The sequence below is a fragment of the Lissotriton helveticus genome, chromosome 5_1, assembly GCF_964261635.1.
Source record: "Lissotriton helveticus chromosome 5_1, aLisHel1.1, whole genome shotgun sequence".
NCBI lineage: Eukaryota > Metazoa > Chordata > Amphibia > Caudata > Salamandridae > Lissotriton > Lissotriton helveticus.
The window spans coordinates 1726704395-1726776483 of record NC_136065.1 but is presented as its reverse complement, the minus strand read 5'-3'; positions in this window follow the sequence as shown (position 1 = coordinate 1726776483).

Here is a 72089-nt window from a genome sequence, read left to right as displayed (position 1 = left end):
TTCAGGACAGTCCTCTCTAGTGCATACGTGAGCTGAGAACTGGGTGCATAGGGTGCCACTTTTATTCCTACGACTTGCCTTCGGGGTATGTGATGACTACTAACCAATGGGCAACCAGGGCCTCTCCTGCCTGATGATGACATCCTATAAAGTGATGCATCTAGCTATCCCAGAGTGCAACATTCTGCCCACTCCCAAGATGGAAGGACCACTCTCTCAGTGGTGGTGCTTGGTTGCCACCCTATAAGTGAGGTGACCTGAGGGCTACACGCCCATAGGAAAACCAGTTTGGCATCCTGTCTACCAGAACAATAAAGCAGCGCCTCTCGTGTGTGTCCACCATTTGCCATTCAAAGGTGGCTTCCTTTTAGATGTTCGCCTTTTGTGCCTACACCCTGTGTGGCTTCCTGCCAGGGAGAGGTAACATCTCTTCCAATGACAGGCCTCTATTGTGTCATTTCCTGGGAGTCATTCACATGTCGCCCAGGAAGGTAAAAAGGCTGTCTTGTTGCCATAAGCTGTGAATAGCCACTGAAGAACTCGGACGACAGTCTGGCAACTTTCTAAAGTTGCCGTTTTCTCAAAAGTCTCATTTAATTTGACTTGAGTATTGAGTCGGATTTAATGCAATAATTCTTTTGATACTGAATAGCCACTGAAGAACTCGGACGACAGTCTGGCAACTTTCTAAAGTTGCCTTTTACTCAAAGGTCTCATTTAATTTGACTTGGGTATTGAGTCGGGTTTAATGCAATAATTATTTTGATACTTTGAAGTACCAACATTAGTAGTCCCATTTAGAAGTTATCACAGCTGAGTTGTCATTGCCCTTGCCAATGGCGCTACTTGCCTTTCTATGGTAAAAACTTCAATGTGGGTTTTTTACTGTTAGGACACAAAACACGTCCTAGCTTTTAATATACAGCACCCTGCCTTGGGGCTCAATAGATCTACCTTAGGGGGAACTTAGGTATTTTTAAAAGGAATGTTTTGGCTTTGCCATGGCTATAAATGGTAAAGTTGAGTTATCAGTTGAAAAAGGCCAGAGACATACTTTTACTTTGTCATACTCATGGTAACACAACAAGTACTGCAGTCCATGAGGGACACTTTAATTTACAGGCTCCTGGTATCCCTAGTACTAGGGACTTACTTAGGTAAATTATGCCAGTTGGGTATCCTCTATTGTGTAGGAGTGTGTGGATTCTGGAAGACGTAAGACTCAGCCAATGTAATTCTGAATGATGGGGACATTACGTTCCATAATAGTTTCATTCATTAGTCCAATATAAAACACAAAAGGCCACATGTAGAAAAATTAGAAATTGCAATTTCCAAATTGCGATTCATACTGGATCGCAATTAGAAAATCACAATTCCTGATATACTGAAGAATATATTTTAAAACGTTGATTCCTAGTGAAGGTGCAAATCGACCAACGTCATGAATATCCATAAGGTAGGTTGCAATTTGTGACTCACCTGGAATCGCTGCCATCACAGGGATAGTGGTCTGCTGGGGTCAGCATACCATCATATTTGTGCTTGTTTTCAAATAGAGCAATTTTTAGGTCTCAGCTAGATAGCACTTGCGCCCTCTCTTCGAGATCTGTTGTATATATTTTGTGGGCTGCAGCCCACCCATAGGCTTCCCATTTGCTGGCACCATCATCATTCTCATATTCTTTCTCCCCATTTGTCCATGGCATGCATTTGTCATGCTTCTTCCTGGGTTTAGCCGTCCTCGAGAGCAGGGACCAAGTACTAGTATCCATCCACTCCTCCCATCTAATGACCACTTCAGGAACTTCTTTTTTCTTTCTGTAAGAACCGTCTTCAGAAGCACTTGTTTTTTCACTGACTCCTAGACTCTGTGCGCGTTTCAACGAACTGCTGTAAATCATGTTCTTATCTCGTCACATTTGCTGAGCATTCAAAGATGGAGATCAGCTGTTTTAAAAGAGTAACTTTTTTATTCAAAGTTGCTTTCTTTTCATTAACACTGCGTAATACATTTTCATGCAGCAAAGGGATAAAGATGCACATTGACGTATGCTACATGCACAGATGAAAGGCTCTGCTATGTCATCTATACCACATACATGCGGCAGGCTGGTATGTACACTGCATCCTTGTTAGACGCATGCTGTGAGCTCACATAAAGCCCTTCTTCAACATGACTTTTCCATTAAGCGCTATACATTTGCATGAAGCACAAGTGAGCTGTAAACACTCCTGAACTATACTGAATTTGCATTGTATTCTGTTATTGAGCCAATTCATTTGGTGAGCAAAGGCCCCAGTTAGAGATCTGTTGGTTAAACTGATTAATATGTCTGTGAAGCCTCAGTGCATGGGATGGCCAATGTTTAAAAGAAATGTTTTTTCACTCGCTCTGTCTTGTGAAGCCTTTTTCCCCCTCCCTCCCACCGGCCCCATCCCAATTCAGCCAGATGCCCCTCATATCAGAATGCTCTGAGCTCAATTGTTCTACTTCTGTAAACATGAAACCAATAGCACTGCATTATGTTACTGCTAATACTGTTTATAAACATTTTCACATTACTGGTATTTTGGTGGCGTTAGTTAAAATCTGGTAATTTCTTATTATACATTTGTTTCAAAACATGACTGCTGCACTAAAAATATTGATGTAGGAAGCCAGGTGAAAATTTTGTGACAAGTAAAAGTTTTAGAAGATTTCTAGAGGGACTTTAAATTAATTCAGGCTGTTGCTTACCTTGTTGCATGGTATTCTGGTAAGCTGTCAGTAATCAGGTTAGAAAACAGGCACAGCTGGTCTCAAAGTGCTGAAGAACAGGCTTATGAAAGCTTGGAGAAGTGGGAGCATTAGACCGCTAACTGTGAGAAATGCATGCTCAATCACTTCCCTGGCTAAGGTCAGGAAGGGTAATGCCCTATTTAGATTTCTTGAGACCTTAACTCAGCGCCTTGGCAATGAGTTGTGCAGTTGTTATATTATGTTATGTATATTTGTGTGGTGTAACTTATCACCTGCGAGGGTATTCAGGAACGTAAGCCGGGTGGAGCTCCTAGTTGAACAGCCAAGTCTTCAGTTTCTTGCAGAAGCTGAGAAATGAAAGAGCTGTCCTGATGTGCTGAGGAAGTTCTTTCCACTTCTTGACGGTGATGAAGGACATGGCGTGCTCTTCTTACTTGCATCTATAGATGCGAGGGACCCCTGTGAGGGTGAAAGAGGTAGATTGTAGCTGTCTGGATGATTGGTAGAAGTGAAGTTGGTCATTGAGGTATGCAGGTCTGGTGTTGTGGAGGGCTTTGTAGGTGTGGATGTGCAACTTGAATTGAATTGGGTGAATGTTTCTGCAGGGTAGACAGGGTAGTTCAGTGAGGTACGAAGGGATGTGATTGCCCCTTGGGACGTCTGGGATGAGTCTGGCTGCTTTGTTTTGGATGGTCTGAGGTCTTTGTGTGAGCTGGTTGGAGATGCTGATGTAGAACATTTGCTGTAGGGAAGTCTGCCTGCTATGAGGGCCTGGGTAACCATGCGTCTTGTGTGCATGGGAAGCCATTTGAAATATCTTGTGAATCAGTCTGAGGATGAGGCAGCAGGATGCGGTCACCACATTAACCTGTCTATTTATTGTGAGTTTGTCATCTAGGATGATGCAAAGGTTTCTAGCATGGTCTGTGGGAGTGCACGAGGGACCTAGTTTGGATGTCCACCAGAAGTAACCTCATGGAGAGCTGTTGTTTCCCAATAGGAAGATCAATGTTTTGTCCAAGTTGAGTTTAAGGCAGATCTCGCTCATCCAGTTTGCCACGTTGGTCTTGCAGGAGGCGAACTTAGTACAGGTGGTGTAGTTCTCGTCGGTGAGGGAGAGGATGAGCTGCATGCCTTTGTAGGAAAGTGCTCCTTTTTGCCTGATTGCCCCCTCTTTTTGCCTAATGTTGATGCTCTTTGACTGAGTGTGACCTGGGTTCCTGCCAACCAGGTACCCAGGGACTATGTTATTTCCCTAAACTGTACTGTTGCAAAACCTGATTGGCAAATCTCCGGCCACATGTAAGTCCCTTGTAAAAGGTACCATAGGAGCCAAGGGAACTGTGACCAGGGAAGGTCTCTACTGGCTGCAGCACTTAATGTGCCACCCTTAGAGGTCCTGTACATTTAAACACACAAACTGCCATTGCAGGCTGTCTGTTTTGGTGCACAACAAAGTGAAGCGTCGACATGGCACACATACCTGTGTGCCATGCCTACAATCCACTGCCCTGGAATAGGTGAGCCAGCCCTCTAGCTGGGTGCACTATATCAATGGTGAGGGTATAAGTGCATGAACCCTATACCCTTACAGTGTCTAAGTCAATTCTTAGACATTGTAGGTTCATTAATGCCATAAAGAGTATATGGTATGGGAGTTTGTCATTCGAACTCCACAGCACCATAGTGGCTTTACTGTAAACTGGGAAGTTTGGTATCAACCTTCTCTGCACATTAAACCCACACTGATGCCAGTGTGGGATTTATGAAAAATGCACTCAGATGGCATCTTAGAGATGGCCCCTGAAAAACGATCTAACTCTAGTGTGCTGGCTGAGAGGCTGCTCGCCAGCTGCCAGCACGCCCCCAAGAGAACATTTCCACCTGAGAGACACTTAGAGCGCCACAGAGGGCAGTTCAAGAGCTCCATAATGTAGATCAACTTCAGTGCACAAACGATGGCCTAAAGATCATGTCCAAAAATGCTGGGAAAAGGCAGACTACGCTGGACTCAGGGAGGGGTGTTAAACTTTACTCAGCACAGAAGTTTGAAATCACTGTTTTTAGATTTTATATACTGATTGTTGTTACTGTAATGATTTTAATTAATTATACAGTTAATAAAGTTTACAAAGAGAGTCAAGGAGGTCGTGCTGTTTAAGATGGGCAGAGAGTTGTCTGTTGATTCCTTTTCCCAGGACTTTGCACGGGAATGGAAGGAGCATTATGGGTCTCTTTTTGCTGACTTCTATTGTGTTTGTCAATGATGGTTTCTTCAGGAGAGCTGTGACTTGTGTGTGTTTCTAGTAATCAAAGAAGGTTCCGCTAAGGATAGAGGAGTTGATGATGGTGGTGTGGGTGGCACTGATCAGTTTTCTTCCTAGGTTGTAAATATGGTGTGCGTAGGAGTCTTTGGGGGACTCTGAATGGGTGGTCTGCATAATTCTGGTGGTGTTTTCTATGGTGAGCGGACTCTAGTTCATTAGATGATGGGCGTTCATGGTAGTGGTGGGTAGTTGCTTGATGATGTCTTCTGTATTGGGGGAGGGATGTGTAGTTAGTATAGTTAGTATAGATCTTGAGTATTTTGTTGTGGAAGAAGCCAGAGAGGTTGTCCTAGAGGTCCTGTGAGAGGGTAATGAGGTTGGTGGCTACCGTTGGTGAATTCTCTGATGATGTCGAAAAGTTCTTTGCTGAAATTCGAGCACGATTCTCGTCTTAGTATGGGGGAAGCTTTCCTGGCTTCTTTGATCTGGCCGTGGTACCGTCTGAGGGCGGATATGTAAGCATCTCTAGAGGTGTTATCTTGGCTGTTTCTCCATGTTCTTTATATTTGTTTGCAGTAGAACTTTGAGGCCTTCCATATATCGGCATGCTTGAGTGCGAGTTCTACTATGTCTGATTTTCTTCAGGGAAACCAATGTTGGTGCTTCTCAGATCCAGTTGGTGAACATGGTTAGGTCATTCTGCAGGATGGGCTGGTTGAATCTGAGGGTGTGGGCCCAGTTCACCTCAGCTATGTTGTTCCAGTTGTGGATGTTACTGGCTAACTTCGGTTTGCTGGAGTATGGCGTGCTGATGTAGAAGTGTTCGATGGAGTGGTCTGTCCATGTGAGCAAGGTGGGGTGGCTGAAGGTGATATTGTTTCTGGATGGGAAGACAGCAATATGAGTTGGACCTTTGACGAGATGTGCGAGTCCAATGTTGTTGAGGCTCTCTAGAAGGATGGTGCCCTTGTAGTCTGAAGGGTCATGGAGATGGAAGTTGAGGTCACTGAGTCATAGGAAATCTGTGGATATGATGGAGATGGGAGTGATGACGTTGGGGAGGAGGTTTCTGAAAGTGGTGCTTAGAGCTGGAGGCCGATAGGCGAGGGTGCCCGAGATGGTCATGGTGTGGCTAATTTGTAGTCAGAGGTGCATGTATTCCATGAATATGAACACAGTGGGTTCATCCATTGAAGTTGTGCCAGTGATGTACTCTTTCTGGATGATCACAAGACCTCCTCCAGGTTTGTGCTAACTGTCTTGGTGGACAATCTTGTAGGTAGGAGAGATGGCTTTGGTGGAAGTGGAAGACAAGGTGGAGCCATGTTTTGGTGAGAAATAAGATGACCGGGGAGTGCGTGTCGATGAGGTCCTAGACCTCGGTGTCATGTTCACACAGAAATCTGGTATTGAGGAGCATGCATGTGATAAGGGGTGAGGTGTTTGCGGTGGGTGGGGTAGGAGTGACTCTGCAAGAGAAGCGAGAGTGAGCGCACCGTGTGATGAGGTGGGGCGCAGGGGCCACAGTCATGCCAGCATCCAGTGTTGAGTGCCAGCAAGTCGGAGGAAGTGTAAGCACTAAGGGTCATACAGACCAGGGTCGATGGCACTGGGCGCAGTCCCAACACAGACAGGCACAGATGGGCTTGCCTTTGGTGCACCAGCTGCATTTACATAGGTAGGGTAGGAGCACAGGGCTGTAAACCCACAGGTGGGAAAAGGCGTGAGAGACACAGGTAAGGGGAGGAGGGAGGCAGGAAAGCATGACGATTGGTGTGGGGGGAGTCCTTGGAGTGAGGGTAGTAGTGGAACAGAAAGTAGGAGATAAGCAGAAAAAGCAGTCACAAAAATGAATCAAAGCAACAAAACAGGCACAAATACAATGCAACAAAACAGGCACAAAGGAGGAGAAAGAGCACCAAACCAGGTACAAAAGATGGAACAGAGTATCAAAATGATCACAAAAAACAAAGCGCAGGTCAAAGGACAGAACATACCCAATGATGAACAAGCAAGAGCGGAAGAAGTGAAGTGAGAGTGTGAAAAGTGTGAGTTATAGCAGGGGACTGAGAGGAAGAGAGGAGAAGCACAGCCAGGTTGGGCCTTGATGCAGACGAACGGGTCCAAAACGGCCTCAGATTGGTCAGGACCCTTTTTGGCATCCCTCACTGTTGTTTTCTCCTTTCAGTCACCTTGGCTTCTTCTTTAGTGCCCTCTGTAGTATTAGTAGTAATAGTAATGTTTATTGTATATTTTGTTTTTAAAGTAATCACAGTATCCAATTAAATAACACATAAAATATAAATATGATTGATTATTCCTAATACATGATTTGACAATATTAAAAATCATTAGAAAGAGTGTTACGATAAATAAAAGATCAATAAAAGAATACTCTATCCCTCCTCAGGGAATCAAATATCATGCTTTGCCTTAGCATGCCCATTAATGACATTATTATTTAATTTGAGTCTTTTATAGGTTATATCTAGGTGTCGTATTAATCTCCCAATAAAGGCATTCATATGCATTATAGAATTCCAATAGAAGCCCAGGTTAGATGTCCTGCACATCTAACCTGGGCTTCTATTGGAATTCTATAATGTATATTGGCAAGCCCATTTCGCCGTTTTAGCTGCAGTTTCCTGCCGCTAAAACAGCTATAATTTTAATGAGGTTCTTGCTAATATGCTCCTAGATGTGGACTTCCAGGAACCTTCGAATTCTTTCAACTGAATATACAGCCGACGGAATCTCAGACATTTTTGTTTTATTGATGCCTCTAAATTAAAATCAATGGATTTCTGGGTGGACTGAAAATATGATTTTCAAAGGTCGCTCTGTATGTTTGCAACATAAAACTTTATATGAATCTCTTAAACAAAAGGACACCGGAAGATCCTCCCTGGTGACTTTTTATGGATTAATTGTTTAATCTTCAAGAGATCCTTAAGATGAGGTAGATTATGTTTCAAAAGACCTGGTCATATTGTTCTTTGTCAATTCTTGATAAACCATAACTCTGTAGTACTGTCCTCTTGGTTGTCGGTCTTTTAACCCAAATTTCTTGTAGAATCTTACTGGTGTATGTCCCACAAGGCTAAGGGACCTGCACCCGATTCCTGGTTCACTCAAGGCTCATCATAGCATCAACCAATCCTGGATCTCCCAAGGCTAATACCATCAGGGCATTGTTTTGGCATCCTTTGAAACAGATGACGTCTTGGAGAGTAAGTTTTAGTAATTGATTCTCTCCTGCCCCTTTTCCCTGTTTCTGCCCTGGTTGCTGAGTCTGGTTGTACTTAACACTCTGTTTAGCAGCACAAAGACCAACTACATTGGTGACTTTAACCGCCCTAACACTGTAAATAGATGCCCAGCAATGACTTCGAAGATCCAAACTCCGTACTTATAATCAAAGATACTGGTTTAAGAAATACCAAACAATGATGCTCTTATACTTTCGGCGAAGAGCCCAAGCAGATTGGCTAATCACGAATGAACATGTTGACCAAAGAGAGGGAATGTCATAGGAAGACAGGATTGTGCTTCTACTGCACAAAGGCTGGGCATTTGGTGAGAGCCTGCCCTCAGATACAGGGAAACGACCTAGCACATCCATGAACAATTGACCAATTATGGGCTCACAAATTACAAAGGTTTCCGTTATTGATCAATCTCATTAGCTCTTGAAAGTTATGCTTGCTGATTCTCGAGTACTCCAGAGCAACTGATTTCTTTATTGATAATCAATTTAAAGGAGCATGCCAGATTCACATCAGAGAAAAAATGGTTAAGAAAGAGATACAATGAATATGTTGGAAACTATCATCATTTGTGTGGTGTACAGCCAGATTTTTAGCTGAAATGTTTTTATTGGTCTTAGAACTCCTGCTAACCCATAGTAAAGTGCTTGCGATCCTCCTTTTAACATGTTTAAATTGGTATACAATAGATTGGCATATTTAACCTACCTATAAGTTCTGTCCCTAGAACATGGTACAGAGTGTACCTAGGGCCTGTAAGTTAAATGTCGCCAAAGGGCTGTAGCACACATTCTACGACTCGCTGCAGTGACCCAGAAAATCTGTCTCCAGGCCTACCATTGTAGTCTGGCTGTGGAGTTTTAAACTGCCATTTCAATTTGTTAAAGTAAACACTTTTTGTCAAATCAAAACCTTTCTTTTAAATATTAAGTCACCCCTAAGTAGACCTTATTGCCCATAAGGCAGGGCACATGGTATTTAAAATTAAGACAGTAAAATCTTTACTGTTCCACATGTCCTTACAATAAGATAGGCCCAAAAGCTATTTTCGTTGTACCCAGGCTGGCTGCTCCATAGAAAAACACTAGGTTTCATTATTGCATTCAATAATGCTAATTTTGGTTTCGAAGCAGCTAGAAAAATATGTCAGAGACTCTTTTTAATAGTCAATCAAAATCCAATATAATAGTAAAAACTGATTTTGTATAGCTAATAAAGAAAGGGTACTTTTAGAAAATTACCTTTTCTCTGTCTGAAGTCACTGGAAGCTAATCTGCATTTAGTTCTCCCTCTTCTGCCAGACAGAAATACGCATTTCAATTGATGTGGACGAGGTGTGAAATTGCTTCCAGGACAGAGACAAAAGGCCTTGGGTGTGGGGAGGTGTTGACAGGATAGCCTGTGGGCTGGGTCCAATACCTTAATTTAGTTCAAAGAGACCTACCCTGTCATGCTGTACTATTGTCTGGATCCCTAATGGTGATTCTTGGCAGCATACAGTGTAGGAATAAGTAGGAGTGAACAGGTCCCTTTTAACCTGTGTCACTGGATTGAGGCCTACAGGCTCCCACACCTTTTTTTTTAATTCAGCTGCTGTGTGCTTAACTCACCATTGGCCTTTATCAATTAGATGCAAAGTGCTGCGTGGTGCAGGAGTGGTGACTCTGCGCTGGTTGTATGTGTGCCAAGGGTACAGTATAGGATAGAGCAGTGCTGTGCAGCACATGTATGGTGAGTGTGTATAGTATGTATGTATACCTGTGAAGACTACATTGCATGATAGATTTTGTGCTATCCAGTGCAAGCATGTACTGGTTGGATGTGTACTCATGAAAGGTGAAATGTGTGGAAGCTTAAGTATTGTGCAGTGCATGCATGATGAATGTGTGCACTGACAATGTATTTGTTTGCAAGTAGCACACCATGGCACAACACAAGACTATGGTACTGAACAGTGTGCAAAGCAAATGTGTTTGCTGAATGTATGCGTTTTTGTTTTGCGAAGCCCAGGCCTGACTGGTGAAACCATGAGGAGTAGAGGAATACCCCCCGACAGATTTGTGTATTGCTGCATTCCTATGAGCTAGGCAGAGCACACTGGTGTAGGGAGAGAGAGACTTCCCTTGTACACTTTAAAAGATGGTCTTTGGTTCAGTGATCCTGGACGCATCTCAGGAAGGAGATGGGGTTAATAAGGTAATCATAAAGAATAGGGCTAGGAGCCTTGTATTAACCTTTTTATGCACATATCACTGTGGCTGACATCCAGTTATGAACTCTAGTCACTCCCATGGCCTGTGTTGTTGCTGTGGGACTGTCAACTTAGAAGTCTCTCCTGCTGTGACAGGCTGTCTTTCAAGAAGAAAAAGCAAAAAGAAGCAAAACTCCACAATAAAACGCCAAAGACCTAGACCCTTGATCACATTTGGTTTCTGCAAATGGACCATAAGAAGAGGAGGTTGAGAGCCCCAAAAAGTGTCATCTGCGAAGCAGCCCGACAGGCTGTGAGAGGAGGGAAAGCTCTCCAAGACTTCTGCCTTTGACCAGCCCTGGGGGCCAAGGCTTTCTAGGCTCCCTGATTGGTGAGGGAAAATCACACAAGGAAATCAAGACCACGTGCTGTGGAGCCTGGATCATCAGTGTCTGCCTGCTAGCCAAGACCAGTGTGCCCTGTGAAAAAAAGCATTGGAGGGAACAAGGTCCAGTGGGGAGCCCTGCTGAGAGGACTTCCGTTGCAAGGTGTGAGAAGATGGCTGTGCACTGAACGGGTCATTACATGTGTGTAGGATTGTATCGTGACCACAGTATGCCAGTAGAAGACCACTGTGAATTTAGCCATGAATGAAGTGCTGTGTGTAAAGCACGTGCCATCTTGTTTCTGTGACCCCGTATGCCAGGAGGGACCCCATGGAAGTAATTACATTTGACAAAGCGGCAAGACCTATGCGGTCCTTACTGGTGACCCTCTATGACAGGAGGGGCTGCCATGATATAAGTGGCTGGTCAGTGAAGACCGAAGCATTGCCAGCGGGTACCACTCCAACCTCCTATGCCAGGAGGTCCTGCAGGTACCAGTGACTGTGAAGTTTTGGCCTTCACCCAGAAAACTGAACCTGCAACCTATGTGTCAGAAATAAGCACTGAGATGTGCCCCAAACCTGTCTGAGCCTCTTGTTGACATCACAGTCTCAAATCCTGCCGGAGTGTCAAGACCTGCTTGACAGGTCTGCTGAGGTTTTACATATTACACTTGGGGCGCACTTCAAAGGACAAGACCCGGAGGCCAAAATAATTCTTGTGTATCTATTGTCTTGCTGCTGGTTAAATCTGCTTTGTTCTTCTAGAATGCTGGCTCTGGGCTTCTTGGGACTACGTGGTCTACCTCAAACTGAATTGTGCTGTTAGATGTGGAATGACACAAAGGTTATGTTAATAAACTCTCCACATACAACCCCAGCCTTCAGACCCCAAGTTAAGTGATTACCAAATACTAGCACCATCTTGAAAATGCCCAAAGTGGGTAGAATTAGCACTAGGAACTTTTACCCCATTGGTTAGAGGGTGCCCAGGAGCGTGTGCCAGGCATAAATGTGGCACCTCCAGGACCCACTTCCAAACACTCAGGGGTCCTGAGGAATATCGAAAGAGGACTAAGCCTGCTGTTTGCAACATAAAAATATCCCTGGAGAACTGGACTGCTCTCTCTTATACCCTGAATTCCACTTCAAGGGTCATATGTCTATCCTTTTCTTCAACCTAAAGGGATACCACACTCTATAAAAGGTCTTTCCTGCAGCCGGCCACATGATCAGTGGTAAATCAACCTGGACTGGATTCTGCCTGACATCCAGTGAGTCTCTAAATGCCACCCCTGGGAAGTATACTCATGTGGTAGACTGGTATGTAAAGGAATAAAGTCAGAAGGTAAAATCTTTGACCAGGGTGAACCTGGTTAGTGTATATGGCCCATGCACCATCGGTGTTCTGCATCAAATTATGCCTAGGCCGTTGGACAGCCGCAGAAAATGGAACTGCAGATCGATCTAATGCAAACTTTGGCTTCAGCACGGTCGGACCTGGGCTCTAGGATAAGCTCTCTTGAAGGCATGGTGGGGCAAATGGACAACTTGACTTCATACTCTTGTCCTCCAATAATAAATAAACTTTCGTCTCTCCCCGAAATCTTGGGCGCAATCATGAAAAGCGTGAAGTGTCACAATAACGGGTCATCTAAGTCCACGCAAGAGTTTCAAATTCCATCCTCCTTTGAAAAGCCTTTATGCTCCACCACACTAGCCGGTCCACCACCAGGGAGACAAAATACTCCCCCCTCTGCCAACCTAGCCACTAAAAATTCAGCTTGTTCATTACCGGCAACCAGCCCCGGCCACCCCACTGTGGGCTTGGAATCCATCGACACTAGCTGTTTAACAACAATACAGTTAGCAATTACGCGACCGGACTGTGCTGACATCGCTCATACTGATTCGACCCACAGTTCCTCTAATCTTCCAACGAAACCTTTACTGTCAAGAAGGGAGAGAAAGAAACTTAAAAAACAATCTAAAAAACAACGCTTACCGAAAAGGAGAGCGGGGCTTGAAGGGTCAGTGGTACCCAGCACGCTAACCACTAAATCAAGGGCCCCCCTTATTTTCCCATCTTCAACCTGTCCTCAAAATCCAAAAAGAAAACCACCCAGTGGGATCAAAGGATTCCAGTGACCAGGCCGGGCTATCAACACAGGGAGCATCTGGGGCAACAAGAACTATCGAACTATACTCTACAACGACTGCGAATGGATCACTGCCAAATAAAATCATAGGAACAATCATCCATGACCAAAGCCTTGGGAGTCAGAACAACACTGTACAGCTCGCACCAGCAATGCCAGAGACACGGAACAGCCCACTCAAATGCCAGGGGAATGGCAAAAATGTTGAATATGGACCTTCAAAATGCGATAGAGGGTAAAGCGAAAGGCCACTGTGCGTGCCATCCACAAGAGGATCCAACTAAAGTCGGCTGGGATCCCTCCATGCATACGCAGAGGCATTTTCTGCCCGAACTGACACAAGTCCCGGGAATGACAACCCAACCGGAGGGGAATAATTATCCACCTGAAGCTCGCCCTCAACACCTGAAGGCTCCAGCACTTCTAACTGAAATAGCTAGAAGTCAGAACCCAGATATTGGAGCGGAACTCGTCTTTTTTCCTCACTACGACCATAAGGGCCCATATGACATTCTTAACAGAAATAATCTTATCCGTTTATTCAACTGTGTCCCAGCACTGTCTGGGGTCACTTCCTCAGACCTTAAACTGGTCCAGTTCTCCTCAATACCAGGGAAAGGGGGCTCAGAAGCCACCATGACAACATGGTACCAGGAATCCTTCAGAAATGCAATTCTCAGGGAAGCCAGTCTATTTGAAAATTGGGGCATCGAAATGTGGTTCCCTACTCAACAAAAATACCCCCATGTTCTTCTCCCGCAGGCCCCAGTGAAGCAATTTACTGGCGTACTGAAGGGGTCCCGGGGTGCAACCCACGCCTGGCTTCCAAAAGCTTCGAAAGCGGACAATCTTATAAACATCGCATGCCACAACAATCAACGCCTGATAAGTTGCAAACCTAATTGCCCTGTCTTCCACGCCACTGACAGCCGCCACGGGCACCTTGCACCAGAGCCTCCAACTATCTCCGCCCAGCAGTGCCCTTCCTAATAAGGAAGTCAACCGGTCTGACTCTATATTAACAATCACGTCCTGGAATGTGGCCGGGCTTAAGTCAACTCTTGCCTCAAAATCAGCCGTGGGATTTCTGAACAAAAGTGACATCATTTGTTTCCAGGAGACCTGGTCTTTATCCCCATCACCTCTGCTCGGCTATTCCGAACTTTTTCAATCAGCCGTCCAGGCCAACTCACACGGAAGACCTTCTGGGGGCCTCTCTATTTTCATTAAGCATAGGTGTAAGATAACGGCCACACCTATTCTTCGGAACATGATGACAGTGCAGACTGTACTTATTACCGGCCTCTCATCTTTAGGCAGGGCCTTTTCTGTGCTCCTAATTAACTGTTACCATAATACAATGAAAACTACCAAATCAATTGTAACAGATCTACTAATAAAACACCTGGAAGATCTTTTACTGGAATTTGCGTCCACGGAGGTACTGTTATTAGGGGACTTTAACATCAAAGACCTTGCCACCAATGCCCCATCAGCAATGAAAACCAAAGAGCAAGAAGCAATAAACACCTTTCTAACAATCCACAACCTTCGCTCTGCTCAGCAAATTATCCTGGAACAGTACACAGGGGATGTATGGCATTACAACGCATGCTTTTACATCGCAATGCATTTACAACGCGGTATTTACAACTAATACCTTTACAACGCATAATGCTTTTGGGCGCTGGATAGTGAATAGTTTAATTTACTATTCCAACTCCAGTCCCTGTGGATAGTAGGGAAGGTGTTGGATAGTACATTAAACCTATTCCCTATCCTAGAGCGCCCCCCAGCGCAATGCGTTGTAATTGTTTGCGTTGTAAAAGTTGCGTCATAAAGGCACTGCGTGGTAAAAGTTGCGTTGTAAAGGTTGTTCACCGCACACGGGTGCTCATTTTTTTGCCAACGTTTAGGAATATCTCAACTATAGACTACATTTTTCTATCACCGCTTCTGGGATATAAACTGGCTAGGATGGAAATACCCTATCGCTCAGAGAGCGACCACAAACCTCTAACGGTAACAATGCACTTGCAAATGCCAGTCGCCGTTGAAACAACAGAAGTGGGGCACTCAACGCGGGTCAAACTCCACACCCTGGCTAGAAGAATCAAATGGGATTTATCGGGTTCTGTCAAGGTGGGAACTTGGCTTAAGGGCGAAATTCCTAATTTCAGGAACAATGCTCCCACAGATCTACATCATCGGTGGCACAACGCCATTGTTAAATTACAGAATCTCCTATCGGGCCCTGTGGCTCACCATAGATCACCCGGGCTACACTCGAAGCAAACCTATGATCCAGTATTTGCCTCCCAAAGAAAGACCCTTAGGAGGGCTGTGCGCCGGCATAAATTGATCGGAACTGTACACACTGCCAACAAAGTAGTCTCATTGCGAAAGGTCTTCAAGAAATGTTCATGGGAGGCCAAGAGACTAAAGGATCAGAATGAATGGCTACAAATATTTGCCTTGCTAAAGGGCAACAATCAGTCCCAGTTTTGGAGTTATATGAACAAGCTCCGTTCCACGAACAAGATGAGAGGAAACGCGGTTTGTGAAGAAGATTGGGCCCTGCACGTGACTCGGCTATATCTCAGTGACGCCTCGGACCCCATGGTGATTGAATTAAGAGACCGTGTTGATTCCATCCAAATAGAAACTCATGAGCTGACCACTGTAGCTGAGGTCTCCAAATATCTGCGAGCCATGAAGAACGACGGTGCCCCGGCGCCCAACGGCCTCCCTGCTGGGGTATTCAAATGTGCCCTGTAAGAGTGGGCGGAATGTTTGACTCCCCTATATAACAACGTGTTTAAGTCATGTCACCTACCGGACTCATGGTTAGGCTCGACTCTGTGTCCCATATTTAAGAAAGGAGACCCCACGCTACCGGCCAATTATCGACTTATTGCCCTACTAGATCTTGAGGCAAAGGCATATGCCTGGTGTCTTCTAAGGTCACTTGAAAAATGGGTTGCAGAAAAAAACATCATACCCTATTTCCAAACAGGGTTTCGGGCATCGGCCTCCACAATAGACAATATTACAACTCTAGCCATTCTGAGTCAACAAGCAGCACAAAAAAACATCTCCCACTTGATTGTGGGTTTTTTTGATTGTGGGTTTATATAGCGCTAGAATCAACTCCCGGAGGAGTATCTCTGCGCTTCGACCGCTGGGGAACCCGTCCTGGCTCACCCTGAGAGATGGTCCTTAATGGGTATCTCTAAGGTGCGACCAAGCATCCCCGGCGGTCTGGGGGGCCGTTGTGAAGATGAGGCAAGCTAATGCCCAGAGTTGCCGAGTGTGGTCCCTGACTGGAGTAGGCACCGAGGCGAGAATTATCGAGCCCGCTGACCCTGGTCCACGACCCTGCCGCGTCGGGAATCGAACCCTGGTCCCAGGCCGTCCTCTGCTTACGGGTCTGCCGCCTCTAACCAGTGAGCCACACCACTCCACTTTACTGCTGCTTTATAGACTACAGTGCGGCTTTTGATAAAGTGTCTCGTAACATCCTATGGAGGAAGCTGAACAAGTGGGGGATTCCGCAGAGCCTTCTAGAAGCACTCATCTCCCTGCATGAGAACACGTGGGTGCAAATTAAAACTGGCCCAAAGACAGTCTCTTCAAAAATCGCTATTGAAGACGGGCTAAAGCAAGGCTGCGTTCTTGCCCCTCTCTTGTTCAACCTCTATACAGCTGACCTTGGAACATTCCTGGAGAATAGTAATCTTCTTCCGCCAAAATTGGGCCCTGCAAAAAGGACTCTGCACATATTACAATACGCTGCTGACATTGTAATAATGGACCAAGCAAAATCGGGTCTTCAAAGAGCCTTAAGCATGCTGCACACATACAATACCGTTAACACCCTTAAAATCAACCAGGGAAAGACCAAGGTATTGATATTCGGCAGATGCAAGAATAAGAAACATTTTAAGTGGAACATTGGGCCTGCCAGGATTAACACAACCTCAAAATATAATTACCTGGGAGTCTGGTTCAACGAGACGTCTAGACCAGCTGCTCGTCTATCCGCCTTGAAAAAGAGAGCAGGAGCAATTATATACTCCCTGACACGATTGAACCTGTCCCTGAGCAGCCCCTCTGCAGAATCCATTCTGAAGGTGACCAAAGCCACTCTACTTCCTGCCCTAACTTACGGACATCAGGCTTTCCCCGGCGCATGCTCTGTTAGTCTTGACCTCGTTCAAATTTCCACCTTTAAAAAAATCTTCCATCTCCCAAGTTTCATCCAGCGGGCAAGACTACGCTTGGAGCTGGGCTTACAAAGACAATCAATCTATTGTGAGGCTGACATTCTGAAATATTTTATAAGGACATTAAAAGCTGGAGATAATACCTTAAAATCCCTGCTAAAAGAAACTCTTTCTAGTCCTGGTAACCCCTGGAACACTCAGATTACAAAGGCCATAAGAGTGCTAGAGATTGACAACTTATCTCTCTTTTCAGACACCATTCCATACTCAGTCTGGAAAAAACTTATCAATAAACAGGTCAAACTAATCTCCCATCGAATGGACCTTCAGGCTGTACCATTTTGCTTCCCTTGAACACCTCGTACCTTCCTGGGAAACCGCAATCTTATCTCCTGGAAAATTTAAATGCAGCGTCACGGAAGAACATAATGTTTATGCGACTTCTAGGCCTGCGTTCGACGGCCTTTAACAGATGGGCCCCAACAAGTGAGGGGGGGGGGCTTGAAGACTGTGCAATTACCACTCTGAATCGTGGCTGCATCTCTTGTGCTGCTGCCCCGCCCTGGCTGCCCCTAGAAGGTCTCTCTTAAAACCTTGTATTTAAAATGGGGCATCAGGACATGCTGGGAGGCATCGGCCCTGTGCTTCACGTCCACAGACATTCAAGTACTTGCAAGGTCTGGAAAATTTGTGAGACTTTTGGACAATCTTTTTTTACCTTCTGTGGATCCTGTGCTCCCACCCCCTCCCCCTCAAAAACTCATCACAGACTTTTTCTGCCCCCTGATTTAGTATCCTCTGTCATAATTTATCTTTTATTTTAGGTCTAGACAGTAATATGTTGATTTTGGCAACTATAAGACTGTTTCCTTTACATGTGTAATGGTCATTAAGCCTGGAGAGCTGTTTTTTAGCTTTGTCTCTTTTAATAGGATAAATGTGTTAATGTTGTCTTTTGTAGCAACGGTTTTAAGTAACTGTGCTAAAGTAATAAACTTCATTCATTCATTCATTCATCCGTTGGACAGCCATCATGGCAGTTGTCTGTTAGGTGAGCTTGGCCCTTCGAGCCCCTAAATCCTCCAAAATCCATCACCACCCTTGTTGGGCGGACTATCAGCCAGCGGATCTGGCGGTGCTGCCTTGGCACTGTGTCCTTATGTTGGGGAGGCAGCTCTCTGGACCACCAGTGCGACCGACCCGATCTCGCAGAGAGCGGCCTACATTGCTTTGCCAATGCGGGTGGGTGTGGGTGCTGAGGGAGCCACTCGCACCCTGTTGTGACTGACTTGAGCAGGGGCCAAGAGGTGTGCTGATCTGAGCCCTCCTGGTGAGTCAGGGGGTGGAACGGTGCAGCGCTAAGGAGCCTGGAGGGGGGGTGTGGCCCTTCCGCCGGACTGAAGGGAGAGATTCTGGGCCCAGCCATGACCTGCAAGGGTGGTGAGTATATCTGATGAGCTCCACGGCATGGAACGGGCCCTGCCTGAGACATACGTGGCTTCGTTTGAGGCCTCCGCACTCTCCCAGAGCCCGGGGCACAGGCTATCCTTCTTTTACTTGGACTGTCAGCTGGTCGTGGCGAGGCAGGCCTGTGACATCGGCCTGTCTGCCGCAGCTGTGCCCGGAAGGCCAGGGCCACAACTTCTGGACCCACGGATCACTGCTGGTGACCACAGAGGATACCCCTCCCAGATCTGTACGTGGCACATAGCGCCCGCATTGCCAGACTGTGGCCCCCCGCCTCCGAGAGCACGGGTGTGGGGCCTGCTGCCTTCATCAAAGTTCTTACTCATATGCTGTAAGGTAGGCCCACAGTGCGGGGGCAAAAACGATGTGACCCAGTGTGCTGTGTGACCCACTCCCCCATGAGAAGCCGGGGGGACCTGGAGGCTGTATTGGGATTTGGCAGATAAGGCTGCATTGTCCGGGATCCCGATGGACCGAAGGTACAGGGGACCCGCGACCTTCTTCCCCCGAGCGTGCACTGAGGAACATTCTGCGTCCTACAGCAGCGGAAGTGTACTTGGGTGAGAGCTGGGGATCAAGCAAGTGTAGTGCAGTGGTGATCGGGCTAGGCCCGGTGTGGCTTGCAGCCTGGGGCAGGCTGATTCTGAGAGGCCCGGCTCACGGTGGTATACTATGGAGCTCCCAGGGTGGGACATGATCCGTTCTGTGACCCCTTAACTATGTGGCACGAGGTGGGGATACCAAGCCTTGTCCCTACCATGGTGAAAGATAAGCTCAGCAGCCCGGCTGGGAAGCAAACTACCATAGACCACTTCACCTCCACCCCGGGCGGCGCGGGGGTGTGGACAGTGGGAGCCCCATCCCCGACAACACTGCCCTACTGGCCGTGATCACCCAGGCTGGAGTCACACTGGATGCAAAGGGTGGTGGGCTAGGAGGTCTCATTCTTAAGACAGGACATTAGGAAGGACGTTGATCGCATCACTAAAGCAGAAACCAGAGTAACATCCACAGAAGACTCTGTTGCATCTCTACAACAAAAGGTTTACAAACTTACAGAGGTGGCGCAAGAGCTGGCATCCCGATTGGAGGTTGCGGAGGGTTGCTCACAACGAAACAACATCCACCTGATTGGCTTTCCAGAAGACTGGGAGGGTGCTCCCATGGAACACTTCGTTACACGATGGCTGAAGTCCATTATACCTGAAGTCTCCCTATCCCCCTGTTTTGTGGTGGAACGGGCTCACCGGGCACTGACTCGGAACCCCCCCGCCCCTTCAGAACACCCCCACCCAGTCATAGCCAAACTATTGAACTATACGGACCGGGACACCATCTTTCAATTTGGTAGTGGGCACGAAGAGAAGCATATCTGCAACTCTAACAACGTTATGCTTTACCCTGATTATACCCGGCTGGTTCAGCCGCAATGCAAGTCCTTTGCTGTAACCAAACGCAAACTTTACAAGCTTAACTTCCAGTGTATGCTACTGTACCCAGATCGCATGCAGGTTATTTACAAGTCCAAATTCCTTTTCTTTGATACACTGGAAGCCATTTTTGCTTGGACAGATGAGGTAGTTCAAGCTAGGGGTAGGGTTTTTAGTGAAACCAGGAAGATTGGCCCTTGGACTAGTTCGCGTAGTGTACACTATGATCAGATGGTGCTGCCAGGGAGAATTACCCAATAACCCCCGGAAGTGTATGAGTCAAAAGCCCAACACTGGAAATGTGAGCACAGTCCCAGGAAAACGTGGTGGGGGTATAACAATGGTATGCACCCCTGCGCCCGCATCCTTCATCCATACATGGCGCCACAATTGTGTCTACTACCCACTAGGGTGCCTTCAGTAATCCTACTTCATCATTCGCCATCCAGTCCACTCCGAACCCCTGGCTGGGTTGGAATTATCACCGGCTCTGTGAAACCTTCTTTCTCTTTCCTAACAAATACGACACAGCCCTGAAGAGTCACAGGACAATTCCTAGTGACTAAAAACACGTGTTGACTGGTTGTTTGTTTCCATTCAGTCATTGCTTCATTAAAATAACTCTTCAACATTACACTGATGTCGACCTGTAGTGTAGTTCCTATATTCCCAATAGGCTATGCGCATTGGAATAATATGATCAGCAGTGTAGACGTAGGACTGAGGTCATCTAGGTCTTTACTGACTATATTAGACTTAATTAGTTTTGCCAGCTAGCTCAGAGGTCACTAGAAACTTTCTCGAATGTTCAGGAAAGAGTGAACTCTCCTGATTTAGACAAGAAGGGATTAGTTTCTGACAACCGCATAAACATGACAACTTTGCTCCCTCAGAATAAAGTGTATATCTCTAGAGTCGTGTGAAAACAATAGATGGTTATTTCACCTAGGCAATCCTGCATACTTAGTTTCACCAGAGTGCAGAGAAATAGAGAGACGGGCGTTTTCAATAAAAGGTGTTATTTATTGAGCAGTCTTCTTTCCCATGCAAGAGAAGTGAGTTGCCACAATAGCAATACTTATCATGAAGTAAAGTGCGTACAGTAAAATGAGTATTATAAAATAATACTGTAAAAGCATTGATATGGTTTCTTAACCATATGATACTTTAAAATGGATAAAATATATACATACATAAAAAGATTGACTAACGTACTCAACTGGTGCTTCTAAGATATGCCTACCCCGGTGTACCTGACCTAAGCCTAATACTTGGGAAGGAGTAAGTAAGTTGCAGTTTAAGTTAAGTTGGTTTTTTGCCAAGTTATCTGAATCAAGAATTCTCTTTAAGGATTTAGTCAGCTCCGTACCGTGGTAATAGAATGTAGGAGGTCTTGTATCTCTCTCTCAGGACTCGATCTCCCAGCAACCCACAAGGGTGACTGGAAACACCGGAGCTGGATTTTCTCGGCTGGAGAAAAAGACAGCGTCTTTCTCAGTGCGTCAAAAGGGAGGGGCGGCTTCCTTCGGGTCTCGCATCAGCTGGGCTTCGGGTAAGTAGATAGCCGCTCTGCTCCAAACCACCGTGTGTTTGCTTAAGGCAACGTTGGTATATTTATACCTGAAAGGTGTCGGGTTTGACGTAAGGTTGGATATAAGACGTCACTAAGAACTAACAGTTCTTTCTGGACTCCAGGAGTTTTTGTTCAAATCAAAACAAAAGCAGGGGGATTTCCGGGGCTGCTGGAGGCTTGGTTTGTTTAAAGAACGCGTTGTACTTTCTAGGAGTCTATGGGAGTAGCCTTGCCGTAGTTGGACGGCATGGGCTATTACTAAATATGGATATAATTCTTATGCCTGTATAAGGGTATTATTTGTTATAACCATATAAGGGCATAAATCGGGAATATCAAATTAGGGTCCTAGATAGAATCACAACAACCACTCCACGTATTAATGTCCATCATTACTAAAAACGAAGCAATATTAAATATATAACGATGCTTGTGTGTTTTCCAACCCACCCCAAAATACATAAATCACATTTGAAATGGTGTATGGTAAATACACGAAAAATGAGTATTGGTACTGTAGGTATTTCAAGCAGTGGTATCATTCAGTTAAATGCATATATATATATATCAGCTGAATGAATTGTGAAAATTACACATGAAATGGCTCTGTATACAGAAAAGAAGGTCGAGACCATTTCATCACCTATTTATACAATAATGTACATGTGCTAGAGGCTGAGGTAAAATATTGTCTCTAGTTATCCTAAAAATAGAAGCTCTGTTCTTTAAGAATAGTACTACTTTAAGCAGAGTACCATGTGCCTGAAAAAATGTAAATATTTTGGAAATGGAAAAAATAATTACGCTTTCAGGGGAAAAAATAGTTCCAATTGTTTTCAGTAGCTGTGTTTATCAAAAACTGAAGGCCGAATTCAGAGTTCAGGGAACGCTGTGTGCTCGTTGTTTTTAAAAGTTATTCTCGTTGACTGGAGAGAACATCATATCAGACAGGCTTGCAAAAAATTGGTCTACAACATCAGGTGAAAGTTCGACCAAGTTCGAAAATGCTGAAACAGTGCATATGTGAGAATGATTGCTATGAATGCTCACAGAAGGTTGTACCTGTTTGGTGCTGCTTTCCTCTTGTACTTCACCGCCACCTACTCGTAGTGGTCAAGTCTCAACGAATGCCGTCATCAGAATAGGTAACCGCTGGGGACAACACGATGCATGAGTCTTTACCGGACCTAGCAAGGTATCTATATCCATTGGTACTGCTGATGGTAGTGTAAGACACGCATTCTTCTCCGCATAGCAGACATCGAAGCACAGGTAAGATGCAATTTTGCCAGATTGGTCTGAATGAAAGAAACCAGGTTGCACTCAGATCTCTTAGCCGGGCTAATCCGAGGACTTTAGTGACTTGGTCTCGGTAGCATGTTGCTAAGATTGTTTCTTCCATCGTAGCTGGAGTTTTGTCTGTGGCTTGGCTTGCCATATCGGAGCAGAAGGATCAAAAATAAAATTCCTGCTACGAACCTCAAAAGAAGAGGCAGGCCGCCGAAAAATGAATGAACAAAATTCGGGAAAATGCCCAGAACTGTTTCAAAGGGTGCTAACAGCCCCGAAAAAATCGTCATAAATACATGTGCGATGCCACTGGTATCTGACATGTTTAAGATTTGGCTTAACATTTCTATGAAATGCACGGGGCAATTTGTTGATAATAGGGAATGTATCTCTGCAGCTGTCCTTGCAACTTGCAGATCATACGTCTCTTTGGACGAGGTTAAAGGCACAGTTGTCTGTAAAAGAATTGACTTTATTCTGCTTAAAGTATCATCTCGAATAGAAGAGATATTCAAAGGACGACATATTGCCGCCTCCATGTCTGGATTGCTGTTTGGATACAATACTTGCATACAGCAAGTGACCATGGAAGTAACGCTCACGAGATAGGCTTTTCCAGGCACCATGCCACAACAGCTGTGGTCACTTATTAGAACATAACTGCCGTTGGAAAGTTGTCTGAAAAATGGCTCTATCTGTGTTGCAGGAGTGCCATGCAGGTGACATGAAAGGTTATTTGATGACCCTTCGCAGGCTCCATGCAAGTTAATACCTTGACACAGAAGTGTACCGCTTAGTGATTTTTTACAATTGTTACCACTAAGAAATACCTCCCTTTTCCCTTCACCATAACATTTGTGTGTATAAGGTAAATTCCATGTTGACGTGATGTATCCTTTAGCCAACCTTTCATACAGGCCTGCTGGTATATATTTTTGGCAATACTTAAACTGGAAAGTTGTTATCGGAATTGTAATTGTTCCGTGTATTATCAATTCATGACAGGTCTCTCTGACATTGTCAATGGTAATCTCTCAAGTTTTTCAATGCTCAGAATCGTATAGTCTGCTCCTTTCTGTGCCAAACTGATTTGTTTATCAGTAAGGTTAAAGATAGAGAATAATGACGTTATGTTGATTAGACGCCATGGCACGTATCCTGAACGCAGATTTTGCAACGTCCAGCCAAGTTGTACAATAGAACGCAATTGGGACTGACCATGTTGTAACATTAGCAAGTCCTGCTCGATTATATCAATAGCAGATGATACAATGCTGTCCAATGAATATATTCTGGAGGACAGAGTCGTTTACCCATTGCCCACTACAGAAAGTGATTTTTCCAAATTAATACGATCAATTTCTCGTATTTTTTCAGCTCTTTCAATTTGTGTTACTTTCCAAGCGTCGTCGTAAGCAGCATATATACCGGCGTATTTGAAACATTTTTGACGCTGTTTGCGTGGTCCCAATATGAAATCACGCAAGTCAGCACCATCTTTAAGTAAAGTCAAATGTTGCTTAATTTCAGCCAGTGTGGATTTCTGTAGCCACTCAAGGCATAGTTTCCCTACACTGTATGTTGTAACTATCCCTGGATGTTGTCTCTGGGAGTATCTTGGGTCTGGCCTGTTCTGCTTGAACCCCTGTATTTTGTTCAGGAATCTATCTTGACAGTTATTAGTGTCTGTGGGCCAGATCAACCATTTTTTCAATCAGGATTTGTTCTGTTTTGGTGTAAAATATGGGATACGTCTATCTCCACATCTGTAGTGCTATTACTATCAGGTATGGGCTTTGGAATAGACGGTTTATTTAAGTCTTTTATTTTGGCTAAACCAAGACAAGTAGTTTGCTGGATGGTGTAATTCAGGAATATTATCTGTTCTGGGATCATGCAGGCTCTAAATAATGCTTCTAGACCTTGTACCTGCCAGTCTTTTGAACCCCAGATGGTTTTTGTTTCAGTGTTGTTTTTCCAAAATTCAAAACCAAATGTAGACATTTTGTCATAACATTTTTCTGAATAAATCAATTTAGTATTTGTCAACATTGTTTTCATTCCTGTCTTATTTAACATTTTAAAACAAAACATTTCTGGATCACTTTTGTTAAACCCTGAGAAGTATTGGAATTTCTCATAAAATGTTTTCGAGCTGCCTTTTGGCGGTGTTGGACAATGTTCCCATTGGTTATAAGTAAAAACATTTCTAGGTTGAGCAGATTTATGCAAATAGTGATGACCAAAATGATTATAACAATATAACTCTTCATAATTTGATGAACCCTGTAAATAATCATGTTCTGTAAATTTAGCTGACATTACTAAATCTGACATCATATTATTAATGTTTTCAAAGTCCCAATGATCAGAGAAAGTACTTGGTGTCACAAAGTCACTTAAGGAAACCTTAAACTGGTGTGGATATTTCAAGAGCTCATTCGGGCCATATATTTCATAATCAGTTTTGTCCCATGCTACCCCACCGGGTATTGGATTGGCTGTGATGTTCACTGATGGCAGTTCTCTTTTCTTGATGTGAGAGGATCTGTGAGGCTTTAGGACCAAGTTGATGTTCTGACTTGCTGTGTCCATTGTATTATATTTTCCATCAATGAATCTACCCAAACATAAAACCATGATGAGCCAAAGCAGGAGGAAAAGTACACCTAACACAATCCAAAATTCAATCCATGGTGAAATCAGATATGTTTCTTTTAGTAGGTGAAAAAGTTTAGATACTTTGTCTTTGAAAGTTTTCATTGCTGGCGTTTCTTCATGCTCGCTTGGATCTTCAGAAAAGTCATCGAAACTGATGAAGTAAATGTAAATGTAAATGTACAGGAATTTATATAGCGCAAATCACCAAGCGGTTTCTAAGTGCTTGCTTAGGGAACCCGTCCTAGTATTCCCCTGTGAGATAACCCCGGCAGGGTATCCGCAAGGTGAAAGCCAGGCATCCCGCCGCGAGGGGCCGTTGTGGAGATTAAGCAAGCTATTGCCCAGAGTCGCAGAGTGTGAACCCGTGAATCGAGTTGGCACCGGAGAGAGAATTGTCGAGTCCATACACATTTTAGGACTCAAGACCCTGCCGAGCCGGGAATTGAACCCTGGTCCCAGGCTGCCCTCTGCTTCCAGGTCTGCCTCCTCTAACCAGTGAGCCACACTTCTCCAGTAGCCAGATGCAGTTCTGTCAATTGTTGGAATTGCTTCCGGATTTTCATTTGCTTCTGGATTTTTCTTTGTTTCATTAGCATAGTCTGAGGCTACATCGTTGTAGACCGGTGTTTCTTGACGAACTGTTGCAATTTGGGTTTCAAGAGGCACAAGTTCCATGGCTTTATTGCATAGTCCTTTTTTATTCACTGCAGGTTTATCAAAAGTGATTAGTCTCTCAGTTTGAACCTCTTGGATTGTATCAAGATTTGGTCTTCTGCTATTTCTTGGGAGTCCACAAGGCCTACTACTTATTATTGGCCACATGATTGTGGTTTTACCAGGTCGATGGATACAACTCTGTTCTCCTTTTTACCAGAAAGGGGCGGTAGTACAACTGATCTTGTTCCGCTGACAGCTAAGACAGGTACTGCTTTTCTGTAAGAAGGCCCAAATTCCTTCTTCACCGCAATCTTCTCTCTGACTAGATCCCCAATCTTTGGAATCCAGACAGGTCTTGCTGGGACAGGTGGTTTTTCTTCAGTGGCTGTTGGCTTTAACTTTATATTACTCAGACTTCTTCTTGTTTCATTTAAGTCCTGTAAAACAGCCAAACGGTCTTTGATATCAAAGGCTTTTTCTTCTACCACTGAAGTGTGACTATCTAAGTCCTGAATGTGCATTCTAGTACCGAACAATAGTTTGTAGGGAGTGAAACCTTTTAGAGAATTTCTTGGCAGATTGTTAAGACTATGTTGGACACTAGTTAAATGTTTGACCCACCCATCACCCGAACCTAATACCCTCGCCGTTATAGATTGCTTTATGTTTCGGTTTTTTCTTTCCACTACCACATTACCCTCAGGATGGAAGGGAGAAGAGTACCGCAATGCAATGCCCATGCTGGCCATGGTCTCCTTGTAAGCCCTAGAGCTAAACACAGGACCCTGGTCAGAATGTAGCATGCCAATTGCGTATGTGCCGATAAAGACTCGAAAAGTTTTGTATAACAGTTCTGGCGTCATCCGAGCGCTGGTGTCTACATTTTTAAGTGAGTTTTTGGTCTTAATAATTATGGGAACGCATTTCTCTGGCTGGATTTTTGCGTATAGAACGCGGTGTCCTGGCAATAGTCTGGTCCGGTTCACAACTGCGATCTCTGTTGCAGTCTGGACAATCCTTTGTAAATTTGTAATTTTGCAGGCTCATCCCCGGCCACCAGTATTCTGATTGTAATTCTTTTAGAGATTTCACGATCTCTTGGTGCCTTAGACCCTCTCCCATGTGTGCGTCTGCTATCAATAAGACTCTCCGGTTCGTGTTTGGAATTACTCTATCCCCCACTCCAGGGATTTGAGCAAAAGGAACGGAGTTTGCATCAATTATGTATGTATTATTGAGCGGATAGCCGAGAGGTAATGCTGCATAGTCGCCTTTTAACGAGGCTTTTACTACCAGCATGGTTTCTCCGTCTATGTGTTTTTAGAACGCTTTTTTGTGGCTACGGAAGCCGGTTGAACCGCTTCCAATGTGGCTCTGTCAGCCAATGAATTCCCTGCAACGTGAACGCCATCAAGGCGATGACTCAGTGTATGTATCACGTGAGTCTTTCGTAGTTCTTTCTGCAAAAGAACTACTTGTTCCCAAAACTTTTTATGCTTTATTGTGGCACCTGTGTCATCTTTGTAATCGTTTTTGATCCATGTCTGCATGTCATTATTGAAAGACGACGCAGAAATGCGAATCGCACGCTATTAGTGTCGGGAATTCACGATCGGCATTTTCAAGCGCCATCTTTAAAGATCTTATTTCAGCTCGCTGAGCTGAACAGTTTCTGAGTGATTCAGTTTTGGTGATTATTGGTCTGAATTTACCAAAGCGCCAGCAACCTTTAACAATCACGCACGCTGCGTTGTAGGATTTTTTCTCTACATCGCAGTGTTGTGAAAATCTGTCCATGTAGATTACACATGTGTACTGTTCGAGAGGCAGAATTTCGATTGGCAGAGGATATACTTCTTCATATTCTAGATCTTCTAGTTTTTTCATTTTCGGGTCAAAATAGTGCTTCACGCCTTCTGCAGCAAGAGAATTTTCCCATTGTATCCATTTTGGATATAGTGCCACAGCATTGAGATTGCGTGGGCTTGTTAATGCCTCAAGGGCTGATTCTGCTGTTAAAACAGATATCATTCTGCCTTGTGCTTGGGCTCTTTCTTTTGCTACAGCAGTTTGAACCGCTATTAGAATTTTTTCAGTAGAACTGAATTTCATTTCAGCTTGTGTGTACAAGTGTGATTTGTAAGCTATTGGTACCGTTTCTCCCTCATTAGAGGTCAGGTACGTGAATCCGCATCTTCCTGGGATGACTCGGATTACAAGGTTGTGTACGTTTTCGCGTGTTTGCAATTTTGTTTTAGCTAACATGTCTGTTTGCAAGGATCTTAAAATTTCTGTGTGGTTCTGAGTCCAATTTATTGGTTTGAAATCAGGTTTTATTAATTCATAGAGAGGTTTAACCCTCTCTGCATAATTTAGAATAAATGTTCTTCCGAAATTCAGGAAACCTAGTATTGATTGTAAATTCTTCAGCGTTTTAGGTGCTTGGAGTATAGCACACTTCTCTAAGAAGTTGTCTGCTAGGCTCTTGCCTTTACTTGATAGTTCATATCCTAAAAACAGGACAGTTAGATGAGCAATTCGTGACTTTTTAAAGTTGAATTTGTACCCTTCAGCTGCGAACCCAAGTATTATGGTGTTCAGTCTTTTCAAGTGTGTCTCCAGGTCGTCATCTGTGAGATAGATGTCATCAACATAAGATAATGCCTCATCATCATATATTTGTAGTAACTCTGTTACCTTTGCTGAGAATAATCCTGGGCTGTTCTTGAATCCCTGTGGGAGTCGGCAGTATTGTCTCTGCGACCCCATTATTGAGAAAGTGGTCAAATACCTACTTTCAGGTGCAATGTTTTGACATAGGAATCCATTAGAGATATCTAATGTCGTTTTATATTTTTTGCGCACTGTGTGAGTTTTGTACTGCAAATGTTTTGCAACAGGAGTTTAGGTGTCTGTAGTCCAAAACTAGACGATTTGAATCGTCTGGCTTGGAGACAGGAAACAAAGGATTGTTCATTTGTGAGGTGCATGTTTCAATCACCCCCTGATATTCAAGTTGATCTAAGATCTCCCTGACTTGTTTTTTAGCTTCTTGCTTAACTGGGTACTGCCTTTGTGCAGTGGGTTGATTTTTTAACTGGATTTTGTGAGGAGGAGAATCCTCATCCCATCCTACATGATTTTTATATAATGCAGGAGCTTGGGCCACTGCCCATTTTCTTGCAAATGTATATTTTTTATGGATTGGAATATGATTTGAGAAGGCAGGCATAATCATTTCTTCGCCATGAGGGCACTCCCTGACAAACTCTGGTGGCCACTCTTTTTCAGCTAACAGGATATCATAGCCTTTCGAAAGGTTATCCCAAAAGAAACCCCTTACTTTCCTAGTTTTGTCCCCCTCTATACACAATGTTATTTCATATAATTTATGGGGTTTGCTAACTCTGGTGTCTGCAGTTTCCATTTGAATGTATTAATTCGTGTCCACTGTCTCCAGAAGATTCATCGAGATCTTGCGGACTATGGTTACTTCTGCTGCGCTGTCTAGCATTGTCTGGGCCCACTCTCCGTTTTTCAGTCGTGTCCTCAGTATCCTCGGCATGTTTTATTCTAATACTTGCTACCTTCTTTTTTGGAAATTGTAATTTTTTACTTCGATGAGCAGGTTCCTTGTCTTTGGACTTGACGTGCTCTTCCTTGTGTTCTGACCGTCCTCTTCTTTCCGATTTCTGGGAGGAAGTCTGAAAAGATCGAGAGGGACGTGTATCAATATCTTGATATCTATCAGGTTTTCTCAATTTATCCCTATCTCTAAGGTTGTATCTTTTCTCAGAGGGCTCCCTTTGGGGAGACTTGCCTCCTCGTTCTGGAGATCTATCTCTTCGTTGAGGAGACCTTCCTCTGGACTGAAAACGTTTTTCTCTGGGAGTGGATTGTTTGTTACCATCCCAACTCTTTTTTGGAGTGTTTACATTATTTTTAATAAATGTTTTTTCAGGATTTTCAGTTAGTTGGGGTTTTATTGGTTTCACACCCAAATTATCTCTTCCTAGTTCTTCATAGGATTTTTCTATGATTCCGGCAAGTTCAAAAGGTTGTTCTGCTATATCTGTTTCTTTCAATTTCTGGCGGATCGCCACAGATGCTGCTTCTCCTTTTATATTGGCTAATAATATAGCCGAGACCTGCTTGAAGTCTTTCAGTAATTTCATACTCAGAGTTAAAGCAGGTTCTGGACCGTATTCATTTTGAATCTGTCGTAGCACATCTGGTATTATCGCCATAGACGGAACACCATGTGTTTTTGTGTATATCGAAGCAAAGACTGTACCCCAAGTGTCACAGTCCTCCACATGTGGTGCGGCCCCCATTGGAAGGCAGATAGTCAGAATTCTGTGTTTCTCATGAGGTGTAGTATCAGGAAATACTGCCTCTATCTGAGTGATTTTTTGTGCTAACCAGAATGGAATTTGTTCCTGTTTTGCAGGTATTTTGCCAATGGCTGGTTGTATATTCTGTGGTGTGATTTTATTTGTGTTCCCCTGGTGAGGGGTGGTCTGTGGAATTATTATTGCTGGTTGGACTGTTGAAGTCCGCATGACATATTGGACCAATTGTCTATGTATTTTAATTAGTAGTTTTAGCTGAACTAAAAGTTTCCGGCCTGACATTTTATCAATGTCGGGATGTGGTGTGTAGCTGGCTAGAACCGGCCACGTGGCTCCTGGTCTACCTAGTGGACCGAGCCTGGTGATGTGATTTTGATGTTTTAGGGCGCCTTTAAACCAGAGCATGTGCTCTTGGTAAGTTAGTGGGATTTCAACGTCCTCGAAAGGAGCGTATTCATCCGGAGGTTCCTCTATTTTGTAATAGTGGAATAAGTGTGTCACAGCATGTGCTGCTGGAAAATGTATCCATGAATAGAATACCTCTGTCTGCCGATATTCATGGGCCTCTACCACGAATATGACTGTACCACCTCGTGATGATACTACATTTTCTATACGTTTTTTAGTTATAGTTCTTCTTACATTTACCGGAATGATTATAGCATTCGGGTCATTCTGTTGGAGAGTTGTGTCATCTAACAACAGTGTAGATGCTAAAGCATCTCTTTCTTCATCACCTTCCGGCATTTTACTGACTAAAAGGTTTTTGTTGCAGATCAAGTTTCAAGGAAACAAAGATTAGGTGCACAATATTTTGGAACACTGTATCCTTCAACGTTGACTAAACCAAAAACTAATACATAGGAATCTCTTCCTACTAAGTTCCGGCGGATTTTAACCTTTTACCCACTCCAGACGTCTTTTTGGAGTTTTTACAGGAAAAGGGGTCTGTGTGAAAAAGCACGATTGAGTTACTCTAATGTATTGCGTTAGATTATCGCCTTACCAAACGTTGGGCGCCATGTAGTGTAGTTCCTATATTCCCAATAGGCTCTGCACATTGGAATAATATGATCAGCAGTGTAGACGTAGGACTGAGGTCATCTAGGTCTTTACTGACTATATTAGACTTAATTAGTTTTTCCAGCTAGCTCAGAGGTCACTAGAAACTTTCTCGAATGTTCAGGAAAGAGTTAACTCTCCTGATTTAGACAAGAAGGAATTCGTTTCTGACAACCGCATAAACATGACAACTTTGCTCCCTCAGAATAAAGAGTATATCTCTAGAGTCGTGTGAAAACAATAGACGGTTATTTCACTCAGTCAATCGTGCATACTTAGTTTCACCAGAGTGCAGAGAAATAGAGAGACGGGCGTTTTCAATAAAAGGTGGTATTTATTGAGCAGTCTTCTTTCTCATGCAAGAGAAGTATGTTGCCCCAATAGCAATACTTATCATGAAGTAAAGTGCGTACAGTAAAAGGAGTATTATAAAATAATACTGTAAAAGCATTGATATGGTTACTTAGCCATATGATACTTTAAAATGGATAAAATATATACATACATAAAAACATTGACTAACATACTCAACAGGTGCTTCTAAGATACGCCTACCCTGGTGTACCTGACCTAAGCCTAATACTTGGGAAGGAGTAAGTAAGTTGCAGTTTAAGTTAAGTTGGTTTTTTGCCAAGGAATCTGAATCAAGAATTCTCTTTAAGGATTTAGTCAGCTCCGTATCTTGGTAATAGAATGTAGGAGGTCTTGTATCTCTCTCTCTCAGGACTCGATCTCCCAGCAACCCGCAAGGGTGACTGGAAACACCTGAGCGGGATTTTCTCGGCTGGAGAAAAAGACAGCGTCTTTCTCAGTGCGTCAAAAGAGAGGGGCGGCTTCCTTCGGCTCTCGCATCAGCTGGGCTTCGGGTAAGTAGATAGCCGCTCTGCTCCAAACCACCGTGTGTTTGCTTAAGGCAACGTTGGTATATTTATACCTGAAAGGTGCCGGGTTTGACGTAAGGTTGGACATAAGACGTCACTAAGAACTAACAGTTCTTTCTGGACTCCAGGAGTTCTTGTTCAAGTCAAAACAAAAGCAGGGTGATTTCCAGGGGTGATGGAGGCTTGGTTTGTTTAAAGAACGCATTGTACTTTCTAGGAGTCTATGGGAGTAGCCTTGCCGTATTTGGACTGCATGGGCTATTACTAAATATGGATATGATTCTTATGCCTGTATAAGGGTATTATTTGTTATAACCATATAAGGGCATGAATCGGGAATATCGAATTAGGGTCCTAGATAGAATCACAACAGACCGTGGCAATTTTGTTCCAAACAAGACTCTCATATCATTGTTATACCCCCACCACGTGTGCCCGGAACTGTGCTCAGATGAGGTAGTTCATCTCAAGCCACACACCCTGCCTCTGTGGAATTTTACTCCTCTCAAGGCACCCAATGACAGCAGTCAAAAAAGCCCACCCCGAAGAGATGACACAGATCACAATCCGACTGGCAATCCCAAACACAAGGAGATGAGTCCTACCTGCCGAGAAGACGCAACTGACTCCCTGTCATGATCTACGGACATTTACCTATTTAGAGAATACAGGGTTCCTGCCTGACTAGGGGGATTGAAACCACCGCTTTCACCACACCCTGAACGGTTATTTTTGAGGACTACGGGGAGCTGGGGAACCATTGGCAAGGGCTCTCTGGGGTCCCTGTTTGTGGCCCGGGTGTCTTAATGCCTCTACAGATACTTTAGGTTTGGGAAAGTATTGGGGTGGGGGAGGAGGTGAAGACAACAGGTTTTCATGCAAAAAGTTTTACAAGTTCAAGCACAGGCATGCAGCTACAGTCGCTTCTCCACTCATGCCTCGCTTATGGCATCCCTCTGATACACAGATGGTCATGCACACTAACTAACTCTCATACGGGTGGACTTAATATCATGACTTGGAATGTTGGAGGGGTCCTGGACAAAATCAAAAGGGGCGCTGTCCTATGACAAGCCAAACGCTTAGAGGTGGACGTTCTCCTTCTTAAAGAGATACATGTTATGGGCACTAAAGCCACGTGTCTGGCTCACTATGGCTTTAATCAGATGTATCACTCTGGATTTTTCCGCGGGTCCTGCGGGACAGCTATTCTCATACATTGGCAAGTTACATACATCATGTCCAAAACATGGTCAGATTCTAGGGGACGCTACGCTATCGTGACAGGCACAGTGTATGAGACATCATTGACACTGGATAGCTTTACTGCCCTACTCCCCCTGGATAAAGCCTTCGTAGACAGGGAACTTAAAAGCCTTTGGGGAGAGCTCCCGGGAGACATATCTGTGATGCTGGGCGACTGGAATGCCACTATGGCTCCTATCAAACGATGGTAGGAGACAGAATCAAGCCCTCACACCGTAGACTCCAAACTACACCACATGGCCACTACCCTGGGATGGGCTGACGCATGGCTAGCGTACCACCTCTCTGACCTGGACTTTATCTTATCTCTCGGTGGTGCATGGTTCCTTGTCTAGACTGGACTATTTATTTCTCCCTCTCACATATGTTCACAGGGTCTCGGCTGTCTCCATTCTGCCTCGTGGCCTCTCAGATCACTCCCCCATTTCTATAAAGCTCCTGATAGGTCCCCGTAGACTCCCCCTTAGGTGGCACATGTCGCCCTGGCATCTGCAGGACCCAAAATATCATGCCATTATCTGGCAGGAGATCTCAAATTACTTAGACTCAAATGCCACCACCGCCCCCTCATATACCACATTGTGGGAAGCCCTCAAACCCACAATTCGAGTGGTAGATATTAGTTACAGCACAGGGGAAAAGCATCTCTGCTTCAGGCAGGTGGTCGACTAAGAGAATCGCCAGTGAGATCTGGAGACCTGGGTGGGAGAGGGCAGGGGCCAGAGGCAAAGCGTTGCCTTCTTCTCTCCCAACAACAATTGCATCAGTAGCGTACTGACAAAGCCAGAGATATATGGCTGCCGACCCAATCTAGAATTTACCAATGGGGAGACAAATCGAGTAAACTGCTGCACTGCCTCTGTCAGGCAACCTACGTACCTACCTTGGTGTCCATCCCGCAGAACGCGGCAGACACACTGTGCACCTGCCATAGCTCTGTCGCTCAAGCATTGCAGATTATTATTCGACCTTCTATGCCAAAAAGGAAACTATCCCAACTAACAAGATAGAAGAGTTTCTGGGAGATATCCCACCCAGGGCCTTACCAGACAATATCCGAGACCAGCTCGAGGTTCCGATTACTGTGGAGGAGCTCAGCGTGGCCCTAACGGGCATGCTCCGGGGTCATACACCGGGACCCAACAGGTTCCCAAGTGACTTCTTATGGGCTCATATGTCCCTCCTGGGCCTCCCCCTCCTAAATTTACTTTAGGAGGCCATAGAACATTGAATTCTCCCTCCAGACTGGCGCCATTTGGATATTGAAATCTTCCAAAAACCTGGGCACCCTCCTGGGGAATACACAAAAGTGGGCTGCCCCTTGAATCAATTCCTATGTGTATCTACAGAGTTCTGTAGAGATGCACTACCAGTGGGTGCATCTCATAAAAAGTTACGGACCGGCCTCACACACCGCCCGGTGTCATGCTTCATCATCGGCTGTCCTCGCCCTCTAAAAACTTGGTTCGATAGAGGGCGGGCATACACCTGGAGACAGGGATGCACTTCTAAATCTAAGTGATGGCCATTGGGGAGTGATAAGTGATTTAAAAACCATTACATTAGCCCATGTGCTATGTTTATTCAAATGGTAAATGTATGGTGGTTAAAAACTAAGTGGACGGTAGTATGGGATATTATTTTCCCTTCACTGTATTAATGCGGTCGACATGTTTCTGCTGCGGTGTGCCCGAAGGGTACGTAACATTCTTCAGGACCTAAAAAAAGGGGGGTGGAAAGGGGTGTATACCCTCTGTGTCCACTTCCTTTTAACTAGTGAAAATGGAAGGAAAATCCTGTCACTAGATCAGGGGAGGGGTTTGTGGTTAAACACACTATGTAAATGGATATTTCCCTCTTGGTGTAGTACCACTAAGAGTAACTCTGTAGAGAAAGGAAAACAAAAATAAAGCATACAAACCAAACCGTGTGAGTATGTAAACAAATAGTTTATAAACATCATCCATCCTGTGTCATACCTATAGTGCGCGTGGTGGTGTGAAGTGGTCTTTATGAGACACGTGGCAGGTGCAACGTGTACTCTTACCATTAACAAATGGTTGTAAGTCAACTCTTACCCTGTTTTCCTACCCTAAATGCTCCATGGGAGGGCTGAGGTGGAAGGATCTACTTAGAGTTTCTGTAGGGAAAAATACAAAAAATCACTACTGGTAGCTAAGGGTGAGTCACCACCAGTATGCAGAAAGAACCAGGACCAAGGTCTCTAGTTAGAGCAAACATAACAAGGTGAAATCCAGAGCTAATGGACCACCTATTCATTCAAGTTCACACCAGCATTCCTTTAGGCATATTCTTACTGTCTAGTTTCAGTGCTTCCAGCCATTCTTCCCGGAGGCATGCTCTCTGTCTTCCAGCTGATGGTGAATGGTGAGAATCAGAGGGTTTTAATACTAAAGAGCAGTTACTAATTAGTGAACTAATCAGTGTTAATTGGGCCCGTTAAGTGTGTCTCTCTCTACGGGGCTGCCTGACCGCCTGGTGGGAGGCGTGACTGTAAATCGCCCCACCTGATTGGTCAAAACCTGCCTCCAACACTAGCTTAGTGTTCATTGGGCCCGTTAAGTGAGTTTCCTGTGTCACTCTTCGGGGGTGCCTGACCGCCTGGTGGGAGGCGTAACTGTAAGCGCCCCAACTGATTGGTCAAAACATGCCTCCAACACTACCTTGGCCGTTTAGAAAGTTACAAATGGGCCCGAAGCTTTGTTTTCTGTGTCCCTCTTTGTGAGAGCCTGGCCGCCTGGTGGAGGGTGTGCATATTGGGATTATGGATAGATAAACAATAGAGAGAGTAAGGGTTTTTTAGGGGCCTGTCCTGTCCCCGATTGTGATATGGAAAAATCAGTGTGGACTAGGCCACTGTAAGCTTAGAATGTGTGCTGTTTATTCTAGGTCACTTGTAATTATGGCCTAGAGGCTGAACCCACTTGGTCTTGTTTATAAACCCCTCACACACCAACCTGGTTGGTGTCATGCTTCATCATCGGGGTCCAACCAGGCAGCCGAGTGCCGCCTGGTTGTGCTTCCACGCCTGACTACAGCGGAGCGGGTGTCGTGAAATTGTGTGATGTGGATGAAGGTGAGTGTTAAAATATACCTCTGGGATCCTTACCTATTGTTTTAATCTTGGCGACCCAGGGTATCAGTTAAAAATATGTGATGCAACTACAAATAGTAAAAATATTACTCTGAGTTGGCTTATGTGATGCGGTCTACATGTTTCAGTCCCTTAAACAATTAGGCGGGACTTTCGTCAGGACCAGGAAAAACGTGAAGTGAGTGGCAAAAGTGGTGCCACAGGTGATAGTCTCCAACACACGCGCTAAGGTGTGTGGAAAAGGATAAAAAGAGAGTTTCTATTTACTTACAGACACTTGCTGCTTGCGCGACAAATCTTCGCTATAGCATTCTGCTCCAGGGATTCAGGGCGCGGGGAGAGGAATTCCCAGTACCTATTTGGTTAGGAATGGTCCTCTGTGGATAACCTAGTTCGGGTCCCTCGGCGTCCTTGGCGTAGCCTAATGTATAGAAAGACGTCAAGTGGGGATGGCTGTATGCCTTCATATAAATGTTCCATGGAACGGAATGTTCCAGCATGATACAAGTCACCCCATGTCGTGACATGTATGCTGTGAAGCAGCTTGCGAAATCCTGCCTCCTGCAGTAGGGGCATGCTTGGGTGATAAACGAGGGGCAAGAGTGGCGCGTACATCATGCCAATCTCCAATTTATTATCCAGTCGGGTCCACGCAGTCACCGTGCTCAACACTGTCGAGGGCGTTTTATCTCTGCCTGGAACCAAGGTATAGAGCGCACCTTAAACTGGAATTGGATAAGCCAGCCAATGCTCCGCCGCCAGCTGGGGCATGTACCGAGGCTGCCGCACCCAGAAGAAGGCATAGTGAGCCTGAGCAGCTTGATAATATAGCTCAAAATCGGGCCCGCCAAACCCACCCTGGCTGTATGGTCTAATAAGGATGTCCCACTTTGAGCCGAGGCGATTTCCTGCCCCACACTAATCTGACGAGCTCCGTTCGGAGTTGCTAAAAAAATACCTGCCCGGGTAATAAGGGATATTTAAAAACAAATATAATTATGGCAGGATCACCATTTTGATCAAAGACGTTCTACCCGCCATGGAGAGAGGTAGGGTGATCCAGCGTGTTATATTGTCCGTAATGCGAGTCATTGTCGTGCCATAGTTGGCCCTCATCAGTTCATCCCGGTCTTTTTCTATGTGGATACCTAGATACTTAAAGTCTCCCTCACACCAAGCAATGGGGTAATCTAGCGTAAACTGTCCAGTGGAGGCCGTGAGTGGAAATATACAGGACTTGCCCCAGTTGATCTGGACTCCTGAGAGTCTACCAAAGCGAATAAATTCTCTAAGAATTGGATTTAAATTATCACTAGGATCACGTACATATAAAGTGATATCATCTGCGTACATAGATATAAGTATTCATCTTTGGAAACATCTCAGCGCTTTTTCCCTATGATGCTGCCTCAATTTTGCCGCGAGTGGTTCTGTAGCTATAGAAAACAGCAGCGGTGACAAGGGGCATCCCTGCCTGGTACCCCTAGTAACAGGAAACTCAGAGGAAAGTCTGCCATTTATAAGCACTTTGGCCACTGGAGCCTCGTATAATAGCCTGATCCATGAAAGAAATATGGCTGGGAAATCCATGCGCTCCATCACCTGGAACACATAATCCCATTCTAAGGTGTCGAACGCCTTGGTGGCATCAAGGAAAATGGCCGCCATCGGTTGGTCCTCGTGTACTGTGTTTAGAACCGAAAAAAAGGTGTGCAAATTATGCGACGTCGCTCTGCCAGGTACGAAGCCTGACTGGTCAGGCAAGATCAGATTCGGAAGCAGGAGACTGATACGAGTAGCAATCAGTTTAGCCAGGATTTTCACGTCGCAGTTAAGCAATGAGAGTGGCCGGTAGAAATCGCATTTATTCGCCGGCTTACCGTGCTTCAAGAGTGATGTGATCAGAGCTGTGCGCATAGAGGGGGGCAAGTGGCCCACCTCAAGGGCGTCTTCGTATACCTCCCTCAATTACCGGTATTATAAAGTCAATGTACGTTTTATAAAATTCTATTGGGATCCCATCAAGTGCCGTAGCCTTACCCGACTGCATGTGCATTAAAGCATCTTGCACCTCATCAAGTTCAAATGGGGCACTCAGGAATGCTCTGTGTGCGTCACTCAGCCATCCCAGGGACACATAGTCAAGGTAATCCTGCAATTGCAGATTCCCAGTTCTGGTGGTCGTGTATAATGCGCTGTAATGTGCCACAAATGTGTTAAGAATTTGCGTGGTATCCCTATACACCATACCCTCCGAGCTTTCAAGTTCTAATGTAATGTTAGAGGGACGCATCAATTTTATAGTTGCAGCTAGCGCCTTCTCCGGCCTATCACCAACCCAAATCGGCGAGGTATCCAATGTTTGCCTCTAAATTTGGATTCTCTAGCGGCCTCGTCCGCATATCCAGTCAGTGTTTCACGTATGCCTGAGAGGGTGGCCTCATCAGGACATTCAGTCAATGCTGCCTCGAGGTTCTTGAGCTTATCCTCTAAATGCGTCAGGCATGTCATTATACTCTTAAGAACTCCCGACCCTTTAGCAATGCAGATGCCCCTCAAGGTCACCTTGAATGCATCACAAATAGTCTCTACATCATTCACAGAGTCTTTATTGCGCTTGAAGAAGTCTAAGCACTCTTCACGCAGTTCCTCCTGAAATATAGTATCTAGTAGCATAGTGGGTTGTAATCGCCAGGCAGTTGCAGGGGGGCCAAGGTCCGCAGACCGCAGCGTGATTTTAACAGGCGAATGATCAGAGTATGTTCTAGGGAGGTGTTGCGCCTTTATAAGCGCAGCATAAAACTGTGGCGATATGAATATATAATCGATTCTTGCCCATGAACGTGCCTGCGCCGTGAAATGTGTACCCTCCATCGCGTCCAAGAGTAGACGTCTCCAGGTGTCAATCAGATTGTGATCTTTGAGTGACTCAAGTAATGTTGTCCTAGCTCTATTGTAATGATGAGGGGCAGGGTGGGACCTGTCTATAGCTGGATATAGTGAAGTATTGAAATCCCCCCCCAGAGAAGGTGCTGTGGACCCGTACCTACAATGGCTGCCCATAAGTCCTCAAAGAACTGAGGGTGACCTGTGTTAGGGCCGTAACAGCATACCAACGTGACTGCTATATGTCCTAGTCTACCCCACATCATACAATACCTCCCATGAGCATCCAGTTTGGTGCCTGCTAAAACAAAGGGCGTGCCCCTCTTTACCAATATCGCTGTACCTCTAGCATACGTCGAGTAAGAGGAAAAGGCAGTGTGCATCGCCCACCTGCCGGCAAAGGTGTAAACAGGCTGAGCTTTGAAATGGGTTTCTTAGAGAAAGGCTATGTGTACTGAATGGAGATCTAGGTAGGATAAAATTTGTCGCCTTATCCTCGGGTTTCCCAGGCCCCTCACGTTCCATGTTAGTACGTTCAAATTAGTATATCCCATGATTAGGTCTTTCTCGCGGGATTCTGCAGTGCGCTAGGAAGGACCCTAGCAGCCAGCCACCGCAATCAGGGATATGTGGGAAGTGCACCATTTCGCTAATACGACAATCCACCAGCCCAAGTCCCTTAGAACCGTACATGCCAGTGTAGTATCGTGAAGGAACGCGTTTGTGTACAATATGCACTGCGAGATCTATCTCTTGACTTCCACTATCTTGCAATCCTGTCGGATCAAACCATAACATCTCTGTGATATCTGTTTCGCCCAAATCTGTAACAACATTTCCAAACTCCCCCACCCCTTCCCCCCCCAACTGAAGCCCCCCCAACTTGTTAGTAGCAAAGAACATCAGCGCCTTGTCAGCTTTTAGTCCAATGAATATGTCACAAAACAGGTCAAGGCCTCGAGTCTTTGCCTGGTCCCATGAAGGCACCATTGACCTTTCTTCCTCCCCACCCACAACCCAAGTGAACAACATAATAAAAGCCCGATTACTTGGCCTCCTCTTCCCATTTGCTAGTAGGTTACGCATTTCAGTTTCTAACCATTTATAGCTATGCATGCTTGTCAGAGATGCATCAATATCACTTCTGATATCATAGAGCAACGAATTTTGCAAAGAGGTCACCACCCCACCCCTCTCCCACTGAAGCATCCCCAACTTGCCAGAAACCCCATCCCACCCTCCACCCCCAGCAACAACTAAACACCCTAACATCTGCAATGTAACCAACATTTCCAATGGGGTATATACCCCATGGGGGTCAGCCAAGGCATGCACAGATCCACCCCCTTCACCTTGCCCTTCGTCCTGTTCGGCCTCAGTCGGGCACATTCAAGGGAAGGGGGTGGTGCCTGGAATACATTACCACCAGCAGTCCAATACCTGTCCATGGTATTCTCGTACAGCAGCGGAGTCCTCTCCCAATTGATGACCTCTTGTGGGCCCCTAGGTTAATGTCTATGGGTCATCACTGCACTACAACAATCAGACCACCAATTCACATGTCTCCATTCAGTGATTGTTCATCTTCTCGCTCTTCGTCGCTGTTGTTTCTATGGCCAGATCGTGCCCGTCGCAGATTTTTTTTTAAATCGCCCACTTGCTGCGGATTCGTGAAGAAGTGTTGCTTTGCTTGGTGGGTCACTCTCAGTTTTGCTGGGTATAGCAGCGCATAGTCCATCTGTAGTGCACGCAGTATTTTCTTGACATCCAGGAATTTACGTCGCTGTTCCTGCACTATAGGTGTAAAGTCTGGATAAATGGAAAAGCTGACACCATCTCACGTGAGATTTTGGTTGGTGCGTTCTGCTCTCAACGCAGTGACCCGCTCACGGTAGTTTAGGAGCCGTGCAATGATGGGCCTTGGTGGGGCTCCAGGTTTAGGCCGCGGTCCAAGCGAGCGGTGCGCTCTTTCAACAATTAATTGTTTGGAAAACGCTTCAGTCCAAACTGCAGCAAGCAGTATCTTCTCCACGTATTCCTCCATGCGCCCCGTGTTGGTGGATTCTGGCACACTCATCACGCGAATGTTATTTCTTCGGCTGCGAGCTTCCAATTCCTCATTTTTCGCAGAAATAATCCTGAGGACGTTGTCCATTCTCGAGAGTTGCGTGGTATGCGAGGCCGGTGTATCATCATTATCAGATATTCGCCTTTCGGTTTCCGTGATGCGCTCCTCGTGTACATCCATTTTTTGTGCGATGGCGTCCATCCTTGACGACATCCGGTCGACTTTGTCTACTATTGTGGCAAACCCCGGCCTCATCTCCTGCATCCGCTGTTGTATGTCCGACGTTGAGGAGCTAGGACTCGCCCCAGTTGTCGATGGGCTTTGGGAGCCCCCTGTGTCCGGTGCATTACGCAACCCTTTCTTGGTACTGGTGGATTCAAATGTCAGCTTAGGTTGCCGGTTATCTTGCTTACCCATTGTGGGCCTCTTGTAGGGACCTGCGGCAGTAGTCAATGGTCGCTTTTCCCGTTCTTCCCGGAAAGGGCAGGAGCTTGTAGACATGAGCACGGTGCAGTGCGATCGGGCGTCCCTACTACCAGTGTGCAGAGAGGTCTAGGCTGGCAACGCAGTTGTGGTATGTAGGCGGGAGAAGGGGTTCACCACACCACATCTAGCAGAGCAGTTTCAGCTTCATACAGCCTCGCGGCACTCACAGCATTCTCAGTGAGAAGATGAGGTTATGTAGGCAGCAATCGATCCCTGCCGCCATGACGCAGCAAGCAAGGGAGACGCCCCTACTGTTCGCTTACGGTCCCAGGTAGCAAATAGTGCCTTCACACGTGGTACTACCAGTAGCGTCCCCCTACTCTGGACAAATGGGGGAGTAATCTGGGCCACCTGCCCGCGGGTCGAGAAAGTGCAGCTAGAGCTGTTAGGGCTTGCGTCCCAGTAGTACCTCCACTTTAGTCCTATATGCCGGCACCCAGATTGTTAGTACCAGCGACTTGAGGCACCGTGGATGTCGTGCTCCCACCACTCAATTACGGCATCCAATCGTATCTCAGCCAACGCCTAGCTCCCTCTGGGCCCGTCCTCACAGCCCCTGCACCGTGTCAGGCAGCGGGTACACTTTGAATCCTTTAGAATATCGCGGTCGCACTGTTTTTGGCGCTCCCCACCTGCGCAGCTTCTCAGTCCCTGGGTTCAGTGCGGCTTTCTATGTTACCAATGGTCTCACGCAGAGTGTAGCGTGAAGTTATCTCCTTTCACCACGCTAACTTACGTTATGGCAAAGTTTGTGAAGCGCTCTATCCCAGTATCATGTGTCTCCCCAGGGCCGTGTGTTTTCCTTCTTGTGTGTTGCAGGTCCCTACAGCCTTCCAATAGTCTTTAGCGCCGCTTGCCAAGATATGTTCACCTGCGGCCTGTAGCTCTCGTAGTTCACGTTTGCGCGCGTTGAGGCCTCTTAATTTATCTCCAGCTATGGTCTCTATCGTCTACGCCGGCTGGGCCTTTTTGGCAGCGCACCACACAAAAAAACGAATCTGGGCACCTTCCGAGGCCGCACTCGGGCAATCCCGAACCTTCTGGGCGTCTCAGCGGGGGAGCCGTGTTGCGCTCAGGTCGGTCCCCACACACGGCCATGACTTGCTATTAATTTATAGTAGCGCGGGGGAGTCAGTTCTTTTTTTACTATGCCCCGCTGTCCGCTGGCCTCCGCCGATGCTGTCGCGTTCCAGGTGCGGTACACAGCCGCTTGTAATTACACTCGCGTTCCGAGCTCCTCAGCGTAGTTCAAGGCCTCCTTCGCTAGCAGGCCACAGTTTCCTCGCCTGCTGTACAGGTGCCCCGCCGGGCGCTTCAGACGATATCAGCAGTTTCCAATGCCGGCTCGGTGCCGCTTGTTGGTTCGGCACGCCGAAAGATGGGCACTTTCACGGCGGTGTTTCCTCACGAGGCCTGTGTGCCTCGTGGAGCGCAGCGGTCTGGCGTAGCCTTCCGGTCCCCTCAGCTCGCTCCAGCTCAGGTCCCGGCAAAAACTCCGCTGCCTCTAACTTTGTCGTGGCACGTCGCAGGGCTTTCAAACTTTCGCCGAGGTTATAGAGCTGTGTTCTCTCCACTCGTGTGTAGTTTTTGTCGGGTAAGGAGTCAGTTCAGGCGGATAAGTGAAGGATTATTGTTCCAGGCTGCAGGAGCCTCACGCTAGTGCAGCCATTCTGCGTGTGCGCCCTCTAGCGCCCCTGCAAAATCCCATTTGTCCCTTTCATGGCTTTTATCTGGGTTTTTTAGCCCTATCGTCTGCCACTTTGTAAGCAAGCACCTTCCCAATGTGTTCCCCATATTCGTATTGTGAAAACCGTTGCAAATTGTAAAGTGCAGCGATTTTCTCCCTAAATGATTTTTCCATAGCTGTTCTTGCAGCTATCAAAGAAAGGAGCACCTGATCTTGATCGCTAGTGCCTCACTCAATCTCCTCTGCATGCTGGATTTCAGCATCAAGTAATGCCTGAATGGCAGCCCTACCTGTAACTTTCCACTATTTATTCTGCGGATTGCCCACGAACGGAGAGCAGCCGCCAGACCTCCCAGCCTCCTGCCCAAAACAGTCCCCGTGTGCGGTCAGCCCCGGACCTCCGCAACAAAGTACGGTAGGGGGGCATATTTGGCTGGAGGTACACTTAGCGTCGCGAAGGCTCATGCACTCATCGTAATCCCCCCAAGGAAATATATGTGGTAGCTGGGGGGCAGGTGTTGGCCATGACACATCCCATCACCCAGTCGCGTGCTGCCAGCCCCTAAATACGATCCCCGCTGCAGCGAGCGGGACAGGCCAGAACGACACGGTACCGCCCAAAGTAACCAGAGGGCGTCCCCACTGTGGGTAAGGGGGGGCATCTACACGGACGTGCCCTAGCCCCCCTCCTATGTGGAGTATGACAGCGGGGAATTAAACTCGACCCTGCAATATCCATGCCCTATCTGGCTTACTATTCGGGCTGTAAATGTTTTTACTGCCAGTGATGTGTTACCCGCCCACGGGCCACATGAGGCTACTCCCAGCCTCACCCTTGGTTGCCGCGCGACCAGAACTCTGGGGACAGGGCCCCTGGAGATGCGGTGACCAGAGGGCTGATCGATGCTGGAGCTGGTTGGTAGACATCAATGCTGCGTGCAGCCCATACGATCTACCTCCCCAACCCTGGTCCCGTCCTGAAACCTCGCCACAGTTCCCCTTTGCTAACAGCGTGCACCCTGCGGTGACCAGACCAGGGGAAGCCTTACTGAGGCTGGGATCCCACATGGGTGTAACCAGACGTTGTGGGATCTATGGGGGGGCCACCTGGGAGGAGATTAGGCCACACTCACCTCAATCAGACATGAGACCACCCGACCTCAGCGCATCCCGAACCTACAGCTCGACCAGCAAGATGGTCTGCTGGGCGACAAAGAGGACCCAAAATGGAGGGGTGTGGCCTAAATACCCTCCCCACCCCACGGCGTGCCGGACATGACGTGTCTGGCACGCCCTATAAAGGGACTCCTTCTGGAGTCCCGCAGTAGTGAAAGGGGGTGGGGAAGTGCCCAAATGGATCCCTCTGAGGTGGCCCCCTGGAGGGCCGTGGGCAGCCGCAATTCCCTCAAATACCTACTTATAGCTGGACTGAATCTCAGTTGCTTTAAAAAGCGGGAGGGGGCCTCCCTCTCTTCTGAGGTACTCCTCGGAGCACTGTTATCCTGTGGGTCTTTATTTTGGTTTGCCAGGGCCCCCAACACTTCAGGGAGTATTGTCATTCAGATAATGAATGTCATGAGAAACAGGAGAATCAGAGCCCTCATGATATTCTGCAGTGTGTGTGTGTTACAGGGGTTGGTGGGGGTGTCATCATTGCTTTACGCCACTGATTTGGTTGCAGTGTGACCCACCCTCCCTTTGGCTCTCATGCCATGCAGCTGTTGCACTATTGACAGCTCTCCCCTGCCACAGATGTTGAAGGATTTTGTTGATACATCTGACCGGCAGATGATGCCCACCACACCCTACCCCGTGCCATGAAGTAGCAGTTCCGACATGTTCGTCCTTATCGATTTAGAACATATGTTAGGGAAACCGTCTCGTGTAGGGAATTACATCGGCCTGGGAGTTTGGGAATGCAAAGATGTGTTCTGAATGAAAAGATAATACAGTGATGTCAGAGTGACTTCATCAGTGGGGTGTGTCTCAGGGCCTTTAATGACGTGTTGGGTGATGCTGGCATGCTGAAGGCGTTCGGTCTTAGGGCCGCTGTGATAGTCACCAGTGAGCTCCCAACAGATGCTTTTGGTTACACTGAGGTCTGAGCGGCTTCCTGTCTTTAGTACAGCTTGCCTTCCAGAAACACTTATACTTTCAGCGTGGTGTTATTTAAGTCCTGATGTCTATCTTCGATGCACACTGTGCTTTTCAATGTCAACCGAAAAGGCTTTGTTTTATGCTTGTTCATAGCACTATGCCCTTTAAATAGTGTTTGCAGCTTCGGAGTGCTGTAATAACGTTTATTTGGTCAAACAAGGAACAACTCTGCATCAACTCAGCACAGAAACTGCATCAGTGAGCACCACCTGAGCATCAGTATAGCATCACCTGAGCACAACCAAAGTATCACTCAGCACAACCGCAGCACCACCTGAGCATCAGCGCAGCACCACTTCAGCACCAGTCAGCATCGCACAGCACCCCTTCAGCACCACCTGAGCATCACTCAGCAGCACCTGAGTGCCGCCTCAAGTAGCGTAGCACCACCTCTTCACCGGTGCATCACCACAGCATCACTTAACACCAACTCCGCACTAGCGCAGAATATGATCTGCATCACTCAACACCACCGCAACACCCCCAAAGCCCCAAAAGAGCACGGGCGCAGCCCCACCACATAACCAGTGCTGCACCACCTCCACACCAATGCAGCATAACCTCGGCACCAGCACAGCACCAGCACAGCACCAACTCAGCATTACTCAGTGCCACCTGAACACCAGCACAGCACCACTTCTGCGTCACTCAGCACCACCACAGGCTCACTCAGCACCACCTTAGCATGGGCGCAGCACCACCTTAGCATGAACGCACCGCAGCATGGGCACAGCACCACCTCAGCATGGGCGCAGCACCACCTCCGCATGGGCGCAGCACCACCTCCGCATGGGCGCAGCACCACCTCTGCATGGCGCAGCACCACCTCCGCATCGTGCAGCACCACCTCAACATCGGCGCAGCACCACCTCAGCATCGGTGCAGCACCACCTCAGCATCGGCACAGCACCCCCTCAGCATCAGTGCTCCACCAGGAGTGCATCACTGACTCTGCATCAGCACAGCACCATGTCAGCATCACCACCGCACCACCTCCATCCATGCACCACCACCAGCACAGCCCCACTTCAGCACCAAAGTGGGACTTCCTCAGCAGCAACTCGGCACCAGCGCAGCACCACTTCAGCATCAGCGCAGCACCACCTAAGCATCAGCATCACCTCAGCATCAGCGCAACATCACCTCAGCACAGCACCAACTCACCATTACTCAGCATCACCTCCGCACCAACACACCACCACCTCAGTATCAATCAGCATCACCTCCGTACCAGCACTTCACCATCTCAGCACCACCTCGGAATGTGGCATCTCTTGATTCTACCTGAGTGTCCGTCCTCTACTCATGTTGAAATTCAGGTACTATTTCCTAACCTCCACCCTCCCATTGTTAATGTCCATCCCCCATAACAAAAAAAAGCTATAACAAACAAGCATTAAAACAGGAAGGAAGAAGATGCCAGCATTGCAAAGACTAAAAAACTAGAAGACTTTTTTTTATGTTCATAATTTTTTTAATAGGGTTGTTCATTTGTACATAATGTCATTTTGGTTACATATAAGGTAACAAAAATACTTATAACACTTTTTTATTATAACTTTTCTACATGCTGCGATGCTGCTCTACAACATAGCTTAAAAACATTGGCAAAGTAAATGTAAATGTAAATGTAAATGTAGTATACTTGTAAAGCGCACAGCTGCCTCAGCAACGGGGCGTCCCGGCGCTGTAAAGCTCTGGCTAAACGCTTATAACATCCCAAAAGCGAGACCTATTGGCTATACCATTGCTTGTTTTGTTAGGCACGGGGAGATTAAGTGATTTGCCCAGAATGACAGGATGTTCAGTGTCTTTACCAAGACTCGAACCCGGGGGCATATTAGCAAGAAGTTGCACTTTTATTTTTATCGCTGCCGATCGCTGGATATTTAGCAGAGAAAAAAGGCTATTAGCAACGTTTATCTGCACTGTGATAAAATCTCCAGCGATAGCGGCGAAATGCCTGAATATTGCTGGAAATCCAGTGAGATTCGTGCATTAACGCCATGGTGGACTTAGCCTGAGAATCCACCTCCCTTTGAGGATACAGGTAAGTCAGGTTTTCAGCAGGAGTAAAATACTAGCAATAATCGCGCTTAGCGCGACTTTTTTTCTCGCTTCGCCTGCGTTGGTAATAGGGGTAAGTAGTGTTAGCGACTGTTTTCAGTTGCTTTTAGTTGGGAATGCCTACCTTGCATGTCATTAGCGATAATCATCGCTGGCATGCAAGGCTATAGGAAAACCGGCCGCTATCGTCAGAAAGCTGTCGCTAACACCTGGTAGTGACAGCTTGCTGATAGGGTGATAAAAAATGTACCGCTTTAGCGGCAAACAGTGCAACTAAAGCAGTGATAAAGCCCTTGCTAATATGCCCCCCAGTTTTCCCAGATGCGAGGTCGACCACCCTAGCCATTAGGCCAACTCCTCTCCAGTTGCCAGTTACAAGGCACCCTGGACAGAAAAAGATCACAAAACTCATCTCTCAAGGCTTTTGGTGGCTTCTATCAGTGTTTTTTGACACTTAACACTGTTCCCCAGCAGATAAGGGACAGCATGTGCTTTCGCAGGGTTTCCAACTCCAAATCCTGACATAATCTGTCATTTGCAAGGTGTGGAGTGTGTCCTCACTCCCCTTGTTCAGTGCAAGTACTAAACGTATTGATTTCCTGGACAAAGTGATTTTTTCCTACCCCCTTCTGGGAATGCTGACGTACTTGCAGTTACTATCAGCAGTGTTGTGTCTTGTGCCTTGCTGCAGCACTGGCACTGTTGTTCTTCTAGCTACATGGTAGAGGGAGGTGGAAAATAGCTATATAGTCTGGAAACGAGAAGATAGGACCTTGAAATGGCCCCTAATGAGAATGTGTAGTGCATTGCAAGTTTTATTGATTATGTATGATCTTTTATGTTTTAATAAGGACAAAAATGCGCCGTAAGACCCTTCAAAAAGCAAAGAGGAACATTTGAAAACGAATGGACGCAGAATTGCTATGGTGTGGAGATAAAATACAGAGATCAGGGTACATTCTTGACCAACAACTTCTGATTGAAAATATACGTGAATCTCATAGAATTAAATTAATAAAAAGTGTCTGCTCTTCTAGATGGTAAAAACACATCTGCCCCTGCGTGCTGAACTCTGATTATGAGTTATGAGTCTTCCAGGCCTTCCTTGACACGTTAGATGTTGAGTGTAATATACCTATATGTGTGTTAAACAGGATAGCCGGGTATTCATAACAAAATATCACATTTCATGTTTGTAAGTTCTGCAGCCACAGATCTGGATATAAATATTACCCATTTCCTGTGGCCCGGAAACTGAGACAGCAACTTCTATTTTAAAGGTAAAGGCAGTTCATGGAATGTAAACTTGCAGCTCACTACGTTTGTAAACTTTTTGAAACTGACACAGTGCATATACAAAGAAAGAGGACTGGATCCGGTCTGAAAAAATGATGAATCTTTATCAAAAGCCACGCCCAGGTAGCACATCCAAAAAAACGGTACATGTAATGTGACCAAGTGTGAGCCTTCTTCTGCGTCGTTATTACCACTATTTCTTTTGGTTTTCACTGTTCAGGGTGTCTCGCATTTGCTTGGAAAAGTGACTGTCATGTAGTTGCCACGCGCAGGAAAAGTTGCTCCCGTAAATTGATCGATGTAAAACATGTATTATTAGCAGAAGGGAAAACCAGGATAAATACGTTTTCGCAGCCAAAAGTGGATAAGAAGGATGAACTACGGGGGTTTGGGCAGGGCTTCATCGATTTAAAAAACAAATTCTGTTGACTGTCTTTCTCAAGATTATGGTATATATATATATATATATATATATATATATATATATATATATATATATATATATATATATATATATATATATGAAAGCACTCCTTGTTCCGTTAATGACCAACGGAACCCAACAGGTCTGGACCTCCAAAAGCACCTCTCAATGCAGCGAATATCAAGCAAAGAAAAGTCACTCCTCAAGTGAGTTGCAGGATGACGATTTATTCAATTTAAGACGACGCGTTTCACTCCACTAGGGAGCTTGTTCACAATATATATATATATATTAAGCATTTGGCTTCATACGCAACTCTTTGCTGCTAGTTGTGCGGAATGTTGGACTGCTAATTCCAGGAAGCGAATCCGAAGTTGATGCGGTAAATATTATTGTAGACAACGGGAATCTGCTGACGGCAGAGAGACCAAGTGCCAGAATTCTATACATAACAATACAGAGTTCGAAATTATAAGACCACACAAAAAAGATTAGAAAGTAAACTGTTATACCTGCTGCTCAGCCGGTGTAAGAGTGGAGTGGAATGTTGGATGTCCGAGAGAGTCAGTTATAGTATGTGCTGAGTAGCAGGAAGGCTGCTCCTGGTGGGGCTCTTGATGTTAACTTCTTAATAAATCATTTTACATAATCTACACCTAGACTACTGGACACCATTCATAATAGAACATTTTGGCAATGATTTGGGCAAAGAAGAACCTATGTGGATAATCTGGACGAAAGAAGTAATTCAAGAAACAAGCTTAACCCGTTCCGTGCTCCCGTGACCGTTGGCCGATGCAGCCCCGCCCGTTTCTTCGAACGTTCCGCACTGGCGCGGAACGTTTGAAGCAGTAAAGGAGTTAAAGAAGACATTTTAAAAACAAGGTAACAGAAGAAGTGAAAAGCAAGAAAAACAGAAGAAATTAAAGGTTTTGAAAGACTTTAATGAGACTAAAGGTTCAGAAAATATGCATTCCCCAGCCTTGCAGCCCCACCAGGCACCTCAAGACCGGTCGCATCTTACCAGGGCGTGCTTAACCTTATGTCTCTGTTGAAGTGAAGGTTGTAGACAAGAGAAACTGGCAATCTAACTGGCAAGATACATTCCCAGAAGTGCTGCATGTTAGAAAGCCGAAAGCAATTGGACGGCTGGTGAAGTGGACTGTGTAGTCAGAGTATATTTTGTGTAATGAAACTGGCAGCACGTCGGGGTAGGGGAGTGTTATGATTTCATGAGGCCATGCACTTCCTATTATTGTGCGTTTTGATATCGGTCAAACTTTGAACTTCAGCGATATCTAATTCTTGTGAGTACTCTCTGACTGACATACATTGGGGGTTACAATCAGGCCTGCATGGAGTCGTGGAGTTTCACGTAAGCAAAGTGACAAAAAAGGTCTGGAGAGTTCCACAAGTGGCAGAGTGCAGTGCGAACTGTCGTTCGCGCTGATCTACCTGCCGCTCGGGCAGAAATTCTACCCTAGCGTCAGCTCGCGATCACCAACTTACCATTCATGAGTGGGAAGAAAACGCCACTGTACTATGCGTAACAGAGTTTTCTGCACTCCGTGAGCGCCTTGGAGCGTGGATTGCAGAAAACTCCTCTGAATCCATGAACGGAGCGAAGTTCACCATCCAGGCCTAGTTACAATTTCAATTTTAAAAAGCGCCATAATTGTTGTGCGAGGTCTACTTGCGTGGAGTACTGTATTGGCAATGTCCATTTCCATGAAATCTCATTGTGTTCTGGGCGCGAGTGGAGTGCAGCATCTCTGATCAGTTGCTGCTGATCAGTGCGCAACAACGTTTGGCGCAATTATGCACCTTCAGCCAGCACCGTTCACGTTAATGTGCCGCCATTTTGTTTTACCGTCATTGTTTACGGCGCTTCCGTGTTTTCTTGGGATCAGAACAACTGAAGGTCAATAGGAACATGTTCTTTATGACGACGCGATGGATTACATTTTTTCCTCCATTTGACACTCAACAACATGGTCTTCACCACAATGCCACGGATAGAGTTTTCTCCTTCATTTGGCCCTCAATTGGAGATTGTATGGCGTTTTGTTCAACTTCATGGCTGATTTTCCTAGATAATTTTCTACTTCACGGTGCTTGTAAGACTGGATCAACATGTAGCAGAATAGACAGCTCCATGAAGTATTGATGTTGGTGGTCGAATTTCTATTTATCTTAATCCATTTACATTAGTTGTTGTGAACATTTAAAAAAAATGTGATTGGGTTCGCAGAGGTGGAAATGGTCAGAAAGTAAAGATGCAATCTGAAGTTTGTTTTCTCAACTGTGTGGACTGGCTATGACTTTCTATACCGCAGAGACTGATGGATGCATTCGTTGACTGTCTGAGCTGTGGGGGGAGTAGTCCATGACATTTTGGAGCTCTGCCCGCAGCTATCAGTTGGTAAAAGCTTTTGCTTTGGAGGGCTAAATGTACAGTGAAAAGTGAGCAATCTGTTGTGCTGTCCAATGTGTGGGTTCTAGGAGGCAGTAATTTGCTCAGTGCTTACTGTGATCTTGGTTGGTGGTACAAATGTATGTTACTTTCATTGGTGTCATTTTGTGTGCATTTTATCCATGCCGTGTGTTGAGATTGACTGCTATAGTGTAAGTCACTTGTTCTTGCTGATGTGTGGGGTGCTTCTGAGTTGGTCACCCATTTCTAGGTTGTACAGTTGGGATGACTGTTGTGCTATGAGTTTGACTGCTCATGGTTAAGTCCCTCAGGTCTACCACTGTTTGTGGGATGATTGTAGGTAAATCACTCACTGTTGGTGTTGTGTTGGAGATGGTTTTTCGTGGTTAAGTCACTCAGGTCTACCACAATTGTGTGGTTGTGGGATGATTGTAGGTTAATCACTCACTGTTGGTGTTGTGTTTGAGATGGCTTTTCATGGTTATGTCACTCAGGTCTACCACCATTGTGTGGTTGGAGGTTGATTATAGGTCAATCACAGACATATATAGGCATTATGGTTTAGATGACTGCATGGGAATAAGTCACTCTTGTCTACCACAGTTGTGTGCTTGTGAGATGTTTGTAAGTGAATATCCCACTTATAAGTGTAATGTTGATGTTTTAGTGTGGTATGATTGTGAGGGTGTAACCCACCTCTGATGTTTTCTTGTCTTTGGCTATGGGCCGGTCTCCACTGCACTTTCAGTGGTTGGTTTCCTGCATACTGTCTTTCATGTCAGCCTGGCCAGCTGGCATGTTTGTGGCATTAGGGGTTTTGTAGAGGAGCTGTGGTGTGGTAGAGTGTATGATTTTGTTTTTTTATTGATGGAAAGGGAGAAGATGAGTGAGGTGTGTTTGATTTATTTGTTGTTTTCTGTATTCTGCTTAGCATGCATGGTCCTTTACTATTTTGACATTCAACAAGTTACTTGCATGTTTCTGACTACAGTTGGTATTGTGACGTGTACCATCTCTATATTTAAATTGCCATTATGTTTGCTTTTTTGAGTTCTGCAGCATGCGTGCGACTTTTCCACCTGATATTTCCATGTATGTTTCTTGTCTCTCATTATGCTATTTGTAGATAGGCATGGATTAGTCGCAAATGTTATTCTAGCTTTTGTAAAGAAGGGAGATATAGAATAATCAAGGGGGAGAGCAAGGGTTTTTAGGTGCACGTCCTGTCCCCAAATGTATTATGTAGAATCAATGTGGACCAGCCCACTATGTGTAGGAATATTCACTGATATTCTAGGTCACTTGTAAAGATGGCCTTCTGACTAGAGCCGATGGGTCTTGTTAATAAACCCCTCACACACCAACATGGTTGGTGTCGAGCTTCATCATCGGGGTCCAACCAGGCAGCCGAATGCCGCCTGGTTGTGCTTCCAACCAGGCGGCATTCGGCTGCCTGGTCGGACCCCGATGATGAAGCATGACACCAACCAGGTTGGTGTGTGAGGGGTTTATTAACAAGACCCATCGGGTCAAGTCAGAAGGCCATCTTTACAAGTGACCTCGTGTTAGAACTGGGGGTCTCTAGTTGGCAGAGGTAGGTACCACTGTCCAAATAGGGACCCTTGCTTCTGGTCAGGGCAAGGAGATAACCCTCTGAGATAACCCCTGCTCACCCTCTATGTAGCTTGGCACGAGCAGTCTAGGCTAACCAGAGGCAATGCGTAAAGTATTTGTACCAACACTCACAGTAACACAGTGAAAACACCACAAACTGACTCCACAACAGTTTAGAAAAATAAAGGTATTCAATCTAAACTACACAAGACCAAAACGACAAAAATCCAACATACACAGTTCAAGAATATGGTTTCAAAAGAGTTCTTAAGGTTTGCGTTAAAGTTCTTCAAGTTGCGGTAAAATAACCACAGATGCGTGAAAAGTTCACAGTTGTGTCACGTTTACTCACAGTACCTTTTAGTTGCGACACAGTTCCAAAAGCAGAAGCTGGTGCGGTGGAAAACAAGCGATGCGTTGCTCCTGAGACCATGGGGAGGCGTTTGCGACAGCCCCGCTGCAGCAGCGGGCGTGTTGCGACGAATCCGGTCTGTATGGGGAGGAAGGCCACTTGTATGAATTCCGGTGCGTAGGTTCCGTGGGAAGTTTGTTCTCACAAAGGCACGATGTGACGATCTCGTAGGGGCTGCGACGATCTCCGGGGCGACGATGCGCGGTACAGCGGTGATCCTCTCTCTCGCAGCTCCTCGATGCGATGATTCTGCGACGATGCTCGCAGCGACGTGATGCGGTCTGCAAGCAAGTGGTGCGGCGATCTCACCCAGCGACGACAGGCTCTGCGACGACACTCGCAGCGATGTTCGACTTTCCCGCACCGGTCTGGTGCGTCCCGCAAACGAAGGATGCGATGGCTCTGGCAGCGGCGTCAGGCGCTGCGACGATCTCGACCTTCCTAGCGGGGATGCGCTCCGCAAGCGAGCGATGCAGCACTTTTCAATTTCAAAAGTCTCTCAAGCTTAGTTTCAAGCTTCCCAGCACAGGTACAACTTCCAGAGGCCCCACAACTGGATCAAGCACTCTAGGTAGGACAGAACTCTCTCAGTAGAGTTCAGGGAAGCTGGGGGTGAAGTCCTTTTGTTCCTGGGACTTCAGAACAGGGAGACAGCTCTTCTCAGGCCCTTGGAGATTCCTTCCAGACAGGGGACACAGCACACAGCAAAGTCCTTCCCCTCTCTTTGGCAGCAAAGCAACAGCAGGCCAGTCCAGCAGAGCAACAGCAGGACAGTCTTCCTTCTTCAGAGTCAGCTTTCTCCTTGGCAGAGGTTCCTTCTTGACTCCAGTATGATCTAATTTTCTGTTGTCAGGGGTCCTGTACTTATACCCCTAAAGTCTTTGTTCTCCTTGTGCATGGGGGCCCTGAGCCCGGTCTGAACCAGTTCTGGGTGTTTCCTGAGTACTTTGTTTTGCTTGCTTCTTCTTTCCTTTCAGAGTGAGGGGCAGGGGGTCAGCCGCCCAGCAGGAGGTGGAGCCAGCATTGTGGAAGGCAGGCATAGCCCTATTCAGGCCCAGGTGCTAACTCCTCCCACCACTCCAGTTGCAAATGCAGTCATTCAGCCTAGGGCTGACTCAGCCAGCCTCCTGGGGGATCCCCAACCCCTGTCACTCTTAAACCAGACAGTCAATCCCCAAACAGGCCAAGGCACACAGAAGGGTCAGACAAGAGAACAGCAACTTTCTAAAAGTGCTGTTCTCAAACACAGGATTTAAAAACAACCTTTCCTAAAAGATGCGTTATTAAATTCTGAGTTCAGGGATACTAAATACTTATGTCCTATCTTGTTCCTATGGGAAGAAATACTGGAAGCCACTGTAGTCAGCATCCCCCGTGTTAATCTATGGAGCAAGATAGCCTTACAATAGTGAAAACGAAAATGGTTGCCATTCACTATCAGAGCATGTTACCTGCACTAGTACAAGCTCTATCTTTTACATACACTGCACCCTGCCCAGGGGGGTACCTTGGGCCTTCCATAGTGGTGACTGATGTGCACAAAAGGGAAGGGTTAGGCCTGGCCAGTGGGGACACTGACCTGGAGGAAATGGCTGTTTCTAAACTGCACACAGGCACTGCAGTGGCAGGCCTGAGACACCATTTTAGGGCTACTCATTTGGGTGGCACAATCAGTGCTGCAATCCCACTAGTAGCATTTGTCATCACCAGCCCTGGCACACCCAGTGCACTTTACTAGGGACTTCATGGTAATACAAATATGCCAAACATGTATATCCAATCAGAATAACAATTTATATAGGGAGCACTTACACTCTGGCACTGATCAGCAGTGGCAGAGTGTCCAAAGCATCAAAACCAGCAAAAACAAAATCCAGCACAGCATCAAAAATACAGGAGGTAGAGGCAAAAGATAGAGGGAAACCACGCCAAAGATGCCAGGTCTAACACGTGTCCCCTCCAGCTGAAAGTGGGGAGAACTACCCACCCTCTTGGGAGTTCTCTTCACTAAGGCGGAAAAATCTGGACAGACCATCAGCGTTGGCGTGCTCTGTACCAGGGCGGTGTTCCACCGTAAATTCCATTCCCTGTAGGGAGATGGACCACCTCAACAGTTTTGGGTTCTCACCCCTCATCTGCATTAACCATCTGAGGGGCCTGTGGTCGGTCTGAACACGGAGGTGAGTCCAAACAGGTAGGGCCTCAGCTTCTTCAGAGCCCAAACCACATCAAAAGCTTCCCTTTCAATCGCACTCCACTTCTGTTCCCTGGGGAGTAGCCTCCTACTAATAAAAGCTACGGGCTGGTCTCCATTCTCCTCAGTGACTTGTGAGAGTACTGCTCCCACACCATGCTCTGAAGCGTCTGTCTGTACTATGAACTCACTGGAAAAGTCAGGTGCCTTGAGCACCGGCACTGTGCACATGACAGTTTTCAGGGCATCTAAAGCAGTTTGGCAGGTTTCAGTCCAGTCTATTCTTTTGGGCAACTTCTTGGAAGTGAGTTCTGTCAAGGGAGCAACGATGGTGCCATACCCCTTGACAAACCGTCTGTAATACCCGGTGAGTCCTAAAAAGGCTCTCACCTCTGTCTGGGGCTTAGGGGGCTCCCAAGCCAGAATGGTATCAATCTTTGCCTGTAGGGGCGCTACCTGGCCGCTCCCCACCTGGTGTCCCAAATACACCACAGATCCCTGCCCTATCTGGCACTTGCTGGCCTTGATAGTGAGGCCTGCCCTTTGCAGAGCCTTCAACACTTCACAGAGGTGTTGCAACTGTTCCTCCCATGTGGAGCTGAACACAGCAATGTCATCCAGGTATGCGGCGCTGAATTCCGCCAGCCCGGACAGTACCTGGTTAACCAGTCTCTGGAACGTGGCAGGGGCATTCTTCAACCCAAAGGGCATGACTCGGAACTGGAAGTGCCCCTCTGGCGTTCAAAATGCTGACCTCTCTTTAGCCGCATCAGTTAAGGCAATCTGCCAGTACCCAGAAGTCCAATCAAATGTACTGAGATACTGGGCAGCTCCCAACCGATCCACGAGCTCATCAGCTCTGGGGATGGGGTGTGCGTCAGTCTTCGTGACCGCATTGAGCCCACGGTAGTCCACGCAAAACCAGAGTTCTGGAGGGCCACCGGGTGTAGCAGCTTTCTTGGGCACTAAGACCACTGGGCTAGCCCAGGGGCTGCTGGAGGGCTCAATCACCCCATGCGCCAACATCTTGGAAACTTCTTCCTTGATGCTGGCCCTGACCTTGTCAGCTACCCTGTAAAAATGTTGTTTCACAGGCAGACTGTCTCCAGTGCCCACATCATGGACGCACCAGTTGGTGACTCCTGGGGTCAGGGAGAACAGGGAGGAGAACTGACCCAACACTTGGCGACAGTCACTCTGCTGCTCTGGGGTCAGGGTGGGCGAGAGGACCACACCATCTACTGACCCATCTTGCTCCTTAACTGCCAGGAGGTCAGGGAGAGGAACACTATCCTCTTCCATTCCTGCATCTGTAGCCATGAGCATGGTCAGTTCAGACCTCTCAAAGTGTGGTTTGAGGCGGTTCACATGCAAGACTCTCAGGGGTTGCCTGGGAGTCCTCAGGTTAACCAGGTAGGTTACCTCACTTTTCCTTTCCACCACCTCATATGGCCCAGTCTACTTGTCTTGGAGCGCACAAGGCTCCACTGGCGCCATAACCCACACTTTCTGCCCAGGTTGAAATTCGACCAGAGTGATATTCTGGTCGTACCATCTTGTCATTTCTTCCTGGCTTGCTTCCAGGTTCGCCTGAGCGAGCTTCCTGAAGCGTTGTGTCTGGTTGCGGATGGCCAGCACAAGCTGAACACATCCTGGGGGGTTTTCCCACGGGACTTTTCCCAACCCTCCTTCACCAGTGAGAGAGGTCATCTAACAGGGTGGCCATACAGGAGTTCAAAGGGACTGAACCCTAAGGACTTCTGAGGCACCTCCCTGTAGGCAAACAACAGGCATGGTAACAAGACGTCCCACTTCCGTCTCATGGGCTCCGCTAGGCCCATAATCATACCTTTCAGGGTCCGGTTGAACCTTTCAACCAGCCCATTTCCTTGAGGGTGGTAAGGAGTGGTGAACTTATAAGTTACCCCACACTCCTCCCACAGACACTTCATGTACTTAGAGATGAAGTTGGTACCCCGGTCGGAGACCTCCTCACTGGGGAACCCCACATGGGAAAAGATCCCCTTCAATGCAGGGCCCACCACGGGTGCTGTGATTGTCCTGAGAGGGACTGCTTACGGGTACCAGGTGGCACAGTCCACCAAGACCAGGATATACCTGTTGCCTAAGGCTGTCTTGGTGTCCAGGGGCCCTACAATGTCTATGCCAACCCACTCGAAAGGGGTGCTCACCACTGGAAAGGGTTGGAGGGGTGCCTTCAACTTCATTCCAGTCTTGCCACTGGCTTGACAGGTTTGGCAAGATCTGCAAAAGGAACCAACGTGCTTTCTCATCTGGGGCCAGTGGAAGTGGGTGACAAGCCGGTTCAGGGTCTTGTCTTGCCCCAGATGTCCTGCAAGAGGCACGCCATGAGCCAGACCCATTAGAAAGTTTCTGAAGCGCTCGGGTACCACCAGCACGCGGGCTGCACCGGGCTCAGCAAACTTAGGCTCGCTATATAGTAGGTCATCTTCCCAGTAGATAAAGTGATCTCTGGCTGCTCCACCTGCTGCCTGATCTACAGCCTGTTGCCGCAGACCAATGAGGGAAGGGCATTCTTTTTGCGCCTGGCAGAATTACTCCCTGGAGGTACCACCTTCCTGCTGCCAATGGGTCAGCTCAGGTAGGTCTCCCAGTTCGCCCACCTGTTCCCCTGTAGGTTCCAGGGCATCCCCCTCAGATTCTGCTCCTTCCTGGACTGTGGGAACTGCTGGGGCGGGTTTCCCGCGCCCCCTGCCTCTTCCTCTCCTGGCAGGTCTCTGGGCCACTGTTTCAGGCTCCAGTTCTGCTGAATCACCCCTACTGGCTGTCATAGCACACGTGGTCATGCAGATCCACGCAGGCATACCCAACATCTCCAAGTGAGTTCTGTGTTCTACATCCTTCCATGGAGAACTCTCCAGGTCGTTACCTAACAGACAGTCTACAGGCAAGGCATCACGGACAACTACTTCCAAAAGACCAGAGACTCCCCCCATTCAAAGGGAACCTGCGCCAGCTTGCAGAGGCGCACTGAGCAGTCATCTGCCACTACAGGGCGGAGTACATCAGGGATGATTTGCTCTTCAGACACCCACTGACACCTCACGGATGTCACGCTGGCTCCTGTGTCTCTCAGAGCCTCAACCTCCCTCCCATTGATGGTCACCTTCTGCCGGATGTATGACATTACAACGCATGCTTTTACCACGCATGCCTTTACAACGCGGTTTTTACAACGCATGCCTTTACAACGCATAGTGCTTTGGGGCGCTGGATAGTGAATAGTTTAATTTACTATTCCAACTCCAGTCCCCGTGGATAGTAGGGAAGGTGTTGGATAGTAAATTAAACCTATTTCCTATCCTAGAGCGCCCCCCAGCGCAATGCGTTGTAATGGTTTGCGTTGTAAAAGTTGCGTCGTAAAGGCACTGCATGGTAAAAGTTGCGTTGTAAAGGATGTTTCCCCCTTCTACCCATACTTCTTAGTGTTAGAGGGCAGTAAGGTTTCCTGGGCCATCTCTCGGTCTCCTAGGGAGACAAGGGACATAACTGCTAAGCCCACCTCCCAACTAGAAATCAACTCCCCGCCCAAAGCTACACTTGCTAACCCTGGGGCTGGAGCACCAGAGGGTGCGGGCTTCTTCTTGGGACTTTTTGGAGCAATGTGGCCCACCTCATTGCAGTGATAGCAGGTAGGGGGACCTTGGTTATCCCTTCTGTCTCTATTGTCCCGCCTGCCTTAGAGGGCCATGGCTGTTTAAGTTTGGGGGGTTGGGATTCCTTTCCGTGGGAACTATTTTGGGGCCCTTGTGAGAACTCCTTTTGTTTACCCTTGTCCCCCCCACTCTTCTGCTGGGGACCCTGCCCACCTTTGACTGTGGTACCCACAATTCCTCTGTGGACCCTGGTACTGGTATAGCGGTCCGCCTCCTTAGCAAGCTCAATGGGATCTGTCAGCTTGCTGTCTAAAAGATGCTGGCGCAGCTCTGGAACACAAAGACTACTCAAGTGCTCCCAACTGATTAAATGCAACTACCCCTTAAAATCAGCTACTTTACTGCCCTTCATCCAACCTTCCAGTGCACGTGAGTACAAATTCACACACTCCATCCAAGTATCAGACTCTCTCTTTTTAGAGTTCCTAAACTGCAGTCTATACTGCTCTAGAGTAAGGCCATACCTGAGATATAAGGCCTCCTTCATATTGGGGTATGTCATGGCACCTGCCATCTCTAAGGGCTCTAGAGCACTCCTCCCAGAAGCCTCAAAATGTTTCCACAGGCCCGCCTCCCAATGCTGATCAGGCACACCATTCATCTTCAATGCAATTTCATAGGAAGTGAACCAGGCATAAATATCCTCACTCCTATGGTAATTCTGTACCAGGTCTTTGGCAATATATACTTTACCCCCATGCACTGGCTGCACGCTGCCACCATTTGAACTGTAGAAGCAAAGGAGTTAGGTCCTAAATGGGACTGAGGGAGGAGCAGGACCATATAAACTATTGAACGTCAAGAAAAGGTGCCTCAACCCTCATATCTTAATACAGAAGAATCTATCAAATAGAGACCAAGTATAACTTCATGAAACTTGGTACGGTACTTTTATTTATACCAATTATTCAGACATAAATCAATACAATATCACACTAACACAAGATTGAATGATTAAGTGAAAAACGACGTATTTTTGTTCTTACTCTTGATTTCACATCGCTTTGTTTTCTCAAGTTATTGATTGATTTCCAAAACAATTATGAAAGTGTATATTGTGTATATATTGTCTTGTGTTAGTGTGATATTGTATTGATTTATGTCTTGTCGTCAGAATTGTAAATATTGTGTAAATGTTCAATTGTGTTCCTTTTTTTGCTAAAAGATAAAATTTCTCCAAAAAATAAGATATAAAAAACAAGAATAATTGGTATAAATAAAAGTACCGTACCAAGTTTCATGAAGTTATACTTGGTCTCTATTTGATAGATTCTTCTGTATTAAGATATGAGGGTTGGGGCACCTTTTCTTGACGGCCACCATTTGAACTGGCACCCACCTCCTTGGCTTTAAGATCCAGTTCTCTCATGCTCAACTCATGAGCCAAAAGCAATTTCTTTTCCTCCAAGGAGCGGGCACTTTTGCTCTCCTCCGCCTGCTTCATTTTCATTTTCATAACTTCCAACTCATATTCTCTTACTCTCTGATTTTCTTGTAACTCTTCTGGACTGAGGCCCCTGCTGGAATGGTTGCTGCCAGCTCCTGAGCCTACTCTGCCTACTGGCAGATCTGTGACTTGAAAACTGTTTTCCCCATTCACATCATCATTTCCCTCTTGTGCCTCCCAATGGGCCTTCAAGATTCTCTGCAGCTCCTCCTTTCTGTAGGCGCTCTTTATGGGGCACTCAAACTCAAGGCAGAATTTCCTAAGTTGCTCAACTTTGTATGAATACAAATCTCCAATGACAAACTCCATCTCTACTTCTGCCCCCTCACTGAGTGCCTTTCTTTTCGCAGACATGATGCATTGAAGAGTTACTCAAAAATCGAATCAAAAAATCAAAAACCAGTAGTATGCGGTGGCGTAGTGGTCTGCACTCACTAGTGATGTACACCAATTACTGTGGGTCAAGTACAAATGCAAGTTCAAATCCCACCGCCTGACCACCAATGTTAGAACTGGGGGTCTCTAGTTGGCAGAGGTAGGTACCACTGTCCAAATAGGGACCCTTGCTTCTAGTCAGGGCAAGGAGATAACCCTCTGAGATAACCCCTGCTCACCCTCTAGGTAGCTTGGCACGAGGAGTCTAGGCTAACCAGAGGCAATGCATAAAGTATTTGTACCAACACTCACAGTAACACAGTGAAAACACCACAAACTGACTCCACAACAGTTTAGAAAAATAAAGGTATTTAATCTAAACTACACAAGACTAAAACGACAAAAATCCAACATACACAGTTCAAGAATATGGTTTCAAAAGAGTTCTTAAGGTTTGCGTTAAAGTTCTTCAAGTTGCGGTAAAATAACCACAGATGCGTGAAAAGTTCACAGTTGCGTTACGTTTACGCACAGTACCTTTTAGTTGCGACAAAGTTCCAAAAGCAGAAGCTGGTGCGGTGGAAAACAAGGATGCTTTGCTCCTGAGACCCTGGGGAGGCGTTTGCGACAGCTCCGCTGCAGCAGCGGGCGTGTTGCGACGAATCCGGTCTGTATGGGGAGGAAGGCCACTTGTATGAATTCCGGTGCGTAGGTTCCGTGGGAAGTTTGTTCTCGCAAAGGCACGATGCGACGATCTCGTAGGGGCTGCGACGATCTCCGGGGCGACGATACGCGGTCCACCGGTGATCCTCTCTCTCGCAGCTCCTTGATGTGATGATTCTGCGACGATGCTCGCAGCGACGTGATGCGGTCCGCAAGCAAGCGGTGCGGCGATCTCACCCAGCGACGACAGGCTCTGCGACGACACTCGCAGCGATGTTCGACTTTCCCGCACCGGTCTGGTGCGTCCCGCAAATGAAGGATGCGACGGCTCTGGCAGCGGCGTCAGGCGCTGCGACGATCTCGACCTTCGTAGCAGCGGGAATCTTCTTGCACTGTCGGGGATGCGCTCCGCAAGCGAGCGATGCAACACTTTTCAATTTCAAAAGTCTCTCAAGCTTAGTTTCAAGCTTCCCAGCACAGGTACAACTTCCAGAGGCCCCACAACTGGATCAAGCACTCTAGGAAGGACAGAACTCTCTCAGTAGAGTTCAGGGAAGCTGGAGGTGAAGTCTTTTTGTTCCTGGGACTTCACAACAGGGAGCCAGCTCTTCTAAGGCCCTTGGATATTCCGTCAAGACAGGGGACACAGCACACAGAAAAGTCCTTCCCCTCTCCTTGGCAGCAAAGCAACAGCAGGTCAGTCCAGCAGAGCAACAGCAGGACAGTCTTCCTTCTTCAGAGTCAGCTTTCTCCTTGGCAGAGGTTCCTTCTTGATTACAGGATGATCTAATTTTCTGTTGTCAGGGGTACTGTACTTATACCCCTAAAGTCTTTGTTCTCCTTGTGCATGGGGGCCCTTATCCCGGTCTGAACCAGTTCTGGGTGTTTCCTGAGTACTTTGTTTTGCTGGCTTCTTCTTTCCTTTCAGAGTGAGGGGCAGGGTCATCAGCCGCCCAGCAGAAGGTGGAGCCAGCATTGTGGAAGGCAGGCACAGCCCTATTCAGGCCCAGGTGCTAACTCCTCCCACCACTCCAGTTGCAAATGCAGTCATTCAGCCTAGGGCTGACTCAGCCAGCCTCCTGGGGGATCTCCAACCCCTGTCACTCTCAAACCAGACAGTCAATCCACAAACAGGCCAAGGCACACAGAAGGGTCAGACTAGAGAACAGCAACTTTCTAAAAGTGCTGTTCTCAAACACAGGATTTAAAAACAACCTTTCCTAAAAGATGTGTTATTAAATTCTGAGTTCAGGGATACTAGATAGTTATGTCCTATGTTCTATGGGAAGAAGTACTGGAAACCACTGTAGCCAGCATCCCCCATGTTAATTCATGGAGCAAGATAGCCTTACAATAGTGAAAACAAAAATGGCTGCCATTCACTATCAGAGCATGTTACCTGCACTAGTACATGCTCTACCTTTTACATACACTGCACCCTGCCCAGGGGGGTACCTTGGGCCTTCCATAGGGGTGACTGATGTGCACAAAAGGGAAGGGTTAGTCCTGGTCAGTGGGGACACTGACCAGGAGGACATGGCAGTTTCTAAACTGCACACGGGCACTGCAGTGGCAGGCCTGAGACACCATTTTAGGGCTACTCATGTGGGTGGCACAATCAGTGCTGCAGGCCCATTAGTAGCATTTGTCATCACCAGCCCTGGCACACCCAGTGTACTTTACTAGGGATACAAATATGCCAAACATGTATATCCAATCAGAATAACAATTTACATAGGGAGCACTTACACGCTGGCACTGATTAGCATTGGCAGAGTGTCCAAAGCATCTAAACGAGCAAAAACGAAATCCAGTACAGCATCAAAAATACAGGAGGTAGAGGCAAAAAAATAGGGGGAAACCACACCAAAGATGCCAGGTCTAACACCTAGAATATCAGTGAATATTCCTACACATAGTGGGCTGGTCCACATTGATTCTACACAAGAAGGGAGATATGCCATACCTGCGGCTCAGCCAGTGTGAGTGTGGAGTGAAATGTTGGTGCATAGTGATGCATGGAATGTTGGATGCCTGAGAGAGTCAGTTGGAGTATGGGCTGAGCAGCAGGAGGGTTGCTGCTGGTGAGGCTCTTGATCTTAACTTCTTAATAAACCATTTTTCATAATCTACACCTGGACTACTTGACATCATTTCAATTACAACATAAGCCTATATTATGTTAGCATGTTACACCATTCCCCTTAACAAAAACATATTATCTAAGAACGTAATCCAATATTTTCACAGGTAATTTGATGATCGTTTTGTTAAAATCAAGTTCCTGTGGAGAAATAAGATTGTCAACATCAGATTGTACATTGAAATCCTCAATAACAGCATTGGAGGGACAAAGAGAATTGGTAAGACCAGAGGCTACAATGTAATTTTCAACAACCACTCTGGGTGACAATTCATTATAGGAATTGTCAGCAGCACAATCATACAAATCCAAAGAGTGATTGTCAATAGAAGAAGAAGAAATACCATCGCCTAAAACATTAACATCGTAAACTAAATCTCCACTCATGAGTGTGTGAGTATGTCTTTGACCTTGTAAATCAGTGATGGGAACCAACCTGTTTTTATTCCACCAAATTTTTCCTCGTAGTAAAATTGAGTTCTTAGAAACCCTCTTCACAACAGCAGAAGTGGAAATCTTTGATTTCCTTTGGTAATTTTCCCATGTTTCTTAATAAGTACAGAACCTTCGAAAACAAAAACTCTATCTTTGGTGGAATGTTTGGTGTCAAAATTCTCTTTCTGTTTAGGCTGTTTATTTCTCATTCTTTTGACAAGAATGGGTAAAACAACATCCCCACGACCATAATCAGAGTTGTTCAACCAATCAGCTTAATCAACATTTCCTCTCTCTTAATAATTCAAAGGGAGTAACACCTATGGTAGAATGTGGAGAAGAATGGTAAGCATTGATTTTATTCATAAGAAATTGTTTGACATCTAAATTAGAAGCCAAGGCAGTTTGCTCTTTCCACAATGCCATTTTCCAATTTCATTAGAGACAAAATGAGTGCCATTGTCAGTAACAATCTCAATCGAAACACTTTCCTAACAAAAAACGTCCTCCAGAAATTGTAACACCACTTGTTTTGAAGTAGTTTCCACAAATGAAAAATATATCCATTTAGAAATATAGTCTATTAAGACTATTAAAAATCTGTTGCAGGAAGGTCGTAACTGAAAGGGATCGGAAAAATCCAGAGCAATTTTGTACCAGGGACCTTGAGGCAATGGAAAAGGATAAAGAGGTTTCTCAATTGTCTTCCAATGCTTGTCGGATACCACACATTGAGGACAATGATTAACAACATAAGAAACTGGATCAATTATGGAGGGCCACGAGAAATTCTCCCTCAGTTTACTACAAGTAGCAGTAATGCCCAGATATCCCTCATGAGATAAGAGATTTAAATGTTCTTTCAAAGTCATGGGTGGGACAAAATATCTATTTCTGAGGCCCTAATTATTTTCACAAGATAGTTCAGGTGCAATTTGAGCACATGTTCTCAACAAAGAAGGTAAATTATGAAGGGGTGGTCAACCTGTCCTCATGTACCTAAACATTTCCTGCAAAAAAGTATCCTGAGATGTGGCATCAAACCATTCAGACTCAGTAATGGATCCCTTTGAGAGAGAAACAACAACAACAGCAGCCACCACACATTCAAATTCACAATCCAACCCATCCGTGACATCAAGCGACAGCAGCCGAAACAAACAGTCTATCTTGAATTTTTTCCACCATGGACATTAGAGGCAAAATGAGTGTCATTGTCAGTAACAATCTCATTCAAAACACTTTCCAAACAAAAAAGTCACCCAGAAATTTTAACACCACTTGTGTTGAAGTAGTTTCCACAAATGAAATATATATCCATTTAGAAAAATAGTCTATTAAGACTATAAAAAATCTGTTGCAGGGAGATAGTAGCTGAAAAGGATTGGAAAAATCCAGAGCAATTTTGTGCCAGGCACCTTGAGGCAATGGAAAAGGATAAAGAGGTTTCTCAATTGTTTTCCAATGCTTGTCGGATACCACACATTGAGGACAAAGATGAACAAAATAACAAACTAGATCATTTATGGAGGCCCATGAGTAATTCTCCCTCAATTTATTACAAGGAGCAGTAATGCCCAGATATCCCTCATGAGCCAAGAGAATTAAACGTTCTTTCAAAGGCATGGGTGGGACAAAATATCTATTTCTGAGGCCCTTTTTTTCACAAGATAGATCAGATGCAATTTGAGCAAGTGATCTCAACAAAGAAGGTACATTATGAGGGGGTGGCCAACCTGTTCTCATGTACTTGATACTTTCCTGCAAAATAGTATCCTGAGATGTGGCATCAAGACATTCAGACTCAGTAATGGATCCCTTTGAGAGCGAAACAACATCAACAGCAGCCACCACACATTCAGATGCGCACTCCAACCCATCGGTGGCTTCTGGCAACCGCAGCCGAGACAAACAGTCTACCCTGAAATTTTTTCCACCATGGAAATATTCAAAGGAAAAATTGTATTCCAGAAGTTTAGATAGGAGATTTACCAAGTGAGCAGAAGCCTTTCCTGTACCATTGCCACTTAAACGATGGACTAGGGGTTTGTGGTCAGTGTATAAAACAAAGCAATACCCCATAGATAAGTTTTACATTTTTGTACATCCCAAACACAGTCCAAGGCTTCTCTCTCGATAGTACTCCAGTTAGATTCAGCCTCTTACAGTATCCTGGAGGCAAAAGCAATGGAAATATTTTTGCCCTAAACAACTTGGCCAAAAACAGCACCAATGCCTATCAAACTGGCATCTACAGTAGGAAAATATTTCTCACCAGCCGCTGATGGACTTAGAGCAGGGGGATTAATCACTACTTTTTTATGTTAGAAAATGCATTTTCATGGTTACCATTCCATTCAAACTTAATGCCTTTCTTGAGCGGGGCTCTTAAAGGTTGAACTATCAAGGCCTAACCAGGAACAAAGCGGGCATAATATTCACATAGTCCAAGAAAAAATCTAATACTTTCCTTGTCTTTGGGAGCAGGCGCCTTGCCATCAGCAGAAATAGAGTGCTCAAGGTAGTCAACTTGTTGAACCAAAAACTTGCACTTTTCAGGCTTAATTATCATGCCTCTGTCCTGGAGAATCCTAAGCACTTGTTCTAGAACCCTTAAGTGTTCTTCTCTACTGTTGGTGAAAACAAGAATGTCATCCTGAAAGTCTTTAAATGAAGTATCCATGGTCTTTTGAAAAATGCTAGCCACAGAGGCAAGACTGAAAGGAAGTCTGAGATATTTATGTGCCCCGAAAGGCGTTACAAAAGCAGTAAGATTGTGACTGGGAGAGGTTAAAGGTATCTGATTATACACAGAATGGAGATCAATTATGGAGAAAAACATTGCCTCCCCTATATTAGCTACCATCTCATGAATATGCGGTAACAGATGACAATCAATAAGTACGTTACAATAAAGTGAACGTAAATCCACACATAGCCGAAGATCTCCCATTTTTTCCTTGGCCAAAACTATGGGTGATACCCATTTGGATGAATCAATGGACGATATAATACCTTCTTTGGACAGTTTGTCAAGTATCATCTTAGGTTCCTCACAAACACTGATAGTCACTGGTCTGCATTTGAGGATAATAGGCACTGCATTTTAATTTTGTTTTATGGCATGTTCAAATCCCAGAACTGTGCCTACTTTATTTCTGAAAACCATGGAAAATTTAGAAGACCTGCTGGGAAGTATATCAGAATCCACATCAAAAGAGAAAATAGGCATTCCCCCTGCACATTAGGATTAACATATATTGGTCTCAAAATAGTTCCGAATTTGATTACATCCTTCCAGCCAATTATGTCTCTACCCTTGGCTGATACATACACTATGGTCCGTGTACTTCTTCTCATGCATTGTTAAAGAGAATTAAAATAATAAAGCAAAGTTATATCTTGGGCTCCAAAAGCTTCTGGATTGATATCAGGAGATTCAAGTTTGGTAGTGGCTGGCCGATATGAGAAACATGTTTTATCAGCTAAAACAGAGATGGTAGCACCAGAATCAGCCATGACATCAAGAGCTTTGCCACCAATGAGCATTTGGCAAATGAGAATGTCATGGTGATCATCTGCAATGGTAAGAAGTACATTCAAACATTTGGTAGTAATATCTTGTAAGACATGCTCAAAATTCTAGGATTTCCTATTGCTTCTTGAACTTTCACATTGTTAATGTAACAGCATATTTACCCTGTCTTGTGCTCTACAGACTCCTTGAAAGTGGCTAATATCTTACACTTCAAACACCTTTTTCCCAAAGCAGGGCAGATGTACTATTCACAGTATGATTCCTAGAACCACAATGAAAATAAATATGCTGCATTCTTTAGTCTCTAGGATGTCTAAGATTGACAGCCGAAATGGGACCCTCATCAGAAATAAATAAGACAGGTGATAGACCTTCTTGTGAAGCCAAAGCCTGTTCCAAAATAATCGATCTTTCAATGCTTTTTGCAATGTCAATGGCATCCTGGAAGCTAGGATTTCTAAAAGTCAATAACCTCTCCTGCATTTTTTGGGAGAAATAATTACAAATTAATTGATCTCTTCTATAAGAATCCACAACATTCTAGAATTTGCATTAAGAGGCTAAAACACGCATAGCCACAGTGAAATCTTCTATGGATTCATCGCTGTTTTATTTGCGTTTAAATAAACTATGCTGTTCATGGAGTACACTAGCCTTATCATCAAATTCTTTCTTCGGCCTTTCTTTTGCTTCAATATAAACATTCCAAACTCCATCACCTGCAGGTGCAGGTATTACAGGAAAATAATCTATCCAGCAACACCTACGTGGTTAAAAAGTTGCGCTAATTTTCTAGGTGAATCATAAGCCTGCTTACCAATAGCTACAAGATAGTTCTCAAAAATGTGCTCCAACGGTTTCCATTTAATTTCCAGTCTGCCACTCATTTGTAGAAAAGGTGGTGGACGCACTACATTCATGCTGGTAGCCATGGATGTGGAAATTTAGAAGAAACAAGTAAATGCAAAGTACAAAGAACAATATTAGCCCACAATTTCAGGAAAGGTGATATGAGGAACAAACACTGTGGGCAAGCTGTGCCGATAACAGAGTCAAACTTGCAGAATAATGTGAACAGGCAGACGCTGTAAGGAAGTGTAGGGGTGAACATGGAGTGCCTGCTTATAGGCAATTGGAAATCACCAAAACTAAGATGGCCTCCATGCACATGTCATCATGATGATGCATTCTCAGGATGCTTTGCGGCACGAAAAATGCAAAGCAGTAGAATCAGAGTAGAAACAGTGGTAACATGATGGAAAGTGAAAGTTGGTGAGAGGAAGGGACAAGCTAGTGACAGGCTACAGTGAGAGCCGCAGGGCTGCAGAGTCCCCGGACCATTGTGGACTGCATTACTGCATTACGGCGTAACCGCGTGTCGGCTATGAGCCTCGGAGGACAGGTGTACCAGGCACCCGGGGTCAGAGAGGTGGTCAGAGAGTTGTCAAAGAGGTGGTCAGAGAGGCGGTCAGAGAGATAGATGAGCAGGTGCGTGGAGGGGCAAGGCTATCATCACGGCACCTCTTGCTTGTGTGGAGGCAGCTGGTGTTAGGCCGGTGCAGCTTGCGCAGCATAGAGCCTCGCCCCTACCCCCTCTCCTGCGCTTGAGCACAGCTCTGCTGTATATATTATCTCACACCACCTGACTCTTCTCTCAAGGGTGAAACCTGTGCACCCACCCATAGCCAGTGTCAACAACAAAGGAACAAGGTTACCTGGCTTCACCTGCTTTCACCTGCCTTCTCGTCATACTTGTCCTACCTGCTACATTTGAGTCGTGCTGCCCAGGACCTGCTCTAGAAGCCACTAGAAGCCTACCCATGACTCTTCTCAACAGCAGCACAAAGAATGTGAATGCTGGCATGGCGCAAGGCTACATCAAAGTACCGGTTTCTGCTGACCATTCACAGTTGTAAGCAGTTGTAACCTACAAACCTGGTATTTTGTTGTGTCTTGGCCTGGATTGGCGAGGATGTTCCAGTAAGACAAGTTCCAGCGAGTTCCAGCGATACCAGTGACATCACTGATATCTAGCAGGTGGTGAGGTAAGGATTGGGCACCGAGCGCAGCGATTGTAGATACCACGTGCAGAGTGTGAGCCCGGACTCCCGCGAAGGCGGCCCAGCTAGGTCTGTGTGCAGCTTGTGGGTGGCCAGGTGTGCTCCCGCTCGGTCCACCACTGCACTATTCCTTTTTGTGTCCTCTGGCCACTGCCCTAGAAGTGTCCTAGAACTGTCCAAGAATAGCCTTGGAACTGCCACGGAATTAGTGCCTTGGTACTCACAGTTCACAGCTTCAGTTATAGCCACAGCAAAGAGTTCTCTGTTGTTGAAGTGACCACTATTTTAATTCGGAATAATTAGCCACATTGGGAAAATAAACAAAAGAAAAGCTTGAGTCGAGTGTTCTTCTCTCCTGGACTGGATTGTGAATGTGATTAAGAAAAGCCGGAGTTGATGGAAGATGCCATATAGATAATGCATTCCAGTCGGTTAATCGCACAGGGCCAGGTGCAGAGACTTCTTCTCGACCATTTGGAAGCTTATCCGATTGCCCTAGTTGTCTTAAATTACAAAAAACTATCAAGCGTAAGAAGCCACAAGATCATCTGTCCTTTTTTAAATCTCATCTTACAGTGTTAGCTATGTTCACTAAGGGTTTATGGAATAAGACATCACGGATTAACGAAGAGGGGCTGTTCCCTAGTGTGGCTAATGTGGATGAGTCGAGCACTGATATGGTCATCTCACAGTTATTATCTCTGCACCAGAGTAAGTTTATTGTGTAGAAATTGATGGAATCCCCCACTTTAGTTCAACCTGTCCAATTTATTGAACAACTTCTGTTGAATATACTGGTTGAAGATATGGAAATGGACATTTCAGATGCTAAAGTTAACTCTGAAATAAAAGAAGCTGGTAAAAAGCTGTTGCCTGAATTTGCTGTTTGGCTGAAGCCCATGAGCGTGGTGGCTATATCTGGTACTGCAAATGTGGCAGAGTTAAATTCAGGATTGTCTTCATCTTGGGGTTTGTCTCAGATGATCACCGCAGGGTTGAATGTAGTTTAGACCC